The sequence below is a fragment of the Procambarus clarkii genome, chromosome 68 (assembly GCF_040958095.1).
Source record: "Procambarus clarkii isolate CNS0578487 chromosome 68, FALCON_Pclarkii_2.0, whole genome shotgun sequence".
NCBI classification, from domain to species: Eukaryota; Metazoa; Arthropoda; class Malacostraca; order Decapoda; family Cambaridae; genus Procambarus; species Procambarus clarkii.
The window spans coordinates 15,774,160-15,846,248 of NC_091217.1; the positions used below are offsets into that span (position 1 = coordinate 15,774,160).

Genomic DNA, 72,089 nt, shown 5'->3' on the forward strand with positions numbered 1-72,089 from the left:
TCCTAACTCTGCTCTCCTCTCACTATATTATGCACTAATTTACCCCTATCTTAATTATGGTATCTGTGCATGGGGGTCTACCACTGCAAACCACCTTAAGCCCATCATCACACAGCAAAAATCTGCTATCAGAATGATAACTAACTCAGCTTTCAGACAACACTCAGCTCCCTTGTTTAAATCCCTAAACTTGCTAAATATTAACTCCCTCCACACATTCTCTTGTGTCAACTACATTTACAAAACCCTGTTCTTAAATGCAAACCATGCTCTGAAACTCTCCCTGGACAGATGTAATAGGACCCATTATCACCACACCAGAAATAAATATCTCTTTGATATCCCCAGGGTCAAACTTAATCTGTGTAAACACTCTATGCAAATTAAGGGACCTAGTTTATGGAACTCACTCCCTAGTGAATTGAAAAACTGTAAAACTTTTGCCTTATTTAAAAGCAAAACCAAAAAGTACCTAACTTCATCTTCTTAGTTTCCTACACTGAGCTTTAAATTTGCTCTGTACCTAGTGTTACCCAATCTCCTAATTTTTATGTAATTTCAAACAACCTTATCATTGTGTTCATTGCTGTCTTCTTTTATGTGCTAGCCATATGCTGTATTGTGACTACCAATTTTTGTCAACTACCATTCAAGCTGTCATTGCAACCAATCTTATATTGTTTCTGCTGTATTATGCCTACCAATTTTTTGTCAACTACCATTCAAGCTGTCATTGCAATCAATCTTAGCTACCTATGTGCTTTAATATACTGTACCTACCATTTTCTCTCATCTTTTTTTTCATTTCATGTAATCTGTTATCATTTTTTGTCTATAATTTTGCAAGTATTTACCTCCTTAAAATTTTCTTAGATTAAGGACCTGCCCGAAACGCTGCGCGTGCTAGTGGCTTTACAAGACTGTAATTACCATATTTGTATCCTCACATTCCTTATGTACATTCTTGTATATGCATAAATAAATAAATAAATAAATGCCCAGGACTATCTGTTCACTGTCACCGAGTCATAGGCTATGTCATATCTACACCTGTCATCAGCAAAGGGTTAAATGTATGCATTTGATGAACATTTCATTAGGTGAAATGTATTGAAAGATAGTTATAAATTGTCCATGCTATATTATCACAGATACACCCTAAACTCTGTAAATAATGAGATACACTTTTAATGAGTCATTTTATATAACCAAACTAAACACAGCACAAGTTTAATGAAAATACCAGCTTGAGATATCTGCAACATTTCCTGGGTAATGAGTATTGTTTAGTTCATGATCTTGCCAAGTGAGATTTTATATTGAGTATTGAAAATATTGCATTTTGTTAAATCACTGTACAGTGTACTTCTGAATTCAGATTTCCACACAATTGCCACCTTATTCAGTATGTGTGTTGCTCACTTTCCTATATCGTGATCACAAAATTTAATGTCCAGGACCATTAATGTCATCTTTTCAGGTCCAATGTGTGGGATTGTGTTCTTTTGAGCAGATGATACAACAGTTGGATTAAAATAAGTTAAAATTAATGATAATATTATAATGAACGTTGGTTGATGTAAATTATAAATATATACCCGGCATGAATGTGTGTGGGTGTGTGTATGTATGTATCTATATATATGTATATATAGTATACACAATATAATATATTACAAATTGTGGTCAAATTATCTTAAGAATCCATTTTAAGTAAATTGAAGACAGTAATTTGTACTTTAAAAGTAAGCTTACAACATTGATAAAATGCTTTACAAATCCAAATTTACTGAGGATATAATGGGACACTTTCAGTCAGTGATCAGCTTGTTTGCATTTTAATCAATAATATTAAATATGGTTTTAATAGAGCTTACAATAAAATTAGATCTATAAACTCCAGCATAATAAAACATATGTACAGTATATAAAATTTTCATTTTAGGGAAGACTAATAAGCAGTATTATAGAAAAGTAACTTTTAAAGTTCTGTGTGTGACTTGCTGTGCCAAATTTAATGCTAAATTCCGAGTTATATTTTTACCTAATCAGCACAACTCGATACAGCTTCTACAGTTGTTGTTTCCACCTCTTGATAAAGCGATGTATTGCATGACAAACATCCAAAGGTGCATCTGCCATCAGGTCATGGCCACCACCAGGAACCATTTCTAAAAAGGCTCTGGGAATTGTCTGAAAGGAAGTTACAACATATATAATGCATGTATTTAGTCCTTTTAATCTGAAATAACCTTTGATACTATGCATGAAAATGTAATTACAATACCCCACTATACAATAAAACTGCAATGTGCTGTAAGGTATTCATAATAAACTTGTCCAGCCTTTACTGTACTGTACACCCATTTTATATACATGCATTGTTAAGGAATGCATTGGCAGTTCAGAATCTGAATGTATAGTTTTATTAATGTAATAGTTACTAGTACAGGGTATTATCGGGCCCATTTATGAACTTCAAAATTTTAATATCGAGTTCAGCTTCACATATCTTTTTCAGCCTCACATATCCCTTTTCCCACTTGTGGTATTTATTTGTTTAAAATACTGTCCAGTTTCGTGAATAGATTTGTGTACAAATGTTCCTGAAAAATTTGCTTTTGTGCCACAAGTTCAAGTTCAAGTATGTTTATTGAGGTAAGCAATAAATACATCTCAAAGGGATAGAGTAGCTTAGGCTATTTCTACCCCCCTCTACTTCAAGTCCCTCAATGGGCGCACAAATTCAGTGAGTACAAATAGACAAATAACATTACAAGAATCCCATTTAACATTAAAAAGTGCCACATACTTTGAGCATAAACATTGCCCCATTGGTGAGTATAGCCTCCCTCATAGTTCATCCATGAAATATTTTACGATTGTATTCAGGGATTGGACAAAATATTCAGGAATTGTAGTGTAAATAGGGTTAATGAATACATCCTAATTTTCTTTACCAGGCTGTTACTGGTTAAGGAAAATAAAAGTGTGGTGGAGAAAGTAAGGGGATGGTTGATGAGAGAATGGTAGTGGAAGGGAAGAATGCTGCGAGTAGGATGATAGTTAAATGGAAGAGGTGGACATAGGAAAGGTATGGTGGTGGAATGGGAAGTTTTAGAAGTTGGGTAGGGAGGTATGGGGTGATCAGTCATTCAGGGAAGAAGAGCAGAGTAAAAGAAGGAAAGTTGTGTGGATGTTGGAGAGAAAGGTGTGCGTGGTGGTGGTATGGGAGTTATGGAATATAATTACATATCATTACATTACAGAAGTTATGGAATATCATTACATATGAGACAGACATTGCCAACTGTATGTATACTCTCCAAATAGTGTCAGCAGACCCCAAACATCAGTTCTCAGGTCTTGCCCTTTGAACAGCTGGTCGTCTAATGCAAAGGCTTTTGACCGACTAGATTTCTATCGTGCCGGGGTTCAGTTCCTTGAGCATGTATCCTATCACTTGATGCCTCTGTTCACCTAGTAGTAAATAGGCAACTGTCATCAGTTGCATCCTGTGAAGTTATTTGCTTAGGGATACCTTGATAAGCTTAAGAAGCTTCCTATCTCAACAATTTCAAGACTTTAAAAAAGTCTCTACAGCATATATTAGCCTTGACTACTGCTACTCGTAGCAAACTCCATTTAATCCCACCCTTGGACCAAATAATTTCCTTTAATTCCCTATGGCTCAATTATCTCGTTCTATTGTTGCACAAGCTAAAATTGCAATCCTTATTTATTTTGACTTAAATATTATATGTGATGATCATCCCTCTTTTACAGTCTGTACTACAGTAAGATCCAACTCCCTCAATCTCTCCTCATACATCAATCCTCTGTGTTATGGAACCAGCACATCTTTGAATTTCCTTGAGTTTTTTCTCTTGCCTTTTTAAATGGGGTTAATGCCTTAGTATTAACCATACACTAGTAGTGGTCAGTACCCTGAATGCATTTTTGTCCATATTCTTGAAAGCTACTTTGATGTGTGCCAGCTTTTGCACATGCTGCTGACGAACCTCTGTTGATATAGTACAGTACGTCTCTCCAGTACTGTCATCGCCTAGATTATTTTTTTCAATAGAGGAAGCGCCGTTTCCTTCATTGTGTACTGGGCTTGCAGTATTTCATTTATGATCCTTGGGCCTCCCATCCCTCCAACTTTCCCCTCCACATTATCTTGCATCTACTTGGGTTAAGGAAGAGTAGCCATCTTTCAAACAATTCCTACAGTTTGTCCAGGTCCTGTAACTTTTGCAGTCGTCATACATCTCGATTATTTTTATCAGATTTGATCATCTACAAACGCCATTTAAGAAAGTAAACATACGACAGTAACCTGACCAGGAATATGTACTGTACAAGAGACAGAATGCGTCAAGATACTTTTGTACTAATATTCCAATAGTTGCTTTTCTCCACATGATTTCGTCCCTCGGCCTGCTTGCCTATCAGTGACTGGGGACGATGGCACACAAATGTTTTAGGAGGAAAGATAACTAAATCCAACGCCATCAGTAGATTTTGACTAGGAATTATCTCTTACCTAAGGGCCATCATTTCTAGTAGTACTGTATATAAAGTATAGTATATAAAGCACAGTGAAAGAAGCACATATACTGTATGATAATGGCACCACATTACAACAGCTCATTTGGGGTTTTTACTGTGTTTCAACAACTTTGATTTTCAGTTCAAATTATTGAGCCTATTATTATGATATAAAATGTTGATGGTTTCTTTTTCTTTCCTCAAACCTGTTCTACAACACAGTATCACCAAGAGTTATAGTTAATGAAGTTCATAAAAGCCACCTACCTGACCTTCCAAGGAAAAGGTTGAAAAATAAAACAGGATAGTTTTCAGAAATATATTAATGGAAAGAAAAATAAATTGAGCATGAATAGGCATTGTTGCACTAATGATATTTTCTAGCATTCTGATTATTACATAACCATGACCAAACAATATTGTTTTAATATATCAATGCTAGGCAATACCAGTAATGAAGGAGGAAATACTTACCCTCTCCATTTCACACATCTCCACCAGTGATACACGGTCATCCTTCATGCCATGCAGTAGGAGTGTGGGAACGGTAATGCGGCGGTGAAAGGCCACATCGCCCTCAGGCCAGTTTTGGCCCTTTGCCATGTACTCTAGAACATAACGTGGAGTTGGCGTGATGGCTAATCCAGCAAGGGTTCCAGCAGCAAAATGTTTTCCTCTTGGAGCATATAGAATCTCACGACTGAAAAACATTTGAAATCATAAATTTAAGAAAATATACTGTATTTAAATATATTTTATGTACAAGTTTGTATTGTTTATTTATTAGTGAATTTTACATTAATCAAACAGCATAAATGGAAAAAAAACTAGGAATAATGCACTTTCTGATGACCACATTTTGTGGGTGGCTGCATTATAAAGTTCATTATTGGATAAGATGACATATTGAGTATTAAACCAACTAAGTGCTATCTCAGAAAACATGGCTGCTGTTAAATTTTCTCTAGAGTTAAGATTTCTCTGCTTCTGTTTGTTAACTTGTGCTAACGGCCATGGTTCTTTGCCTAAATATGAAATGTTAAAATAAGTTGGGGTTTTAATATAACTTGTAATCCACTGGACATTAGTGAAATTGGTTCCGAGGTACATTTATCTTGATGACATTTTAATATATACTGCAGTATACGAAAATATAATTGGGATCAGGCTTTGAAAAAAAGTTTATTACTGTATCTTTCAACTGTGAAACTTGGTTTGTGCTGCATAGTGAGCAATTCTTATACTGTATATACACCAGTACAATATTCCTGTCTCAGGCTTTATACTTACATTCAGGACTTGCAATTATGCAACTGACCTTGCTTACCAATTCCGACTTTTTTTTTTTTACATTTAAGCTCTGCATCTATGGTCTTAATACCATGAATGATGGATATTTATGTGAAATAGCTAGATCCTAGGTAGAATGAGAGTGGCAAGGCACCTTTCTACATTACAGCCAAGTTTATTTTTGTAGTTATGCAACTGTCCTTGATCTTATATTAACTACAAATCAAACAGGATACATTAACGAGACTTCGAGTGAATATTAAAAGACCCTTTTCTGGGTAGATCATTCAGTTACCACCATTCCCTCCCTTGCAGCCCTATATTTCCCTTAACATCAGTAAGTATGTGAGGTGATTGGCAAAGGGGGAATCTAAAACTGTGCTGGTGCTGCTGTTGGGTGGTGGTCAGGGAGAGCAACTAGTCTTGGCAGTCACCTGTGATGCCAAGGAAGAGCTTTCAATTCTTATGAACTAACCTGTCAGTCATTCTGGGCTGTCATGAATATTTTTCAGTATAGTACTTTATTGCAACCTCACAGGGATTATTAGAAATGTTTCCTTTGGAGTTGATTCTCTTACCCCCCCCCCCCCACACACAGCTGTCATTGCTAAACCTAGCTGATGGGTTGGTATCAGAGTAAATATGAACCATACTTTATCCTTTCAAAAGCCTACAAGAACTGTTACACAGTCAAATACGGTAGATGTAAAAACTGATATGTTTGCCTCTGATGCAGATTTTCTACGGTATCGTATATACAGTAGTACAAAACTGCTCGTGTAAACATAATGGCCAATGTATGGTTAACTGATGTTACTGCCTGTAAAACCTGTCATGTTCAACCTAGTTCTCAATCTAATCTTACAATGTAATAAATGCACTGCTAACTGACTGTATTAGTTATTAACTTATGAAATAAATGTTTGAAATCAATACACCTAACTACTGATGTCTATTGAGTTCAACTTTCATTAAATGTAAATAATGAAATGGATATTTATTTATTTATTTATTTATTTATTTATATATATACAAGAAGGTACATTGGGTTTGTGAGAATACATTGGATAGTACAGTATTTACATTCTTGCAAAGCCACTAGTACGCGCAGCGTTTCGTGCAGGTCCTTAATCTAGCAGATAATTTTAAATAGGTAATTTCAATCAGAATTGATAAATGAAAGATACATTACAAGAGAAAAATGAGATGAGAGAGATAAGTAAGTATATTAAAGCACATTGTTATATTAAAGCTCTGATTGATTACATTGACAGCTTGATTAGTAATTTAAACAAGATTAATAGATACCATACAGCAGATTGATAGCACATATAAGACAGCAATGATCACAATGGTAAAGATGTTCAGAATGGGTACATAAAGATTGGGAGACTGGGTAGCAAAAGATACAGATAAACAAGATTTATAAACACCATACAACAGATTGGCAGCACATATAAGAAAACAACAATGTTCACAATGGTAAAGATGTTCAAATTGGGAACATAAAGGTTGGGAGATTATAGCTCACATAGCTATATATAGCTCACATTACAATGATTGAATACACAATGATTGAATACACATTACATAGCGATATAGCTCACATTACAATGATTGTGTATAATAAAAATATAATAGTATTTCATAATTTGTAATTTACCTCTAATTCAGAATTATATTAGAGAAAAGGAGAAGAAAGTAGCTTAGCCAACTAGATTATTTGCTTAAATACAAAAATAATTAAAATTAGCATAAATTAAAACAAAATGTAGTGTTCATTTATTTTTCATAGTGAATGTGTTTTAGCTCCTTACCTTGAGGTTACCTTGAGGTGCTTCCGGGGCTTAGCGTCCCCGTGGCCCGGTCGTCGACCAGGCCTCCTGGTTGCCGGACTGATCAACCAGGCTGTTGGACGCGGCTGCTCGCAGCCTGACGTACGAGTCACAGCCTGGTTGATCAGGTATCCTTTGGAGGTGCTTATCCAGTTCTCTCTTGAACACTGTGAGGGGTCGGCCAGTTATGCCCCTTATGTGTAGTGGAAGCGTGTTGAACAGTCTCAGACATATCACTTGGTGTGTTGCACTCAACACGATAATCGCAATGTTCACCACAGGCCTGCACTCAACTTATCTTTTACAAACACTTATTGGCACACTGGTGACCCCCATCTCTTGACCACACCACATGTATCCGTCCATCCTTTCCTGTTGAGGGAGCCGCAGGGCGTGTGACGTGTGTGGGCGTGAGGTGACGGTGGGCGTAGGGTGCCGGTGGGCATGGGGTAATGGTGGGCGTTGGGTGACGATGCGCGGGAGGTGTCGGTGGGTGGGGGGTAACGGAGGGCGTTGGTCGACAGTGGGCGTTGGTTGAGAGTAGGCCTTGGTCGACAGTGGGTGTGGGTGGACGATGGTCGTAGGGTCAGCCGCTGGGAGTGGGTTGTTGGGTGGGCTGGCGAGGCCTGCGGAAGGGTAGGGAAAGAAGGGGAGGGGTCCCGCCACAGGCAGCGGTCACACACAATTAACACAAAGTTTCACTGGTGCATTATGTTTACCACTAGAAACTTACCATACATCTGAAAAGATGAACACATTCACCTATAAGTCTGCTGTAATACAAGCATGTTTGTGAGCTTCCCCTCTTCTCCCCCCCCCCCCCCAGTTGATTACCCCTAGACCTTGCCATTACTTACCACTGTAGTGCAACAAGCAGTGTGGATGAGACGTAACAATGCATACGTCAAGTGGGAACGAACTTGTGCCCTGTGTGAGCATGTGCAGCCCCTGTTGTAAAGAATATAGGGCTGTAAGTCTCTAGTTTTCCTTACTTCCATTTTCACTTAGAAGTCACATTTAATTCCCAAGAGTTTAGTCATTATTGAGAACTAGATTATTTCCCCTTATCCTTATGCCTAATCCTAGATGTGATATCATTCAGTCTAGCTATGATTTTTTACTTCCTTTTCCTCTACCGCAAATGTTACTTGCTACCGTCTACTCCAGGATGAAATTGATACAAATAAGTGATCAATGAGCCTTACAATAGTTAACATTTCCTCCCATATACGTGTAAAGGAGTTCAGTTATCTGCATTAGCCAGAGTTTAACGAATGAGGAGCATCATAATTTTTGAAACAGACATACCACAACCTGGGGCCAGACAAGTTTCTCTGTGGTTCATTGCTTTTAATTGAGCGATTTCCAGATTCATCTCCATTTAATACTACTCTCAAAGTACATTCTTTAGGGCAATAACATATTACCTTTTTAATATTGCTATAGATACCAAGTGCTTGAAGACTAGCCAACAATCCCGGGAATGATATCAGATCAAAACCATCTAGTGTCGAGTGAAAAGTCAGGTAATTGTGAAGGAATAGCTTTCTAGCTATCTTAAATGTGTGATGGAGAGTGCACACAACAATTTTGAGACCCTCACCAGTGCACTGAGTCTAGTCTCCTTAATTCCAAAGGTAAATCTGCCTTCTTGGGTTTCCTGTAACAGATCTTGTTATCACGAATCCATTTGTACCACATTGGCCGACGTAGGTACTTGCATTCAGACTTTACAGCAACGTGTAATACGGAGTACAGCTAGTAAAATATAAGGGATTGAAAATCCAATCATAGAGTCTGATGATACTAGGCCAGGCTGCGGTTTAGAGGGTCAGCCAACCTAAACGGCTGTGTAACAGAGAGGCCTTGCCTTACGTCGTCTTCATGACCTAGGACCACTCTGAGCCAAGGTTCTGATTAATAGAGGCCTGCCACGGGATTTGCCAGTTTCAAAGAACATGTAGGCAGAGGCCGCCAGCACTAGGCCGCCCCCATGCTTCCACCGACATTCTGAAGCAGTCGCTAGACCTGCGAGGACGTGACGATCCGGACTAGCGGCCAACAGTCCCGATATCCGTCTAACGCAACATTAAGTCAAATCTCGTCAATATGACATTTCATCTCGCTCGTCTGCCTACAGATTCCGGTGTCGTGCAGATTGAAATTAATGATGGTAGTGTTCATCAGCGGTCATCGATAGCATCCGTTAGCCTACTGCTACTAAAGTAATCTAGTTGGGATAAGCATATGTTTCCCATTGAGCTTTGAATTTATCTGAAATAACCATATTTTAGCCTTTTATGTGGACATAAGTGTTTCCCGCCTAGTGCCCGTGCCGTTCACCACGTGTCACACCCAGCGTGGTTCACGCTTGCCATCACCACCCTGTGTACGTTTGTCACCTGCCAGACAGCTGTTATTGCGCTTCGCACGACCAATGCTCCTGACTAGTCAGACGTCCTTGCCACCTGGTCACCCAACGTGTTACTCGCATGTCACCACGGGCTGTTTTTCCTCGAGTATAGCACCTGTCACCTTGTGTCTTTAATATCTCGCATGATTTTCCACGTGTGGAAATTTCTGGAGAAAGATCATCAAAGTTTCTCCAAAGTCCAACTGTTGTATGTATGAAAAGTTTTCAGCGACAAAAGCCAGTCTTTTAAGTGAGTACAACTATATATTTTCTGTTTTATTATTGAGTTTTCTTTGTGCTGACTTGATATTAACCATCCGACTAGAGTTTGTCTCATACCACCTGGAACGGATGTGAGAAAACAAGTCGAGGAAAACACTAAGAGCCAGCTGATGATTACAGTCGTGTGGTTATCTTGAGATGATTTCGGGGCTCTGTGGCCCTGCGGCCCGGTCCTAGACCAGGCCTCCACCCCCAGGAAGCAGCCCGTGACAGCTGACTAACTCCCAGGTACCTATTTACTGCTAGGTAACAGGCGCATTAGGATGAAAGAAACTCTGCCTATTGTTTCTCACTGGCGCCTGGGATCGACCCCGGGACCACAGGATCACGTGAGCAGTGCTCTGTCCGCTCAGCCACCGGCTCCTAGAGTGTGACTTTTTATTCCTCTCCGCGTGTATATGTGTTACACTAATCCTACACATTTAGTCATTCTTATGCTGATTGTGTATTTGATTGTATGGTTTAATGATACCGACACATATTGACATGATTTTTATGTGATGTTTCTATCTCGTTTCAAAGAACCAGAGATTGTATAAGTCATTTGAGTGGGTTTGTCTATGTGATACCTTGTGATTATTATTATTAATATTCAGGTGATTACGTTGTGTTGTGATTATTACTGTTTTGTACTGTTGTGCATTTATCAAACAATTTAATGAGTTAATAGTGCTGCGTATTGAAGTGATATCATGTTACTAGCTGTCTGTGTGATAGCGTAATTAACGAAATTCATCTTGGTTGATTACCTGTCAATGTGACAAATTATTAAAGTAATTACTCACTGATATTTGAATGTCTTAGTGACAGACTAATTAGAGTAAAGAGTTACTGCTTTGATTGATCAGCTTTCTGAGCGACAGATTGTACCTAAATTAAGTTATCTTTAATTGATTAGCTGTCTGGGTGACAGTAATTAACGTAATTAATTAATGTAATTAAGTAATTGTGCATTTGATTTGATTGATTGTAACTGTGTTCTTTTCTGTGTGCCAGAATCATTAACGTAATAAACTAACTGTTTTTGATTTGACTGCTGTCTAAGGGACGTGTGTTAGCGTAATTAATTTGAGTTACTGGAGATTGTCTTAGTGACAAGTCTGGCTTTGTTTTGATGGTTTTGATTGATATTTTTGCTACTGCAAGAGTTGATTGCATTTGAGCCTGAATGTACGCCAATGTTCAGTTAGTTCATTGTTGTTCTTCTTGCCCAAGAAAGAGAGCCCAAGACGTTTTCTCCTGATTTTTACAAGTCAAGAGTAGTAGGATTAATTCCGTCTGTACTGGTAATTGATTAGCTGTCAAGTGTCACTCAGGAGATTAATGTAACATAACGTTCTTGCCGTGTATCAGTCAATACGTTTTGTTCAATAAATTGTTGTTAATGCATAAAAGTGTCTTTTATGTCAACACCTTTAAGTGTAATGCCCCCCTATGATTGTTCTGCTGCAAGTTACTACAGTATCTTGTGTTTTTGACTGGTGTCGGTTCTTGGGATCGAACCTAATCATAGCCCAAATACTAAATACAAAAATGTGTTGTGAGAACCCATTGGCTACCCTCAAGATTGCTACAAGCAATTGAGGAGCTAACGATCTAGTGGTTGGAGGATCAGGTAATTGGACTCTGGTGTTTGCTCTCGCTTATATTTCAATTGAGTAAAATTTCAAAACTGGCATTCACTCTGTGGCTTGTTGGTATTGTGCTGTTCTCAGAAATATATACTCTCACCTGGCATATATGCGAGGCCAGGAACGTAAACCCAACTGAGGTATAATCTCACACTTATCTTAATCTCACACTAATTCATCCATTGAGAATGTCTACTTGCTATTCTGTAATCGTGACTCTTATGTTATTAATGTCCTGTACTTTTTATGTAAATTTTCCCTGTAGTGAATGTGCTACTCTCATCAACAAACTTTCTGACTGATTGATTGGTTGACAGTAACCGATGATGATCATGGGACGCTTTCATTGGTTGAAAGATCACTGTCTGAAATATTTTGGCAGTAATTGAAATCAGTGACACTGGTTTGTAGTTGTCGACCACAATCTGACTCGTCCTATTGTGAATTGAAGCTACACCTGCCTTTTTCCATAGGGAGGACCGTATGTCTTGAGCTGGGTAGTGTTGGAAGATGCAAGTGTGAAGTCAAATGATTATATCCACACAGTTGTGTATCAATCTAAGGCCGACATTATCTGGCATCATTGCCATACATATTATGAATGATTTGTGGTGAGCTTCTTTCTGTTTAACACTGACAACTTTGACACAGTGCTTTGAACAGTGTGGAGGCTCTCGTTCTATATCTAGAAGCTGAATTTAGGCAGGAAAGTCGTCAGCTAGTAGATATGTCCTTTTTCCGTTTGCTGCTTGCAACAGTCTCGTCTTCCGGGTTAAGAAATGGCATTGTGTCCTGGTATGAATATATCCGTCAGTATTTCATAAATGACCACCGAACTTACCAATTCAAGATCCTTCTTAATTAGGATTTACCTTTACATTTAGTCCACTTATGACCTTTTTTATTTACGACGACATGCTCGTCTGTGAAGGTTCCTGTTGATGTCTGAATTATTCCTTTTAATTTGTTCCAGGCTTTGTTAATGGCCTCAGATGCCCCGGTATCAATAGCTGAGCCTTGGCTGGTTAGGAAGATTGGTCACACAGTGAGAAATGTATTTCTATGGAGACCCAGTGAGTGATCAGTGGAGACGTTTGCTTGGCTGCTCGTCACTCTGGAGCTAAGCATTCCATTCAGTTGCTGCTAGCACGCACAATGTCCTCACACATTTTAAGTTTAATCACCTGTCCTTTCACTGTGGTTTTCCTCCTAATATGGCTGTGGAGCAGTTTTGGATCGATCTTGGCTTTATTTGCTAGTTAATTCTCATACTGTCTCTGCTTCTTTTCTATCACTGCCATGCTCATTACTGGCTCTCTGGTATACTGTTTCTGATGTACTGTTATTTCGGAAGTTCCTCCAGGACTTTTTGTTTCTTTCCTTTGCTTCCATGCATGCCCTTTTAAACCATGGTTTTTTCTTTTTGCTTCTCATTTTTTCTTTTGTGTGGGTGTGAGTGTGTGAAAACTCACCTAGTTGTACTCACCTAGTTGTGCTTGCGGGAATTGAGCTTTGTCTCTTTGCTTCTGTTACGGACCCGAGCCCAGCGTCGTAGCGCGGAGCAGTGACGTCCACGCCATCTGTGAGTCAGCTCCCGAAACCCCCCTCCAAATGGACGACGCCATCTAGCGAGGGCGGGATATACCGGCCACAGGGGCTGGTTTCCCATCTTAATCAGCTCGTAACATAGCTGCTGCTGATCTCTGGTGAGGTGGCGCTTAGACAGCAACACCATCTATGGAGTGGATAGGTGGACGTTTGTGTCTAAGCCTGTAAGTGAGGTGCCCTAGGGTGTCCCTAGTACTGATGACGTGTCTGATTACAGAGTCGACCTGGGACTGCTGGATTGGACGATGGGGAGTCTACCCAAGGCAGCCAAAGTCTCTCCACGTGTTTGCTGAAGAAGCTGTGAGTCACCCCGGACGAACACTGCTGAGAGTGTTAGCCTGCCTAGGATGTGGCAGAGTTGAGGAATCGTCGTACCCGGGGGTTGACTGGTGGAAGTGACTAGCCACTGTGGTGCTATATAGAGGAGAGTGATCAGCGGGATCACACGAGGCTCCTGCCTAGGGCTCGCAACCCTAGTATCGGTCGTGGAGTGGCTTACGCAGCAGAGCTGATTGGAACCTGCCAGCTACAGGCTGGATTTGTGGTTGAAGGCCTCCACGACGGTGCACCCAGTGGGACTGTGATTTGGCTGGCCTGTGGCCATGGTAGATTCGCCTAGGGAATCGAAGGATTCATCGTGAGGCCACAAGAAGAGAACCAGGACTACTTGTCTTGAGCACCGTAGAGCATCCTGTGTCTTCAGAGGAAGACAAGTTAATGTATATAAGTGTAGTTATAGCCCCAGCGAGTGACTGTTTATGTATTTATTTATTGGTGGTGGTGAATATATATTTAAATTAGTGCAATTTTATCCCTTCCCCTTTAATTTACTTGCGTTACGGAACACACCCCTTGAAAGCCACTACTAACTTGGGGCCAGATACCCAAACTCTAATAACATCAGAGAAGAACCCCAGTTGCGACCCAATAGGGCCGTAACATAATTGGCCTCCCCAGCGGGATCCGACCCCTTGTCAAGTATGTTTGACAGGGGTGGTGAAGTGGCGCAGTCCCTGTAAATTATTCCCCCTGTGTGTAACTATTAGGACGTCATACGTCCTGTTCGGTGATCGGAGTGATTCAGTGCAATACTGTAGAGTGCGATGCTCGCTGTGATTAAGTGCAATATCGAGTAGTACGGTGCCCTTTGTAATTACGCGCAATATTGGCAAGTGCGGTGTTAGGTGCGATAAAGTGCAATATTGACGTAGAACAGTGCTCGGTGCGTTATGTGCTAACGTGAAAGCGGTGTGTTAAGTGCTAGTGCTCCATCTCAGTGACAATGGCAGAAAAAGCGACCATCGACGATCTGGACGATGTTCAGGCCTTTCTGAACAGGGAGGACTGTCTTGCCAGATTAAAATATCTGGGGAAACGGGAACTCGTATTAGTGAGTGCCTATCTGGAGATAAAGATACGTGCCAGTGATTCCCGTGTGGAGATCTTGTCCATGGTTCACCGGCATTTGAAGGCCGAGGAGAAACAGGAAAGCGAGGCACAAATTACGAAAGAAAGTGAAGAAGTAGCTTCCACTGAAAAGGAAGATAAGGGCAGTGACATTGACAGTGATGCAGGAGAGCTGAACATAAGCTTGCTAACTGTCAAAATGCGTGCCTTGGAAATAAATCTTGAGATAGAATGGAAGAAATTAGAATTAGAACGAGAATTAAAAGATAAAGAAATGGAGATGAAAGATAAAGAATTAGAGATGAGGCGTTTAGAATTAGAACGAGAAAAAAGAAGAGAAGAGCGAGAAAGAGAAGAGAAACGAGAAAGAGAAGAGCGAGAGAGAGAAGAAAAAGAAAAAGAGAGACAACATGAGCTAGAAGTATTGCGATTAGGCGGTGGGAGGCAAACAACGGGAACAAGTATTTTCGATCCGGTTATGAACATCAAAATGGTCCCGAAGTTCAACAAGAAGGAAGTTTCGAAGTTCTTCGAGAAAGTCACAGCCTCTTTGGAGTGGCCAAAGGAGAATTGGGCCATCATGATACAGTCCGTCTTGACTGGGAAGGCCCAAATCGCCTACTCCACGTTGTCTCCTGATGACTCCTGCGATTACGACAAGGTGAAGAAGGTAGTGCTCATGGCGTACCAATTGGTACCTGAGGCTTACAGGCAGAAGTTTAGAAACCTGAAGAAGACCTCGGAGCACACTTTCACCGAATTCGCGACCATCAAGGAGCGGCTTTTCCAAGAATGGTGTGCCTCTCGGAAGGTGGAGACCAAAGAAGACCTCGAGCAACTCATACTGTTAGAGGACTTTAAAGACTGTCTGTCTGGAGATCTGAAGACGTACTTAGAGGAACAGCAGGTGGAGACCTTGAGTGCGGCAGCCACCATGGCTGAGGAGTACATCTTGACGCATAGGCCTTCCACTAAGTATGTCCCGAGGAATTACCCCATGTCTGTTTGGCAAACCTCGTCATGACGAAGAGAGACCCGTCCCACAAAGCGCTGTGAAGACGCCCCCAAGTAGCCCTCGAAGGACCAGTCCTAACAGTCCGAAACACCGGAGTCCGAGGAGGAATATGGTGTGCTGGACTTGTGGGCAGAAAGGGCATGTAGCTTCTATGTGCCGAGGCAGAAGAGGTAGCGGCCCACGTAGGGAGGTGATGTTGATGAGCTGTGTAACACCACCAGTACGAAGCCAGTCTATGACTAGTCAGAAAGAACCAAGATTGTTTTCCCCTCACACTTCAGGCGGGTATGTATCGAGTGATCATACTGGTAGATCAGTTGTAGTGCTCAGAGATAGTGGAGCAGCCCAGTCTCTGATCGTGAGAAACTCGTTACCCGAGGGAGTGAGTGTGGATGGGAGACAAAAGGTTGTCCTGGTCGGGTTTCCTAGGACGCGGTACGTTGCCTTCTTAGTGCCGATACATCTCGACTCGCCTTACTTCAGCGGCACATGTGCATTGGCAGTAGTCAATACCCTACCTATAGCTGGGATTGACGTGATACTAGCCAACGACTTGGTGACAGATTGGAGCTACAATCATCCAAAAATTGTGGACGAGTCAGCCAGAACAGCAAGGTCTGAGGTAACAGCAGGCAGTGGTAATATCCAGGTACAGACAGACCCGGAATTAGATAACATGTTTAATTTGTCCTCTACCCGACAGATCGAGAGCATTCTAGCAGTCTCCTGATTCTTCTCCCAACAAGGAACATGAGGTTAAGGAGGCAGAAGCGACTGAGCGAGAAGAGAGGCATCGTGTACAAGCACCCACGGATACCCAAGAGTCTGGAGTGAAGGCGGACGAGTACTTGCGGTATGGCAAAGTACAATGTATACTGAACCGGCCAGAGATTCCCCAGACGTCGGAGGTATGTGAGGTATGTGCGGAGGTTATAGTGCCCACTTCGGTCCAAACCAGGCTAATGGACATAGCCGGCTATGGACATTACGGGCTCAAGAAGCTTATCCCTCGGTTAACCAAATGTTTCCTAGCGGTATTTTTTGTTCTTATGTGTGTTCTCAGTAAGGACCAGTGGACGACCCGACAGATGATGGCTCCCATGAACGTCGTGAAGGGAGCCCAGGGATTGGAGATTTGCACTGAGAGTGTTGCAGTCAAAGGAGGGACCTGGAAGGTGATGGTAGATACAGGAGGTACGAGATGTGATATTATGAGTGACTGTTTCCGACAGGTTGACACCCCCCGCGTGATTGTTGAGCCTGGAGGTAGCGTTATGCAGAACGTTGGTCGACCTGATGGTGGTAGAGCGGACACCATCTTCGATGTACGAACAGCCCTGTTGGGACTAGGTGTGGACCTAGTAGAGGCGTATGCTGTAAGTACTGACTTACCCACTGTCGCTGTCACTCTAAATTATCAGACCCCTGTATTCCAGGTTATTGTCTCCCTGAAGGACTACCGGACTGGTACCAGAAATGCCGTCTGTGACCAGCCATCATCGGTGCCACAACACAGGGAAGTGTCGAGTCGCCCCAGATCGTGTCTATACCAATCCTTACTCGGGACACGTGAGATTATGCCCCTGCTTGACATCTTAGTGGAGGTGTGGAAGATCACTTCAGGCAGGTCATTGTCTTCCATCTTCAAGTTCCCTTTGTGCCTGAGTTTTTCATTAGGACAGTTCTGTGGACAAGACAGCCTCGCCACTCCAGTTTATAGTGTACGTGAGTCCATTTGGAGTTGTACCCACGTACTAATTTGGTTTGTTTTTTTTTCTTTTAGAAACCTAAACCAAATTCATTTTGGTGGGGAGGTGTTACGGACCCGAGCCCAGCGTCGTAGCACGGAACAGTGACGTCCACGCCATCTGTGAGTCAGCTCCCGAAACCCCCTCCAAATGGACTACGCCATCTAGCGAGGGCGGGATATACCGGCCACAGGGGCTGGTTTCCCGTCTTAATCAGCTCGTAACATAGCTGCTGCTGACCTCTGGTGAGGTGGCGCTTAGACAGCAACGCCATCTATGGAGTGGATAGGTGGACGTTTGTGTCTAAGCCTGTAAGTGAGGTGCCCTAGGGTGTCCCTAGTACTGATGACGTGTCTGATTACAGAGTCGACCTGGGACTGCTGGATTGGACGATGGGGAGTCTACCCAAGGCAGCCAAAGTCTCTCCACGTGTTTGCTGAAGAAGCTGTGAGTCACCCCGGACGAACACTGCTGAGAGTGTTAGCCTGCCTAGGACATGGCAGAGTTGAGGAATCGTTGTACCCGGGGATTGACTGGTGGAAGAGACTAGCCACTGTGGTGCTATATAGAGGAGAGTGATCAGCTGGATCACACGAGGCTCCTGCCTAGGGCTCGCAACCCTAGTATCGGTCGTGGAGTGGCCTACGCAGCGGAGCTGATTGGAACCTGCCAGCTACAGGCTGGATTTGTGGTTGAAGGCCTCCACGACGGCGCACCCAGTGGGACTGTGATTTGGCTGGCCTGTGGCCAGGGTAGATTCGCCTAGGGAATCGAAGGATTCATCGTGAGGCCACAAGAAGAGAACCAGGGCTACTCATCTTGAGCACCGTAGAGCATCCTGTGTCTTCAGAGGAAGACAAGTTAATGTATATAAGTGTAGTTATAGCCCCAGCGAGTGACTGTTTATGTATTTATTTATTGGTGGTGGTGAATATATATTTAAATTAGTGCATTTTTATCCCTTCCTCTTTAATTTACTTGCGTTACGGAACACACCCCTTGAAAGCCACTACTAACTTGGGGCCGGATACCCAAACTCTAATAACATCAGAGAAGAACCCCAGTTGCGACCCAATAGGGCTGTAACAGGTTTCGTCTCTCAAACGTCAATCCACTGGTGTACAGATTCCTGAGCCTACTGGGCTCATCATATATATATTTGAAACTATGTATGGAGTCTGCCTCCACAACATCACTTCCTAGTGCATTCCATGTGTTAACTACTATGACACTGATTTTTTTCTAATGTCGCTGTGGCTCATTTGGGTGATTAAGTTACCACCTGTATCCCCTTGTTCGTGTTCCACCCATGCTAAAAAAGTTTGTCTTTTTTCCACCCTGTCAATTCCCCTGAGAATTTTGTAGGTGGTTATCAATTCTCCCCTTACTCTTCTGTTTTCCAGGGAAGTGAGGTTCAGCTCCTTTAGCCTTTCCTCGTAGCTCATTCCTCTCTGTTCCTTGACGAGTCTGGTGGCATACTGCTGAATCTTCTCTAACTTTTTCTTGTATTTAACTATGTATTGACTCCAAGCTGGAGTGTGTGCGCGTGTATGTGTGTGTGTGTATACTCGCCTAGGTGTTCTTGAGGGGGTTGGGCTCTGCTCTTTCGGCCGCCTCTCAACTGTCAATCAATCAACTGTAACTACTAACTATCCCCCCCCCCCCCCCACTGGAAGCAGCTCCGTGACAGCTGTCAAACTCTCATGTACCTATTTACTGCTAGGTATCAGGAGTATCAGGGTGAAAGAAACTGCCTATTTGTTTCTGCCTTCTCCCGGAATCGAACCTGGACCACAGAATTAGGAGTCCGCTCAGCTACCAGACCCTCCTATATCATGTGTACTCACCTATTTGTACTCGCCTATTTGTGTTTGCGGGGGTTGAGCTTTGGCTCTTTGGTCCCGCCTCTCAACCGTCAATCAACTGGCGAACAGATTCCTGAGCCTACTGGGTTCTGTTATATCTACATTTAAAACTGTGGAGTCAGCCTCCACCACAACACTGCCTAATACATTCCACCTGTTAACTGTGGCGTCCCTGAGGCTCATGTGGGTACTCAGTTTCCACCTGTGAGGAAGCTCGCGTTCAACCAGTGTTGAATAGTTTATCCTTGTCTACCCTGTCGATTCCCCTGAGGATTTTGTAGGTAGTGATCAAGTCTCCCCTTACACTTCTGTCTTCCAGTGTCTACAATTACCTAGTTGTAATTGCGGGGGTTGAGCTTTGGATCTTTGGTCCCGCCTCTCAACCGTCAATCAACTGATGTACAGATTCCTGAGCCTACTGGGCTCTGTCATATCTACATTTGAAACTGTGTATGGAGTCAGCCTCCACCACATCACTTCCCAGTGAATTCCATTTATTAACTACTCTGACACTGAAAAAGTTCTTTCTAATGTCTCTGTGGCTCATTTGGGTACTCAGTTTCAACCTGTGTCCCGCTGTGCGTGTACCACCCATGTTAAATAATCCATCCTTGTCTACCCTGTCAATTCCCCTGAGAATTTTGTAAATGGTGATCATGTCTCCCCTAGCTCTTCTGTCTTCCGGCGACGTGAGGTGCAGTTCACGTAGTCTGTCCTCATAACTCATGTCTCTTAGTTCTGGGACTTGCCTAGTGGCATACCTCTGAACTTTTTCCAGCTTCGTCTTGTGCTTGACTAGGTACTAGCTCCGTACTGGGGCTACATACTCCAAGATTGGCCTTACATATGTGGTATACAAGGTTCTGAAGGATTCTTTACACAGGTTTCTGAAAGCAGTTCTGATGTTAGCCAGCCTAGCAAAGGCCGCTGATGTTATTCTTTTGATGTGGGCTTCGGGAGACTGGTTTGGAATGATATCAACTAGATCTTTCTCTCTGTCCGTTTCGAGAAGGACTTCATTGACCATTCGGTATCCAGTGACTGGCCTCCTAGTTCCTCCGTCAAGTTTCATTACCTGACATTTAATTGGGTTGAACTTTAGTAGCCATTTGTCGGACCATTCCTTCAGTTTGTCGTCATCTTGTAGTCTCTAGGTCATCTAGTAGCCCTGTGTGTGTGTGTGTGTACTCACCTAGTTGTGTTTTCGGGGGTTGAGCTCTGGCTCTTTGGTCCCGCCTCTCAACCGTCAATCAACAGGTGTACAGATTCCTGAGCCTATTGGGCTCTATCATTTCTACACTTGAAACTGTGCATGGAGTCAGCCTCCACCACATCACTTCCTAATGCATTCCATTTGTCAACCACTCTGACACTAAAAAAGTTCTTTCTAATATCTCTGTTCCTCATTTGGGCACCCAGTTTCCACCTGTGTCCCTATGTTCGTGTTCCCTTTGTGTTAAATAGACTGTCTTTATCTACCCTATCAATTCCCTTCAGAATCTTGAATGTGGTGATCATGTCCCCCTTTACTCTTCTGTCTTCCAGCGAAGTGAGGTTTAATTCCCGTAGTCTCGCCTCGTAGCTCATACCTCTCAGCTTGGGTACTAGTCTGGTGGCAAACCTTTGAACCTTTTCCAGTTTAGTCTTATCCTTGACTAGATATGGACTCCATGCTGGGGCTGCATACTCCAGGATTGGCCTGACATATGTGGTATACAAAGGTTCTGAATAATTCTTTACACAAGTTTCTGAATGCCGTTCGTATGTTGGCCAGCCTGGCATATGCCGCTGATGTTATCCGCTTGATATGTGCTGCAGGAGACAGGTCTGGCATGATATCAACCCCCAAGTCTTTTTCCTTCTCTGACTTCTGAAGAATTTCCTCTACCAGATGATACCTTGTATCTGGCTTCCTGCTCCCTACACCTATCTTCATTCCATTACATTTGGTTGGGTTAAACTCTAACAACCATTTGTTCGACCATTCCTTCAGCTTGTCTAAGTCTTCTTGAAGCCTCAAACAGTCCTCTTCTGTTTTAATCCTTCTCATAAATTTAGTATCGTCCGCAAACATTGAGAGAAATGAATCGATACCCTCCGGGAGATCATTTACATATATCAGAAACAAGATAGGACCGAGTACAGAGCCCCGTGGGACTCCACTGGTGACTTCACGCCAATCGGAGGTCTCACCCCTCACCGTAACTCTCTGCTTCCTATTGCTTAGATACTCCCTTATCCACTGGAGCACCTTACCAGCTACACCTGCCTGTCTCTCCAGCTTATGTGCCAGCCTCTTATGCGGTACTGTGTCAAAGGCTTTCCAACAATCCAAGAAAATGCAGTCTGCCCAGGACTCTCTTTCTTGCTTAATCTTTGTCACCTGATCGTAGAATTCTATCAAGCCTGTAAGGCAAGATTTACCCTCCCTGAACCCATGTTGGTGATTTGTCACGAAGTCCCTTCTCTCCAATTGTGTTACCAGGTTTTTTCTCACGATCTTCTCCATCACCTTGCATGGCATACAAGTCAAGGACACTGGTCTGTAGTTCAGTGCCTCTTGCCTGTCGCCCTTTTTGTATATTGGGACCACATTCGCCGTCTTCCATATTTCTGGTAGGTCTCCCGTTTCCAGTGACTTACTATACACTATGGAGAGTGGCAAGCAAAGTGCCTCTGCACACTCTTTCAGTATCCATGGTGAGATTCCATCTGGACCAACAGCCTTTCTAAGATCCAGCAGGTGTCTCTTGACCTCCTTTCTCGTAATTTCGAACTCTTCCAAGGCCGCCTGGTTTACCTCCCTTTCTCCTTGCACAGTGACCTCACCTTGTTCTATTGTGAAGACCTCCTGGAACCTCTTGTTGAATTCTTCACACACCTCTCTCTCATTCTCTATATACCTGTCCTCGCCTGTTCGAAGTTTCAATACCTGTTCTTTCACTGTTGTTTTCCTTCTGATGTGACTGTGGAGTAGCTTTGGTTCGGTCTTGGCTTTGTTTGCTATATCATTTTCAAAACTTTTCCCTGCTTCTCTTCTCACCCTGACATACTCATTCCTGGTTCTCTGGTATCTCTCTCTGTTTTCTGGTGTTCTGTTATTCCGGAAGTTCCTCCTGTGTGTGTGTGTGTGTGTGTGTGTGTGTGTGTGTGTGTGTGTGTGTGTGTGTGTGTGTGTGTGTGTGTGTGTGTGTGTGTGTGTGTGTGTGTACTCACCTAGTTGTACTCACCTAGTTGTGTCTACAGGATCGAGCATTGACTCTTGGATCCCGCCTTTCGAGCATCGGTTGTTTACAGCAATGACTCCTGTCCCATTTCCCTATCATACCTGGTTTTTAAATTATGAATAGTATTTGCTTCCACAACCTGTTCCTGAAGTGCATTCCATTTTCCCACTACTCTCACGCTAAAAGAAAACTTCCTAACATCTCTGTGACTCATCTGAGTTTCAAGCTTCCATCCATGTCCCCTCGTTCTGTTACTAATCCGTGTGAACATTTCGTCTATGTCCACTCTGTCAATCCCTCTGAGTGTTTTATAAGTTCCTATCATGTCCCCCCTCTCCCTTCTTCTTTCTAGTGTCGTAAGGCACAGTTCCCTCAGGCGCTCCTCATACCCCATCCCTCGTAGCTCTGGGACGAGTCTCGTTGCAAACCTCTGAACCTTTTCCAGTTTCATTATATGCTTCTTCAGATGGGGACTCCATGATGAGGCGGCATACTCTAAGACTGGCAATGCCTCCTTACTTAGTTTTCTGAATGATGTTCTAACTTTTGCCAGTGTAGAGTACGCTGCTGTCGTTATCCTATTTATATGCGCCTCAGGAGATAGATTAGGTGTTATGTCCACACCCAGGTCTCTTTCGCGTGTCGTAACAGGTAGACTGTTCCCCTTCATTGTGTACTGTCCCTTTGGTCTCCTATCCCCTAGTCCCATTTCCATAACTTTACATTTGCTCGTGTTGAATTCCAGTAACCATTTCTCTGGCCATCTCTGCAACCTGTTCAGGTCCTCTTGGAGGATCCTGCAATCCTCATCTGTCACAACTCTTCTCATCAACTTTGCGTCATCCGCAAACATCGACATGTAGGACTCTACACCTGTAAACATGTCGTTAACATATACAAGAAATAGAATTGGTCCCAGCACCGATCCTTGTGGTACTCCACTTGTTACTGTTCGCCAGTCCGACTTCTCGCCCCTTACTGTAACTCTTTGGCTCCTTCCTGTTAGGTAGTTCCTTATCCATGCTAGGACCTGTCCCCCCACCCCCGCCTGCCTCTCGAGCTTGAACAGCAGTCTCATGTGCGGTACTGTATCAAAGGCTTTTTGGCAGTCTAAAAATATGCAATCTGCCCAACCATCTCTGTCCTGTCTTATCCTCGTTATTTTATCATAGAATTCCAGAAGGTTTGTTAGGCACGATTTCCCTGTCCAGAACCCATGTTGATGTTTGCTCACAAACCTAATGTTCTCCAGGTGTGCAACCAGTCGTAGCCTAATTATTCTTTCCAGTATTTTACAGGGGATGCTTGTCAGTGATTCAGGTCTATAGTTAAGTGCCTCCTCCCTATCGCCTTTCTTGAAGATCGGCACGACATTTGCCTTCTTCCAGCAACTGGGCAATTCTCCCGACATAAGTGACTCATTAAAGATCATTGCCAGAGGCACGGTGAGAACCTGCGCTGCTTCTTTTAGTATCCACGGTGATACTTTGTCTGGTCCAACTGCTTTAGTTGCATCTAGAGTTGTCAACTGTTTCATTACCTCCTCTGCTGTCACCTCTATATCTGATAGTCTTACTATCCTTACTTACTAGATACTCTATATCTGATCTAGGGTAACCCCTTCCAACAATGGGAGCCGCTCAGGCTCGGTAGTGAACACTCCATGGAAACAGGCATTCAGTGCCTCGCAGATTTCCTTGTCACTTTCAGTATATGCCCCCCTCTGTCTTCCTTAGTCTTGTCACTTGGTCGTTCACCGACATTTTTCTTCTTATATGACTGTGCAGTAACTTAGGTTGTTTTTTCGCTTTGATTGCAATATCGTTCTCATAGTCCCTTTCCGATGTTCGTCTTATGTTAATGTAATCGTTCCTAGCTCTGTTGCATCTGATCCTGTTGTCCTCTGTCCTTTGTCTTCTGTGCTTCCTCCACTCCCGCCTGCTGGCCATTTTTGCTTCCTGACACTGTCTATTAAACCATGGGTTATTATATTCCTTCTTATTTTTTCCCTTTACTTTTGGTATAAATCTCTCTTCGGCCTCCTGGCATTTCTGTATGACTAGGTCCATCATATCTTGGACTGTTTTTCCTCTAATTTCTTCCTCCCACTGCACTTCTTCCAGATAGTCCCTTATCCTCTTATAGTCCCCTTTCCTGTAGTCAACTCTCCTTTCCCAGGTCTCTTGTCCCATGGTCATAAGTTTGAATTCCATCATGTAGTCAATGACTAGGACACAATGTTCACTGGCCCCTAGAGGTATTTCATGCTCTAAATTCTCGATATCTTCTACGTTCTGGGTGAAAATCAGGTCTAATAGGCTCGGTGCATCTCGTCCTCTTTCCCTTGTGTCTTCCTTCACATGTTGTGTTAGGAAATTCCTGTCTATAATATCTAATTTTGCTCCCCACGTTTCGCCCCCTCCATGGGGATTCCTTGATTCCCAATTTATCTGTCCATGATTTAGGTTCCCCATGATCAGCAGCTTCGCTCTCATTCTGTGGGCTAGTGTTGCTGTCTTCTGCAGTTCATCTATACATGCCTTGTTGTTGTCATCATACGCCTTCCTGGGCCTTCTACTGTTTGGTGGGGGATTGTAGATTACCAAGATCACATTCTTCCTCCCATCTACTGTCAGAGTTCTATGTATGAAGCTTGTGCACTCATTGGTAACCCGATTTCCCAGGTCTTCAAACTTCCATTTCCTCTTTATTAGGAGTGCTACTCCCCCTCCCTGTCTGTGTCCTCTCTTTTCATATCACCTGGTACCCTTCAGGAAAGATTGCATCTGAGATCATGTCATTAATTTTAGTTTCCATAATTGCAACTATGTCAGGATCTGCTTCACTCACTCTTTCTTTTATCTCTTCTGCTTTATTAGATACCCCATCAGCATTGGTGTACCAAACCTTGAGATTCTTCATGGAAACTCTTGTACCAGAGTTCTCCCTTTCTCTGAGGGTCTGGGGGGATCTGGGGGTGTCTGGGGGTTGACTGGGGGCGGGGAGAATCCGGGGGGTGTCTGGGGGATGACTGGGGACTGGGAGAATCCGGGGGGTGTCTGGGGGGGGGGGGGTCCGGGGGGTGTATGGGGGTGAAAAAGGTCAGGAGGGGTGCTTGGGGGGCTAATGGGGGCTGGGCTTCTAGGAAGGTAGGTAGGAGGGTCTGGGGTAGGGCCTGGGTAGGTAGGTCTGGAGTAGAAAGGGCATACTGGGTCTGAAGATTAGGGAGGGTCTGATAGGCATAGAGGGGTTGGGAGATAGCGTAAGGTGGGGAGTCAGATGGAGGTTGAGAGGTTGGGAGGGAGAAGGATAGAGGGGGTGGGGGGAACCTCCCACCCCCCTCGCAAGAGAGAGAGAGAGTGCGTGCGTGCGTACGCGTGCGTGCATGCGTGCGTGTGCGTGCGTGCGTGCGTGCGTGTGTGTGTGTGTGTGTTCGTGTGTGTGTGTGTGTGTTCGTGTGTGTGTGTGTGTGTGTGTGTGTGTGTGTGTGTGTGTGTGTGTGTGTGTGTGTGTGTGTGTGTGTGTGTGTGTGTGTGTGTGTGTGTGTGTGTGTGTGTGTGTGTATGTGTGTGTGTACTCACCTAGTTGTACTCACCTAGTTGTGTTTGCGGGGGTTGAGCTCTGGCTCTTTGGTCCCGCCTCTCAACCGTCAATCAGCAGGTGTACAGATTCCTGAGCCTATCGGGCTCTGTCATATTTACACTTGAAACTGTGTATGGAGTCAGCCTCCACCACATCACCCCCTAATGCATTCCATTTGTCAACCACTCTGACACTAAAAAAGTTCTTTCTAATATCTCTGTGGCTCATTTGGGCACTCAGTTTCCACCTGTGTCCCCTTGTGCGTGTTCCCCTTGTGTTAAATAGACTGTCTTTATCTACCCTATCAATCTCCTTCAGAATCTTGAATGTGGTGATCATGTCCCCCCTAACTCTTCTGTCTTCCAGCGAAGTGAGGTTTAATTCCCGTAGTCTCTCCTCGTAGCTCATACCCCTCAGCTCGGGTACTAGTCTCGTGGCAAACCTTTGAACCTTTTCCAGTTTAGTCTTATCCTTGACTAGATATGGACTCCATGCTGGGGCTGCATACTCCAGGATTGGCCTGACATATGTGGTATACAAAGTTCTGAATGATTCTTTACACAAGTTTCTGAATGCCGTTCGTATGTTGGCCAGCCTGGCATATGCCGCTGATGTTATCCGCTTGATATGTGCTGCAGGAGACAGGTCTGGCGTGATATCAACCCCCAAGTCTTTTTCCTTCTCTGACTCCTGAAGAATTTCCTCTCCCAGATGATACCTTGTATCTGGCCTCCTGCTCCCTACACCTATCTTCATTACATTACATTTGGTTGGGTTAAACTCTAACAACCATTTGTTCGACCATTCCTTCAGCTTGTCTAGGTCTTCTTGAAGGAACAATCATGGAACAGTCAGGAACAGTCACACACACACACATGTGTGTGTGTGTGTGTGTGTGTGTGTGTGTGTGTGTGTGTGTGTGTGTGTGTGTGTGTGTGTGTGTGTGTGTGTGTGTGTGTGTGTGTGTGTGTGTGTGTGTGTGTGTGTGTGTGTGTGTGTGTGTGTGTGTGTGTGTGTGCGTGCGTGCGTGTGCTCATCTAGTTGTACTCACCTAATGTGATTGAGGGTTGAACTCTGCCTCTTTTGCCCCGCCTTATAACTGTCAATGAGCTGGTGTACAGATTCCTGAGCTTACTGGGCTATATCATATTTACTTTTGAAAATCATGTACGGAGTCTGCCTATACCACATCACTGCATAATGCATTCCATCTGTTAACTACTCTAACTGAAAAAAATTCTTATTAACGTCCCTGTGGCCTATTTGGGTACTGAGCTTCCACTTGTGTCCCCTTGTTCTCAACCTCCCCCTCACATTGTTGAAAATTTATCTTTAACAACCCTGTCGATTCCTCTTAGAATTATGTAGGTTGTGATCATGTCTTCCTGAGCTCTCCTATATTCCTGAAACGTGAGGTGCATTTCATGCAGCCTTCCATCGTAAGTCATGCCTATGAGTACTTGGACTAGCCTAGAGGCATGTCCTCTGACCTCTGAACTTTTTGCAGCTTAGTCCTGTGCTTGAGAAGGTACGGGCTATATTGCTGGGGCCACACTCCAGGATTGGTCCTACATATGTGGTATACAAAGTTCTGAATGATTCCTTCCACAGGTTCCTGAAGGCAGTTCTGATATTAGCCAGCCTCGCACACGCCTCAGATGTTATTTTTTTTTATGGGCTTCAGGTGACAGGTTTGGTGTGATATCAATCCATAGATCTTTCTCTCTGTCCGTTTCATGAAGGACTTCATCTCCCATTCGGTATCCTGTGTCTCGCCTCCTGTTTCCATCGCCCAGATTCATTACCTTACATTTACTCGGGTTGCACTTTAGTAGCCATTAGTTGGACTATTCATTCAGTTTTTTAGGTTATCTTGCAGCCTCATACTACCTTCCTCTGTCTTAATCCTCATCATAATTTTGGCATCATTAGCAAACATAGAGAGGAATGAGTCTATTCCCACTGGAAAATCATTTATTTATATCATAATCAGGATAGATCCAAGGACTCAACCCTGTGGGATTACACTAGTGGCATCTCGATCCTCACAGTGACTCGATGGCTTCTGCTGCTTAGGTACTCTCTTATCCAAAGGGTTACCTTTCGTTTCACTCCAGCCTGCATCTCCTGCTTGTGCAGTAGTCTCTTGAGTGTTACTATGTCAAAGCTCTCTGGCAATTCAAAAATACGTAGTCTGCCCACCCCTCTCTTTCTTGCCTGATTTTTGTTGCCTGATCGTAGAATTCATTTAATCCTGTGAGCCATGACTTGCCATCCCTGAACCCATGCTGATGTTTGTAACCCATGTTGCAAAGTTCTTTCGCTCTAGATGTTCCGCTAGTTTTTTCGCACAATCTTCTCTATCAACTTATTTGGTATGCAAATTATGGACACTGGCCTGTAGTTCAGTGTCTCTTGCCAATATCTTGTATATCCTTCTTGTATATCGGGACCACATTAGTAGTCTTCAAATTGTTGGCTGTTCACCTGTTACCAGAGATTTGTTATGAACTGTGGAGAGTGGCAGGCACTGTGTTTCTCTTCCTTCTTTTAGAATTCATGGTGAGATTCCATCAGGGTCTATAGCATTGTCACAACCAACTCCAGCTAAAGCTTCCTTATCTCCCAACTGATAATCCCAAACTCCTCTATAATTAAGATCAGACCAATCCCCCTCTGTTATTTTTATAGTTTCTCCACGCCTTTGTACTTTGTTGCATTGCTAACTTACATCTCTGATTAAACCATGGGTTTCTCGTCTTCATTTCGTTTTTATCTTTTGGACTGGGGAAAAACTTGTCTGCTGCCTCGTTACACGTCTGTGTGATGTAGTTCATCATGCTTTGGGTTGTCTTTCCTCTGATCTCTGTTTCCCAAGTTATGTCTGTAAGGAATGTATTATATCTCCTCATAGTTTCCCTTTCGGAATGCCAGTCTTTTGTTTTCATGTCCCATCCTTGAGTACTTTAACCCTTCTTCGACCAGATACTCAAACATCAGTACACTGTGATCACTCATTCCTAATGGGTCTTCGTTACCGATATTCCTTATGTCGGAGGCGGTCAGAATGAAGACTAGGTCGAGTCTCGCTGATCTGCCATGTTGTTTTTCTTGTACTCTTGCTAGCGCCTTCTGTCGTTTGGTGGAGGGTTATATATCACTGCTACTACCTTATCCATTGGTCCATAGAAGTGTGTAAGGAACTCAATAAGAAATCCCATAGTCTATATGTCCTCCCATCGTCATGGTGCCTGTTATGTAGTGTCTGAATCCCTCGCAGCCATAACCATCATAACCAAGGATAACCATCTCCTTGAAGTTTACACCGGCTAACACCCCCGACTAGGAGGGGGGGGGGGTTAGCCGGTGGTAGGAGAGAATGAGGGAGGGAGGTCACACTCTGTGGGAGGGTTTTGGGTGTAGGTGAGGGGAGGGAAGTATGTGGAAATATCTGAAGAGTGGGAGGGAAATGGGAAAAAGGGAGGGGGGAGGTAAACCCTGGTGTGGTCCTGACCTGACCTGACCCTTCCTGCCGCTCTAATGAGCCGCACAGACTCTAGTGTGATGTGAACCTCTACACTCTGGATTCTAAGGATATATGATATATTCTAAACTGATATATTGAATCAATCTGTACACCTTATTGATGTCCGATAAAGAGATAATACCAAGCAACAGCTCCCACACCAAGCACAATACAAGGTGGGTATGAAGACGTCCTTACGTCGGTGATTCGTCGGCTGTCCTCGCCAGGGCTCTTGCCTCCACGTGGTGGTCCACTTCTCCTTCCCTTCTCACCACTGCCTGCTGGTGGCACTGTCTTGCCGCAAGAACTCGCTCGTTTTTATATTTTTATTTGGTAACATTATACAAACTCACTGTGATACACTATCACTGCGTTGCTGTACCCTTCATAGAACCAAAACTATGTTTTGGTCTCTTTGGCACTTAATATCCTGGGATAGTGATGTTAATTCGCAGATCTGCCAGCCCACACTTGTGTCTCCCTCGAGTGACGTCTCATCTGTGTGTGTGTGTGTGTGTGTGTGTGTGTGTGTGTGTGTGTGTGTGTGTGTGTGTGTGTGTGTGTGTGTGTGTGTGTGTGTGTGTGTGTGTGTGTGTGTGTACTCACATATTTGTACTCACCTATTTGTGCTTGCAGGATCGAGCATTGTCTCTTGGATCCCGCCCTTAAAGCCAATTGGTTGTTTACAGCAATGACTCCTGTCCCATTTCCCTATCATACCTAATTTTAAAATTATGAATAGAGTTTGCTTCCACAACCAGCTCCCCAAGTGCAATCCATTTTTCCATTACTCTCATGCTATCTTCTTGAGGTTATCTTGAGATGATTTCACGGCTTTTTAGTGTCCCTGCGGCCCGGTCCTCGACCAGACCTCCACCCCCAGGAAGCAGCCCATGACAGCTGACTAACACCAAGGTACCTAATTTACTGCTAGGTAACGGGGGCATAGGGTGAAAGAAACTCTGCCCATTGTTTCTCGCCGGCGCGAGAAACAATGGGCAAAAAGAAAACTTCCTAACATCTCTGTGACTCATCTGAGTTTCCAGCTTCCATCCATGTCCCCTCGTTCTGTTATTATTAGTGTGAACATTTCATCTATTTCCACTTTGTCAATTCCCCTGAGTATTTCATATGTCCCTATCATATCTCCTCTCTCTCTTCTTTTCTCTAGTGTCGTAAGGTTCAGTTCCTTCAGACGCTCTTCATATCCCATCCTCGTAACTCAGGGACAAGCCTCGTTACAAACCTCTGGACCTTCTCCAGTTTCCTTATGTGTTTCTTCTGGTGGGGGCTCCATGATAGCGCAGCATACTCTATGACTGGTCTCACGTCAACAGTGTTAAGCACCCTAAAAGCCTCCTCACTTAGGTTTCTGAATGAATTTCTAATTTTTGCCAGTGTAGAGTACGCTGCTGTCGTTATCCTATTTATATGTGCCTCAGGAGTTAGATTAGGTGTTACGTCTACTCCCAGGTCTCTTTCTCGAATCATTACAGGTAGGCAGTTCCCCTTCATTGTGTACTGTCCCTTTGGTCGCCTATCACCTGATCCCACTTCCATAACTTTACATTTACTCGTGTTGAACTCCAGTAGTCATTTCTCTGACCATCATTGCAACCTGCCTAGGTCCTCTTGGAGGATCCTACAATCCTCATCTGTCACAACTCTTCTCATTAATTTTGTGTCATCTGCAAACATTGACCTATACGATTCCTCTCCTGTAAACATGTCATTTATGTAAATTAGAAAGAGGGTTGGTCCCAACACCGATCCTTGAGGTACTCCACTCGTTACTATTCGCCAGTCCGACTTCTCGCCCCTTACCATTACCTTCTGGCTCCTTCCTGTAAGTTAGTTCCTTACCCATGCTAGGGCCTTTCCACTTACTCCTGCCTGCCTCTCAAATTTGTAGAGCAGTCTTATGTGCGGTACTGTATCAAAGGCCTTTTGGCAGTCAAGAAATATGCAGTCTGCCCAGACTTCTCTGTCCTACCTTATCCTTGTTACTTTATCATAGAATTCCAAAAGGTTTGTTAGGCATGATTTTCCTGTCCAGAACCCATGTTGGTGTTTGTTTACAAACCCAATGCTCTCCAGGTGCTCAACAAGTCTTAGCCTAATTATTCTTTCAAGTATTTTGCAGGGGATGCATGTCAGTGACACGGGTTTGTAGTTAAGTGCCTCCTCCCTATCTCCTTTCTTGAAAATCGGTACGACATTTGCCTCTTTCCAGCAACTGGGCAATTCTCCCGACATAAGTGACTCATTAAAGATCATTGCCAGATGTACGCTGAGAGCCTGCGCTGCCTCTTTTAGTATCCACGGTGATACTTTGTCTGGTCCAACTGCTTTAGTTGCGTTCAGTGTTGTCAACTGTTTCATTGCCTTTTCTGTTGTCACCTCTATATCTGATAGTCTTCCATCTAGGGTAATCTCTTCTAACAATAGGAGCCGCTCAGGCTCGGTTGTGAACACTCCGTGGAAACTTGCATTCAGTACCTCGCAGATTTCCTTGTCACTTTCTGTATATGCCCCCCTCTGTCTTCCTTAGTCTTGTCACTTGGTCATTTACCGACATCTTCCTTCTTATATGGCTATGTAGTAATTTAGGTTGCTTTTTCGCTTTGATTGCAATATCATTCTCATAATTTCTTTCCGATACTCGTCTTATGTTAATGTAATCTTCATTAGCTCTGTTACATCTAATCCTGTTATCCTCTGTCCTTTGTCTTCTGTACGTCCTCGACTCCCTCCTGCTTTTCACTTTTGCTTCCTGACACTGTCTATTAAACCATGGGTTATTGTATTCCCTCCTGCTTTTTTTCTTTACTGTTGGAAAAATCTCTCTTCAGCCTCCTTGCATTTCCATATGACTTGGCTCATCATACCTTGCACTGTTTTTCCTCTAATTTCTTCCTCCCGCTGCACTTCTCTCAGGTAGTCCCTTATCCTTCTGTAGTCCCCTTTTCTGAAATCAAGTCTCCTTTCCCGGACCTCTTGTCCTTTGGTCACAATTTTAATTAAGTTCCATCATGTAGTCAAAGACTAGGACACAATGGGCACTGGCTCCTAGTGGTATTTCATTTTCCAAATGCTCGATGTCAACATTCTGGGTAAAAATGAGGTCTAATAGGCTGGGCGTATCCCTTCCTCTTTCCCTAGTGTCTTCCTTCACATGCTGTGTTAGGAAATTCCTGTTAATAACGTCTACCAGCTTCGCTCCCCATGTCTCCTCCCCACCATGGGGATTCCTTGTTTCATAATTTATCTCTCCGTGATTTAGGTCCCCCATGACCAGCAGCTTCGCTCTCATTCTATGCGCTATTGTTGCTGCCCTCTGCAGTTCATCTATACATGCCTTGTTGCTGTACTCATACTCCTGCCTGGGCCTTCTACTGTTTGGTGGGGGATTGTAGAGTATCAAGATTACAGTTTTCTTCCCATCCACTGTCAGAGTTCCATGTGTGGAGCTCGTGCTCGGATATGGTATCCGTGCCCGGATTAATTGGTACCCAGATTTTCCAGCTCATCAAACCTCCATTTCCCGTTTATTAGGAGTGCCACTCCTCCTCCCTGTCTCTGTGTCCTTTCTTTTCTTATCACCTGGTACCCCACTGGAAAGATTGCATCCGAGATCATGCCATTTATTTTAGTTTCCACTATTGCCATTGGTATTGGTGTGATGTAGCAGTGGCAGAGGAGTTGTTGGTTAAGTGCTAATGTGGAAGGGGCAGGGGGGAGGGGGTTTGGGGCTTAGGCAGAGGGGGGTTTGGGGGCTGAGGCAGGAGGAAGGTATAGGAGGGCTACATTGGGGAGGATATGACCTGGGAGGTGACCTGGGAGGTGACCTGGAAGGTGACCTGGGAGGTGAGGGTTCTTGAAAAGCAAGGTGTATGATGTCGTGCTTGCAATCTCTTCTTGTGGGCTATTTGCTCATATTTCGTCATATACCTCTCAATAAACACATTGTAATGGGTTTCACTTCCTCTGAGTAAATGCTTGTTCCTCATTATGTACTCCACAGCCTCCTCGTTGGAGAATTGCACCAGAACAGGTCTATTCTTGGTACAATTGTAAGGTGGGTGATGTCCACCTCGTTTTCTGCCATTCCTGCTCCAATACATCTCAATATCTCATGCAATTCATATTTTTCTGTCTCTATCCTTTCTTGTCTTGTTGGTCCCCAGATTCGAATAATCAGTGTATTATACTGGTCCTTCTCCTCAGTAAGTCATTGTCATGCTGGTAGCCCCTCCCCTGGAGATTCCCCATTCCAACCGTACTCACTAACCCATCCCCCACTAATCCTCTGTCCTTAGCCATGTTGTTAATCCTTCCTAATTCGTTTGTGATCTGAGCACAATCCCTCTTCCAGTCCTCTCTTCCCTTCCTAATCTCTTCCTGAATATAGAGCATAAGCTCTTGTTTCTACCTCTCTACTGCATCCTGTATTTGCTGAAATAACTCGCTTTTAATCCCTTGGATTAGATCCTCCATCCAATCGCTCCTTCTCTCAATAAATTTACCTATTAATTTGTCTGTAAATCTGTCCTCCTCCTCGTCCCTGCTGGTGATTGACCTTGAAGCCCTTCCAGATCTTGTTATTGCAGTAACAACCTAGCCAAAAAGGCGCTCCACAATACCTTGCACATTCTGCAGCACAAAAAGGCGAGAAAGCACTCCACGCGGCTTATCACGTGTGAGGTCCCGGCGTTTCGGCATCACAGCTGGTGAGGTCCCGGCGTTTCGGCATCACAGCTGGTGAGGTCATGTCGACGCTAGTTGGCTCCACTATTCCACAATGCCACGATGTACTCAACACTTATTTTCAATGGTGCTGTTTCTACTGTTTTTCTTCACTTTCTTGTGGTTTGAGTGAGCTTACTAGTTATTCAATCACTCATATACACATATATACTGATTATCCCTCCCAATTCACTAGCTTCTCAAGAGCCTCCCAGACCTCACTTCTGCCCACCACGGCTGTCTGACACTGTGTGTGTGTGTGTACTCACCTAATTGTGCTTGCGGGGGTTGAGCTTTGGCTCTTTGATCCTGCCTCTCAACTGTCAATCAACTGGTTTACAGATTCCTGAGCCTACTGGGCTCTATCATATCTACATCTGAAACTGTGTATGGAATCAGCCACCACCACATCACTTCCTAGTGCATTCCATTTATTAACTACTCTGACACTGAAAAAATTCTTTCTAACGTCTCTGTGGCTCATCTGGGAACCAAGTTTCCACCTGTTTCCACCCCTTGTTCGTGTCCCACCCGTGCTGAAAAGTTTGTCTTTGTCCACCCTGTCCATTCTCCTGAGAATTTTGTAGGTGGTTATCATGACTCCCCTTACTCTTCTATTTTCCAAGGACGTGAGGTTCAGCTCCTTTAGCCTTTCCTCGTAGCTCATACCTCTCAATTCCGGGACGAGCCTGGTGGCATACCACTGAATCTTCTCTAACTTTGTCTTGTGTTTAACTAGGTATGGACTCCAGGCTGAAGCTGCATATTCCAGGATTGGTCTGACATAAGTGGTATACAGGGTCCTGAACGATTCCTAACACAGGTTTCTAAAGTCAGTTCTTATGTTGGCCAGTCTAGCATATGCCGCTGATGATATCCTTTTGATATGGGCCTCTGAGGACAGGTTCAGTGTGATATCAACCCCCCAGATCTTTCTCTCTATTTGTCTCTTGAAGGATTTCACCTTCCAGATGGTACCTTGTGTTCAGCCTCCTGCTCCCTTCGCCTAATTACATTACTTTACACTTAGCTGAGTTGAACTTTAGCAGCCATTTTCTAGACCATTCCTCCAGTTTGTCCAGGTCATCCTGTAGACTCTGTCTATCTTCATCCGTCTTGATTCTTCTCATAATTTTTGCATCATCAGCAAACATTGAGAGGAACGAGTGTGTACACTCTGGAAGATCATATACATTTATTAGAAACAGGATGGGATTAAGTACTGAGCCCTGTGGGACTCCGCTGGTGACATCTCGCCACACTGATGTCTCCCCCCCTCACCGTTACTCCCGGTTTCCTGTTGCATAAGTACTCCCTTATCTACTTGAGCACCTTCTCTTTTACTCCTGCCTGTTGCTCCAACATTTTTAACAGCCTTTTATGGGGTACTGTGTCAAAGGCTTTCTGGCAGTCGAGGAAAATGCAGTCGGCCCACTCTTCTCTTTCCTGTCTAATTTTTGTTGCCTGGTCATAGAATTCTATTAAACCTGTGAGTCACGATTTACCATCTCTAAACCCATGTTGGTGGTGCGTTACAAAGTTATTTCCCTCCAGATGCTCTACGAGCCTTTTTCTTAAGATCTTCTCCATCACCTTGCATGGTATACAAGTTAGGGAAACCAGCCTGTAGTTCAGTGCCTCTATCCTGTCACCCTTCTTGTATATCGGGACTATGTTAGCTGTCTTCCAACTTTCTGGTAGGTTTCCTGTTTCCAGTGACCTTTTATACACCATAGAGAGTGGCACACTTAGTGCTTCTACACCTTCCTTTAGTATCCATGTGTGTGTGTGTGTGTGTGTTTACTAGTTGTGTTTTTACGGGGGTTGAGCTTTGCTCTTTCCGCCTGCCTCTCAACTGTCAATCAACTGTTTACTAACTACTATTTTTTTTTTTTTTTTTTTTTTTTCACACCACACACACACACCCCAGGAAGCAGCCCGTGACAGCTGACTAACTCCCAGGTACCTATTTACTGCTAGGTAACAGGGGCATTCAGGGTGAAAGAAACTTTGCCCATTTGTTTCTGCCTCGTGCGGGAATCGAACCCGCGCCACAGAATTACGAATCCTGCGCGCTATCCACCAGGCTACGAGGCCCCGTAATGTGTGTGTGTGTGTGTGTGTGTGTGTGTGTGTGTGTGTGTGTGTGTGTGTGTGTGTGTGTGTGTGTGTGTGTGTGTGTGTGTGTGTGTGTGTGTGTGTGTGTGTGTGTGTGTGTGTGTGTGTGTGTGTGTGTGTGTGTGTGTGTGTGTGTGTGTGTGTGTGTGTGTGTGTGTGTGTGTGTGTGTGTGTGTGTGAGTGTGTGTGTGTACTCACCTATTTGTACCCACCTATTTGTGCCCGCGGGGGTTGAGCTTTGGCTCTTTGGTCCCGCCTCTCAACTGTCAATCAACTGGTTTACAGATCCCTGAGCCTACTGGGCTCTATCGTATCTTCATTTGAAACTGTGTATGGAATCAGCGTCCATCACATCACTGCCTAATGCATTCCACCTGTTAACTTCTCTGACACTGAAAAAGATCCTTCTAACGTCCCTGTGGCTCATGTGGGTACTCAGTTTCCACCTGTGTCCCCTTGTTTGCGTACCACCAGTGTAGAATAGTTTATCCTTGTTTACCCAGTCGATTCCCATGAGGATTTTGTAGGTTGTGATCATGTCTCCCCTTACTCTTCTGTCTTCTAGAGTCGTAAGGTGCATTTCCCGCAGCCTTTCCTCGTAACTCATGCCTCGTAGTTCTGGGACTAGTCTAGTGGCATACCTTTGGACATTTTCCAGCTTCATCTTGTGCTTGACAATGTACGGGCTAAATGAATGGGCCGCATACTCCAGGATTGGTCTTACATATGTGGTGTACAAGATTCTGAATGATTCCTTACACAGGTTCCTGAATACTGTTCTGATGTTGGCCAGCCTCGCATATGCCGAAGACGTTATTCTTTTTATGTGGGCTACAGGAGACAGGATTAGTGTGACATCAACTCCTAGATCTTTCTCCATGTCCGTTTCATTAAGTACTTCATCTCCTATTCTGTATCCTGTTTCTGGTCTCCTGTTTCCACTGCCTAGTTTCATTACTTTGCATTTACTCGGGCTGAACTTCAACAGCCATTTGTTGGATCATTCACTAAGTCTGTCTAGGTCATCTTGCAGCCTCCTACTATCATCCTTTGTTTCAATCCTCCTCATAATTTTTGCATCATCAGCAAACATTGAGAGAAAGGAGTCTATACCTTCTGGGAGATCATTTACATATATCAGAAACAGTATGGGTCCAAGGACTGACCCCTGCGGGACTCCATTTGTAACGTCTCGCCACTCTGAGACCTCACCCCTCCCACTGACTCGTTGTCTCCTGTTCCTTAGGTACTCCTTTATCCAATGGAGTTCCTTCCCTTTCACTCCATCCTGCATCTCCAGCTTTTTCACTAGCCTCTTGTATGGTACTGTATCAAAGGCTTTCTGACAATCAAAAAATATGCAGTCTGCCCACCCTTCTCTTTCTTGCCTTATTTTTGTTGCCTGGTGGTAGAATTCAAGTAATCCTTTGAGGCAGGACCTGCCATCCTTGAACCCATGTTGATGCTGAGTTTCAAAGTTCTTTCGCTCCAGATGTTCCACTAGCTTTCTTCGCACAATCTTCTCCATCAGCTTGCATGGTATGCAGGTTTGGGACACTGGCCTGTAGTTCAGTGCCTCCTGTCTATCCCCTTTCTTGTATATCGGGACTACGTAAGCTGCTTTCCAAATTTCTGGCAGTTCTCCTGTTGCCAGTGATTTGTTATACACTATGGAGAGTGGCAGGCACAGTTCTTCTGCTCCTTCCTTTAGTATCCAAGGGCAGATTCCATCTGGGCCTATAGCCTTTGTCACATCCAACTCTAGTAAACACTTCTTGACTTCCCCGCTGGTAATCTCAAACTCTTCCAGTGGTTCCTGATTAGCTATTCCCTCTCTTATCTCTGGAATTTCTCCTTGCTCTAAGGTGAAGACCTCGTGGAATTTCTTATTCAGTTCCTCACACACTTCCTTGTCGTTCGTAGTGAATCCTTCTGCCCCTATCCCTAATTTCATAACCTGTTCCTTTACTGTTGTTTTTCTCCTGATGTGGCTATGCAGCAATTTAGGTTGAGTCTTTGCCTTGCTTGCGATGTCATTTTCGAATTGTCCTTCTGTCTCTCTTCTCATCCTGACATATTCATTCCTGGCATTCTGGTATCATTCTCTGCGCTCCAGTGTACTGTTATTCTTATAGTTTCTCCATGCTCTTTTACTTTGCTGCTTAGATAGCTTACATCTCTGATTAAACCATGGGTTTCTCATCTTCATTTCACTGTTATCCTTTTGGACTGGGACAAACTTGTTTGCTGCGTCCTTGCACTTCTGCGTGATGTAGTCCATCATGTCCTGGGCCGTCCTTCCCCTGAGCTCTGTTTCCCATGCTATATCTGTTAGGAATTGTCTTATCTCCTCATAGTTTCCCTTTCGGTATGCTAACCTTTTGTTTTTAGTATCACTCCTCGAGTTCAATAACCCTTCTTCAATCAGGTACTCAAACACCAGTACACTGTGGTCGCTCATTCCTACTGAGGCCTCAAAACCGATTTCTCTTATGTCAGAGTCGTTCAGAGTGAAGACTAGGTCGAGTCTCGCTGGTTCGTCATTTCCTCTCATCCTTGTGGGTTCTCTGACATGCTGGGTTAAAAGGTTTCTAGTCACCACCTGCAATAGTTTGGCTCTCCACGTATCCTCGCCTCCATGCGGTTCTTTGTACTCCCAGTCAATCCTTCCGTGATTGAAGTCCCGCATGTTGAGCAGGTGGGATCTATTTCTACAGGCAGCAGAAGCTGCCCTCTCAATTATAGTGTTAACTGCCATGTTGCTGTTTTCATACTCCTGACTGGGTCTTCTGTCGTTTGGTGGAGGGTTGTATATTACTGCTACCACTATTCTTGGTCCTCCCATTGTCATGGTGCCTGCTATGTAGTCTCTGAAACCCTCACAGCCCGGGATAGCCATCTCCTTAAAACTCCATTCCTTTCTCCAGAGTAGGGCCACTTCGCATCCTCCCCTACCTTCTCTCTCTTTCCTTATTACTGTGTACTCCTGGGGAAACACGGCATTCATTATGATTCCAGAGAGTTTTGTTTCAGGGAGTCCGATTACATCTGGGTTCACTTCTTGTGCTCTTTCCCTTAGGTCACTTGTCTTGCTTGTGATCCCATCTATGTTCGAGAACATTACCCTGAAACTGACTTTCTTCTGCTTCTCCTCTGGGGGGGGGGGGGGGGGCTGTTGGATTTGGGGTGAGTGGGAGCTGGGAGGATCTGGTATGGGGAAACTGGTGGGGGAGAGGAGGAGGGTAAGGGGGTGGGTGAGAGGGGGGAGGGGAGGTGAGAGGAGGAGGGTAGAGGGGGAGAGTGAGAGGGGGAGGGGTTGGGGGGGGGTGAGAAGGGGAGGGTTGGGGGAGCATGGAGGAAGGAGAGGCTTTGGGGGATGAGGGAGAAGGGGGGGGGGCAGAAAAGGGGGTAGGGCTTGGGGGGTGTGGGGGAAAGGGGAAGGCTGAGGTGGGTGATTAAGAAGGGAGGGTTTAGGGGAGTGGTGGAGAGGGGAAGACTTAGGTGGGGTGGGGGAGAGTGGGGGGCAGGGGAGAACAGAGGGCTTGGGGTGGGAGAGACAGGAGGGCATGTGGGGGAAGGGAGGGCTTGGGGGATGGGGGAGAAGGGAGGTCCTGGGAAGAGGGGTGAGTAGGAGGAGGCGGGGTGAGTGGGAGGAGGGGGGTGGGTGGGGGAAGGGTGCCCTAGGTGGGAACTTAGTGGGGGGGCTGACAGGGGATGGGGCAGGTTGGGTGTCTGTTGGGTAGAATGTGGGGGTTTGCCCCCCTCTCCCTGTGGCTGTTGCACTGTTTGAGAAGGGGTTCCCCACTCCCCTCTGGGATTGTAGGGTTTGGGGTTGTGCTTCTCCGATTCCTCTCTCTCTCCCTGCACTCCTTCCTCGCATCTGTTGCCTGCTTTTTTTTCCCCCTTTTCATATCCCTATGCAGGAATACTTTTTTGAACTTCTGTACGTTTGCTAGATTGCTCTTCCTTGCCAATAGTTTCTCTTTCGTTTTTTCGCTCATGAATACCACCTTTATCATTCGGTCTCTGTCCTTGTTGCACTTTCTAAGCCTGAAAACCTTTTCAACATTTTGGTCATTCCCTCCATCCTTACTTATTTTTGGATCTCGGTAACTGTGTTTTTGTCCTTGTCTCTCCGCTCCTTTGGGCTGGTCCCTGTTTGCTCTTTAATGCCTGCTGCTACTACTGCTCTTTTTCTCTCTATCAGCCAGCTTGTACATCTAGCTGCTTCCTGAGAGGAAGCCACCTCCATGGCAACTTCCCTAACTGCAGACCTAGCTTCAGGGCTCTTTTTAAGCATTTCAGCATATGAGAGCTGAGTTGTGGAGGTCCCCTCCAAAGTAGCATTCCCATCTCCCTGAGGAATGGTTTGTGTCTGGTATTGCGGAAGAGTCTCCTTCAGGCATCTTAATTCCTTCTTTGCTGCCCTTAGTTCATCCTGCAGGTTGGCTACTGTCTCCTCATTACTCTCAGTCCTTCACTGAATTCATCCCCCATTTTCTGGAATACTCCCTTCATTCTGGCTTCCTGTTCCACCCCATACTCTGAGTTTGTTCCAGCCGTGATTGTCCTGCGTTTGTCAACCCGAGTTCGTGTCATTGCCATGTTTTCCCTATGAGAGAGAGAGAGAGAGAGAGAGAGAGAGAGAGAGAGAGAGAGAGAGAGAGAGAGAGAGAGAGAGAGAGAGAGAGAGAGAGAGAGAGAGAGAGAGAGAGAGAGAGAGAGAGAGAGAGAGAGAGAGAGAGAGAGAGAGAGAGAGAGAGAGAGAGGAGAGAGAGAGAGAGAGAGAGGAGAGAGAGAGAGAGAGAGAGAGAGAGAGAGAGAGAGAGAGAGAGAGAGAGAGAGAGAGAGAGAGAGAGAGAGAGAGAGAGAGAGAGAGAGAGAGAGAGAGAGAGAGAGAGAGAGAGAGAGAGAGGAGAGAGAGAGAGAGAGAGAGAGAGAGAGAGAGAGAGAGAGAGAGAGAGAGAGAGAGAGAGAGAGAGAGAGAGAGAGAGAGAGAGAGAGAGAGAGAGAGAGAGAGAGAGAGAGAGAGAGATGTGTGTTTGTGAGTATGGGCAAGAGGTGGGAGAGAGGGAGGGGATGGTGAGGGAGTGTGGGGCGGATTAGTGTGGGAGGGTTATGGGAGGTTGAGGGCCCTATTGGTGGGAGGCTGTGTGTGTACCTGTTGGTGCTATGGTGGGAGGGGGTGGGTGTGAGAGAAAGGGGGGGGGAGTTGTCTCGGTGTAGGGCGGAGTGTTTTTCACTCTTGGGTGTCAGAAAACTAGTTCCCACGTGAGCCGAACATTTCCCTTGAGGTTCGTTTCCTTTTGTTAACTGATATCCAAGACTAACTATTAAAAGCAATAACATTGTACACCGTTTGACTGACTTTTTGAGAAGCCTTACCATACTGCCAATTCAAAACATCTCACAGCACAAATAGGTGTTAAAAGTACTGTTGACAGTCGTGTGTAGGCCTGCTGTCTCCATCCACGCCGCTGTCAGGCGTAGGTTCCTCCAACTTGTCGCTATCTATCGCCAGTACTTTGCTTCTTGTACCTCTTAGCACCGATATAGTTCTAATGCTACACGTTTAGAATCACTTCTTCACTATCCTATTCACTATTTGCTATGATCTTCACTATCACATCTATTTGTGTACACTCTGAACATGCAGTGACCCATGTGCTTGTCCTGGCACTAATGTCGTACTCCTGAACTTGTCTAATATTCACTATCGAGACAATCCATAAATTTGTTAGATTCTATTTGGTGTGTTGCACTTTGTATTATCACTGAACACCGAATGTCCCGTGTATCCCTCTGATGTCCCGAAATATGAAGCCTTATTGACGAGCGCGGCGAAACGTGTACACCCTCCCTCTACCCTCGAGATGTGTACTCACCTAGTTGTACTCACCTTGTTGTGCTTGCGGGGGTTGAGCTCTGGCTCATTGGTCCCGCCTCTCAATCGTCAATCAACAGGTGTACAGGTTCCTGAGCCTATTGGGCTCTATCATATCTACACTTGAAACTGTGTATGGTGTCAGCCTCCACCACATCACTGCCTAATGCCATTTGTCAACCACTCTAACACTAAAAAAGGTCTTTCTAATATCTCTGTGGCTCATTTGGGCACTCAGTTTCCACCTGTGTCCCATAGTGCATGTGCTCCTTGTGTTAAATAGCCTGTCTTTATCTACCCTGTCGATTCCCTTGAGAATCGTGAATGTGGTGATCATGTCCCCCCTAACTCTTCTGTCTTCCAACGAAGTGAGGTTTAATTCCCGTAGTCTCTTCTCGTAGCTCATACTTTTCAGCTCGGGTACTAGTCTGGTTGCAAACCTTTGAACTTTTTCCAGTTTAGTCTTATGCTTGACTAGATATGGACTCCATGCTGGAGCCGCATACTCCAGGATTGGTCTGACATATGTGGTATATAATGTTCTGAAAGATTCCTTACACAAGTTTCTAAAGGCCGTTCTAATGTTAGCCAACCTGGCATACGCTGCTGATGTTATCCTCTTGATATGAGCTTCAGGGGACAGGTCTGGCGTGATATCAACCCCCAGGTCTTCCTCTCTCTCTGACTCTTGAAGTATTTCATCTCTCAAATGATACCTTGTATCTGGTCTCCTGCTTCTTACCCTTATCTTCATTACATTACATTTGGTTGGGTTAAACTCTATCAACCATATGTTCGACCATTCCTGCAGCTTGTCCAGGTCTTCTTGAAGCCTCAAGCTGTCCTCCTCTGTCTGAATCTGTCTCATAATTTTGACGTCTTCACCAAACACTGAGAGGAATGAGTCTATACCCTCTGGGAGAGCATTTACGTATATCTGAAACAGGATAGGGCTGAGTACAGAGCCCTGTGGGACTCCACTGGGGAGGGGGTGGAGTCCACGCCAATCTGAGGTCTCACCCCTCATTGTAACCCTCTGCTTCCTATTGCTTAGGTACTCCTTTATCCACTGGAGCGCCCTACCAGTTACTCCTGCCTGTTTCTCCAGCTTATGCATTAGCCTTTTATGGGGTACTGTGTCAAAGTCTTTCCGACAGTCCAAAAAATGCAGTCCGCCCATCCTTCTCTCTCTGTGTATGTGTGTGTGTGTGTGTGTGTCGTAAATATCTTCTTTGTTTAAAGCCTTATTAATGAATTTGAAACTAAGTGAACCCAATAATTCTTGCCCTTCTTTGATAAATTATTGACCTCAAACCACCTGAGTAACATTCCAGGAAAATTATTAGACTTATTAGGAAGGATATAAATGAAACGACAATATTTTAATAAACGGAAGTAAAAAAAACTAACTATTTGCATATATGTTTAATTGAAATTTAATGAAAGCAAAAGTAAAAACGAAGTTACAATAAATATATTGTTATTATCAAGATGCAAAGATACAAATTTTGAAGAGAAGTGCAAAGCATCAGATATTTCTGATATTGTGAAAGATTCTTCAATAACTTTGTGAAGATCATTCAGAAGCTCCTTGATCATAAAGAAGCTCCACGATCATGCAGGAGTTCTATGGTTACACATGCTGGTCATGCTACTGCAAGAGCCCCATAATCCCGCAGGAGCCCCATAATCACGCAGGAGCTCCATGATCACGCAGGAGCCCCATAATCACGCAGGAGCCCCATAATCACGCAGGAGCTCCATGATCACGCAGGAGCGCCATAATCACGCAGGAGCTCCATGATCACGCAGGAGCTCCATGATCACGCAGGAGCTCCATGATCACGCAGGAGCTCCATGATCACGCAGGAGCTCCATGATCGTCCGTTGAGCATTATGATCAAGAAGGAACTCATTTGTGATGACTCCGCAGGAGCTCCAGACCCAGGACCAGCAGGCTAAGACCGAGGCCACAGAGCAGCACAAGAAACATACCCTGCAATTGATACACTTGGGTCAGGACATGTGATGAATATTGTGTCGGTATTTACTGCATTATCTGAATATTTCAACAATCTTGCAAATACATTTACTAAAAAGTAAGTCTTTAGTTACTTAAACAATCACTAACATGTGCTATTACCCAGATATTGTCAATGGAAAGCGAAGATTGAATTGGAAATATGGTCGGCTGATTAGAACAGGATGAATAGTTTGGGAACAATTGGTTCAACCATTGTTGATAGAGTCCGGCTTCACTGATCATCATGATTCTGGTAGGTGTAATGATATAATGATAATATTAATTAAATTGTTTTATATTATTTAAGTAAAGGAACATAATTACCAATATTTCTGAATGTAGCAGTGTATGCAAAATATTATGAGCAAATTTTGTATAAGGTAATTTGTCTCTATATATTGTAATGTAGTGTATTGTAATGTAATTTGTCTTAGAGCCACGCGTTGTTGTGACTCAGCAACCTTCCCTGTCCCCTCGTCCTCCCCACCATTACCCCGTCACCCGTCCCCTCTTCCTCCCCACCATTCCCCACTCCACTGTCCCTTCATCCTCCCCACCATTCCCCACTCCATCATCCCCTCTTTCTTCCCACTATGCCCCATTCCCCTGTCCCTTTTTCTTCCTCAACATTCTTCATTCCCCCATCCCCCTAGTCCCCACTATCCCAAACTCCCCATCCCCTTGTCCTACCCCTCCATTACCCCATCCCTTTTCCCCCCGTCCTCCCCACCATCTCTCACTTCCGTCCCCTCGTCATCCCCACCATTCACCACTCCCTCGTCCGATGTCTTCCCAAATAGTCTGATGTTCCCATCAGAAAATTGGGAACATCAAGTGATCTGATGTTCCCATCACTGAAATATAAGAAAAACAGTTAAAAAATTAAATGAAAATATGAAAAAAAAAATCCACTATACTCACAAAATGAACGGTATGGTAAATAACACAGCTTAATTCCAACACAATTAACCCAAAATTATTATATCAAAATTAAAGTAAAGTAAAATCTATGAAAATTCCATTTATCAATGCAATCAGAAACATTGAAATGGAATTGTAACATATTTAATATAGCATGTGTGTTGCTCTTACATTCAACAGACGGCGCTGTTTTTTAAGAAAAGCATAGTTTTACCTGTCGCAGGCAGTTGCTCCTGAGCTACCGTGCAGTGAGGACGTGTCGCCTGCTGCTCCGGTGGTTTGAGTCGGTTCTCACTACGTGAAGAGAGCCATGGGGAAGGCTCAGCGCAAGAGGGAATGGAAGCAGCTTTCGGACGAGGAAGGACGGAGGACCGATGTGCAGCAGGCCCCAAAGAAAACTGCTATCGAGGCTTTACCACTTGCTTCTACCAGCAAGTCAGCGGACGTAATGGACCTAGAGAGGACAGCGTCAGTCACACACCAGCCAGTGTCAGTCAATGCTTCTCTGTCCGCAACGCTGCCGCTGGACGGCAGTATGAGTCAGGAGAGGACACCGCCGGTTTCACGCCAGCCAGTGTCAGCCATTGTTCCTCTCTCCACAGCCCTGCCGCAGGACAGCAGTATGGGACAGGGGAGGACACCACCAGTCTCACACCAGACATCGCCAGCCTCTGCACTTCTTCCAAAATTCAAGATCATGCAGATCGACCACTTTCCTACAGCATATGGAGTAGTAACGGCGATGGAAAAAGAACAACCAGAGCTCAAACTTTCCATTACAGTCAACCTGAAGGGAGAAATAATACTGACACCTCAAGACCAACAGACTGCACATTACTTAGAGAAGGTAAGAGTCCTGCAGGGGAAACCTGTGTGCTTGGTAAAGCTGGACCCTTCAGAACGACGCACACGAGTCGTGCTTTTGGGATACCCAATCGACTTTCCCCTGGATCCAGTGCTAGAACACAAGCAAGTCCTGAGTGCGGAACGTTGCCACACAAAAGTAGACAAAGCAGCGACGCGTCAGGTTCTGGTGACCGTCATGGGACATGTGCCAGAAACTTTCGGTCTTGGAAATTGGGGGACATACCGACAGAGGCCATTCGTCCCGGAACCCCTACGCTGCTTCAGGTGTCAGAAATACGGCCACCATCAGTCACGCTGCACAGGACAGGAGAGATGCGGAGTGTGCAGCCTGAGACATCCCACCAAAGACTGTATTGCCAAGCACAAGGCAAACCAGACCACAACAGCCAAATGTCCAAATTGTGGAGGCAAACATCATGCCTGGAACACAACCTGCTCTGCACGGAAACAAAAAGTGCAGACAGCTCAGGCCAGGATCAACACACTGCCCAGCATTACATACCCCAACACCAACGTCTGGAACACTCGTGCACAGCCACAACAGCCACCCGCTCTCACAGAGCAAAATTTCCCGAATCTGTCAATTCCGAATCAGACATTACACGAAAGTGTTGCAGAAGTCCAGCAAATGCAAAAGAGCAGAAAACACTTACTTTCGGAATCTCCTCACCAGCTATACAGTTTTACCGAGGTCCAGCTGAAAACCATCGTGAAGATCATGGCAGAGACCATTATCAATTGCCTACAGATGACGCAGAACGCCTCACAGCAACAGACTCAAGACATCACTTGTGTGATTATGGACAAGATCGTGCAGCAGACCACAGTTACACGAGAAATAGACAGTCTCCGACAGGATGGAGCACGCGAGGACAAACGCCGCAACTTGGACATACTGACTACCGACACCAGTCGGATAGTCAAGACTCCGGAACATCAACATTCGCAACCGCAACTGCAAGAAGCAGTGACCACCCACGATCAACAGAATCTTCCAACACAGGAGACAGACAACAACAGCCAATGCAGTCTGATATGCAGCAACGCCAACAAAGACGTATTGAACAGCAGAGATGCACAGGTTCCGCCAACACAAGAAACGGCCACGAGCAATCAATGCAGTCCGACTTGCAGCACTACCAACAACAAAGTGATGGACCACAGTTCTGCACAGATTCCAACAATGCCGGGGTTGACCACGGACAATCAATGCAGTCCGGCCTGCAGCACTTCCAACAACATAGCGATGGACCACAGTTATGCACAGATTCCAACAACGTCGGGGTTGACCACGACCTATCAATGCAGTCCGATTTGCAGCGACACGACTTGCGAGGCGGAGAATATAGAGGTCGGTTCCGAGGAGGAGTTCTAGTAGCACCAGCAACACCACCCGAACCCGTCGTCTGGCCATTACGAATTCTGCAGTGGAACATACAAGGCCTTGGAAATAAAAACACACACACTTCAGGAGGCTGCAATCAGCACGAAAGCTGATATCATCGTTTTGGAAGAAACTCTTTTCCCAGCCACGAAATCCTTCAGATTAGCTGGATATCAGCACTATGTTCTACCGTATGAGCGGGGGAGACTAAGAGGATTAATGACCCTAGTCAGAAACACCATACCCAGCAAGAAAATGGACTCAGTTTCATGTGGGGATGGAGTAGAGGTATTAGCAGTTACAGTGAATATGGCTAATTTTGAGCTCCTCATATACAACGTCTACAAGCCCCCTAGACGTAAACTAGAAGCAGAGGCAGTGCTTGCCTTGGCCACGCAGGAAAATGTAATTATTGCTGGAGATTTTAATGCTCATCATCCAGAGTTAGGTGCAACTGGGCCAGCCAATGCAGATGGGCGCCATTTAGCTGCAGCTCTGCGAGAAGTACCTGAAATTACACTTCTCAACACTGGGGAACCCACTCACATTCTAGGAGGTTCCCTTGATCTTACATTCATCTCCACTGCACTCCAGCAACAGGCGGAGTGGGAAGTAGACCCGGTGATCACCAGTGACCACTATGCTACTGTCACGACACTAAACCTGGCACGACCTCCTACACCTCCTGCGCAGCCTCGGTGGAATTTAGGAAAGGCCAATTGGAATGTATACCAGGAAGAACTTGAAAAATGGTATGCAACGTACACGCCACCTGAGGATTTGAACATACACGAGACCAATCTGCAGGAAGCCGTTGCAGCTGCTGCGAACACAGCTATTCCAATCATTATCACAGGTAACACGAAACGAAAGAACTATTGGTTCTATAGTAATGACGTTAAAGAACAGAACCACAGAGTCAACATCTTCAGAAAACATCTAAAGAGAAACCCCACACCAGAAGGAAGAACTCTGCTACGAGCGGTGATATCTGAAGCAAGGCGGGTTTCTAGAGAAGTAAAGGAGGCAAGATGGTTTGAGTGGTGTCAAACTCTAAATGAACATAGTAGTCTTGGCAGAATATGGAGTCAGATTAAAACTATATCAGGTCGACCAGCCCGGCCACAGGCATGTTTTCAACCCTTGCAGGAGGCTGAGAGACTTGCTCTCCAATTTGCAGAAAGAACAGCTTCATATCAGCTTCCTGCAATGGTCCGAAGGCAGCAGGAACACTTAAAACAAGAGAGGATGACAGTCATTCATGAGGGCATAGCTATAAATGACGAATGTGACTGTCCCTTCACCGAACAGGAACTAAGCAGAGCCAAAAAGGGTGGTAAGGACACTGCACCAGGTGCTGATAACATTACATACTCAATGATCGCACATGCAGGTCCTGCTGGAGACCGAGGGATATTGGACGTCATCAATGCGTCTTGGCAGCAAGGCAAACTACCGCCCTCTTGGAAGAAAGCAGACATCATGCCGATTCCTAAGCCTGGCAATTACAGACCCATTTCATTAACTTCATGCGTTAGTAAAACTGCAGAACGGATGGTCTTAAATAGGCTACTGTGGAAGACTGGAGACCTTCATAAACACATATTTGGCTTCACTAGAGGAGTAGGTACTGCAAACTGCATAGCAACATTACTAGGAACAGTTAACTCGGGTCCAGCTATAGTGGTCTTCCTTGATCTGGAAAAAGCGTTTGAACTTGCAAGCCCGCCAGCAATACTACACACCTTAGTTAAAAAAGGTGTGAGGGGGAAAATGCTAGCATGGATTCAAGATTACCTAAGGGGCCATATCAACCGAAAATCCGATGAAAAATGGAATATTTACGAAAAATTACGAAAAATACTACAACGTTCTGGCAACACTGTGGTCCAAACCGTATAATGATATCTTGAAAATTAACGTAATTAGAGTCAAATTTCCCGCTGCAACTTTCGTGAATCTGGTCCTCGCGCGCGGGGTATTGTATCTTACGTTGTAGAAGTCTTATTTTTCGTAATAGCGTTGAAAATAACATGTTATGCATAAAATGAATATAAATTCACTAAATGGCAACAGTATCTTGTGACAAAGGGTCCTATGTTGCTCCCCCCATCAGTGACTCTGTGTCTCTCGTGGGGGGTGGTTGTATCGCTGACGCGCTCTCACACTATCTCCCAGAACTCATGCTATTATTGTTATTTGTACTGCAATATGACTTACCAAACGAACAAGAGACAAGCATTGAAAGCTAGATGCATGCGAGCTCTCCATAGAAGGTACTAGTTGGCCGCAATGCGTAAACATGCATGACCGCGAGTACAGTAACTTGTCGCGCGCGCTACGCAACTCCAACTTTTACAACTAGATCTCGTTTCACAGCCTTTATTTATTATTCAATTTACATGAAACTTGCACATTATATGTAGAGTTTACGCCTCTATAAACGCATGTCATTATTCTTATCTACGTAGATTTATTGATTTTATAAATAATGATACACTTCATTTTGTTGCATACGTTTTTGGGAAACTTATAAATCTGTATTATTGCACTAAATACATCTGGGATAATGATGTGACATGCAAATCTTTATTATATAGTAAGGTCATAGCTGAGTGTCGTATAAATGATTTTGGTTCACAATTGTGGGCTGTGAAATCAATTGAACATGGTTGAAAAATTCTTCTTTTTTTTTTTTCTCCGTCTCTATTTAGGCTGAGATGCTGAAACTTGGCCTAGGTGCAGCACCTTTCACATGTAACAGGATAATAAATTATGAATACCCTACAACAATTTTTTATATCCTGGCGATATGGCCCCTAAGTCACAGGTATGCCAGAGTAAAGTTGCAAGGACAAGTGTCGGACTACCACTTGCACGAGAATGGGACTCCACAAGGAGGAGTCCTCAGTCCTAGTCTTTTTAACATCCTTATGGAAAACCTTGTTACCATGTCCTTTACAGAAGGGGTTACATTGCTAAGCTATGCTGATGATCTAGCATTAGTCATTACGGGTCCTTCACTTCTAAATAAAGCTCAAGGTGCTTTAGATCAAGTGACATCTGAATGCAGTGTTTTAGGGCTAAAAATATCTGCACAGAAGTCTCAGGCGATGAGACTCGGTGGCAAGGCTCCAGACAGGCACCTAGGCATTCAGGACATTAACCTTCAGTGGGTTACACAATATCGATATCTCGGAGTGTGGATTGATTTTAAAATGACATTCAATAAGCAAATTCAATATCTTAAGGAGAAAGCAAAGTCACGAATAAATATAATGAGAGCAATCACAGGGCCCCGTCTAGGAGCGGGACACAGAGTGTTGAGAATGTTTTACATACACGCCGTTCGTTCCCTGGTTGATTATGCAGCACCTGCCTTACTCACTCTTTCTCCTGGTCAGTGGGCAAACGTTGAGGTTCTTCAAAATGATGCATTGCGAGTCATAACAGGTGCTCCCAGATGGACTAAAATCCTGAACCTAAGACTAGAGACAAAGCTCACGTCGATTGAAATAAGGGTAAAGGGGATTGCTGCGTGCATGCTGACCAAGATATTGACTAGACCTAGAATCAGTTCACTTAAAGATATGATCACTGGAGCACTAACTCTGGACAGAAGAGCCTCCAATGTCAACAGGTGGACCCATTGTGCGATAAACGCTATAATGGACCCATTGTGCGATAAAATAAGATTATGGCTCTTGACGGAAAGAAGAACCAGACAAGTCCTCATCTGCTACGTCACATTGCACAGATGCATATAGAAGCAAACATGGCATCCGACAGCTTCACTTACTTCACGGATGGGTCAGTAGACCAGCAGGGACAAGAAACCGGAGCTGCAGTTAAAGCAGGAAACTCTGTATATAGTTGGAGGCTCTCAAATGGGTGTTCGACTTTACAGACTGAGATGCTAGCCATTCAAAAGGCTTTGGAACATGCTCTTGCTGAACACCGACAACATGTTATCATCCATACAGATTCGAGAACCGCCATTGAAACCTTGCAACAGGAACACATATGTGATAACATCCATCTGATCACCAATGTCTTATCATTCATGCACACACTCAAACGGCAAGGCCGACGGGTGCTTATCAACTGGGTGCCAAGTCATGTGGGACTATTAGGTAATGACATTGCAGACGTAGCTGCAAAACTTGCTACTAAGAGGAGGAATGTAGACATTTACATACCACAGAGTCTCTCCCAGATGAAGAAAGTGATTCGTAACAGAGCGATGCGAAAGATGTACAGTGACCACAACACAGCAGTTGCAACATCAGGATCTGCGGGTTGGTACAAGAATTCAACCAACTACGAACCACTTAGTTTGATGAACGGGGGCAGTAGAACCACAGAAGTGCACTTACATCGCATCAGGCTTGGATACCCATGTGCAAGGGAAATAGGCTTACAGGTTCCGGAAGGTGAGAGGAAATGTCAACACTGTGGAGAAATGCCCGACAGACCACTGGAACATTATCTAACACAGTGCACAGTTACAAACCCGTTAAGATTTCACCTTCGATTCACCAGAGCAGAGGAAGTTGTTAAACACATATGGCAAAATCTTACTGAAGCGACCATACGAGTCATACATACTCATCCTCCGCTCAGGTAAAACAGAAACGAGCATCACTTAGTGGGCCAGCCAGAGGCTTAGGGCCCGCGCAGGATTATCCCTGCTAAAAAGAAGAAGAAAAAAAAAAAAAAACTGTCGCAGGTGTCACATCTATACTTGTACTTACAAAACTAATGGTATGGTAAACAACACAGCTCAATTCTAATGCAATTAACCCAAAATAATTTAATCAAAATGAAAGTAAATCAAAATCTATGAAAATTAAATTCATCAATGCAATCAGAAACATTGAAATGGATTTGTAACATATTTAGTATAGCATGTGTGTTGCTCTTACATTCAACAGATGGCGCTGTATTTCAAGAAAAGCATAGTTTTACCTGTCACAAGTGTGGCATCTATACTTATACTTACAAAATTAAAAGTATGGTAAACAACACAGCTCATTTCCAACCCAATGTCACACAAAATAATTCAATAAAAATGAAATAAATCGAAATCTATGAAAATAAAATTTATCAATGTAATTGGAAACATTGAAATGGAATTTGTGACATATTTATTATTGAGTGCATGTTGCTATTATTTGCAACAGCAACCCATCCTCAGAACTGACAGTACGATTTAATATTATGTGTAATAAGTACATTTCCTTACTGTCATAAACAATGCATAATTGGGATAATATAGGGCTGTTACATTTACCTCCTCATTTATTCACCTCGTTTTCTGTTAAGATGCTTAGAATTTTAGGATGAAGTTTTCTATTTCAAATTGCTATACACAAGTTTTAAATATCAGAAATTTATTTTTCAGTTTTATTAAACAATAGAGATTTTATACAAAATTTGAAAATATCCTGAGTTACTTTACAATTTATTGATATATTTTTGTTTTGTTTTGTTAATTTTATAAAACTTTAATATCAATAGAGCTATAGGTTAAGTACTAATTGTAATTAAGAAGCAATAAAATTCTTATCTTCAAAAACTAATACGGTAAGGTGAGGTTGTAGTTTTCCATTCAGTTTTTCATGTAAACTCAAATATTCACAATATATATTGTCTACGATTTAATACTAAGTAAAAATAAGTACAATTCCTGACTGCTATAAATAGTACATAATTGCACTTATTTGTGCTGTTACATTTACCTCCCCATTTTTGGAGGACCGGCTGGCAACAGGTGGTGCTTTTCAAAAACGCATGTTTTTACCTGTTAGAGGGGTGTCATCTATATAGTAGGTATATAAAAAGACGCGCCTAATCGAATGCAACGTTGTGTCTAAATTTTAAAGCAATCGGTGAAGAACTTTCGGAGATTACAACATGTGTTGCTATTACGTCCAACACATAACGCTGTTCTTCAAGAAAAACATGTTTTTTTACTGTCACAGGTGAGGCATGTATATGGTAGATATATAATAAAACGCGCCTATTCGAATGCAACATTGTGTCAATATTTCAAAGCAATCGGTAAAGAGGTTTTGAAGATTTCCCTCACATGAAAAATACATGAAAAACACAGTTTTTCAGAAAAAGCATGTTTTTTCTCCTGTCACAGACGTCACATCTATATAATATGTGTATAAAAACCTGTTCGGAGGCGAATGGAACGTTGTGTAAAATTTTCAAAGTAATCTGTGAAGAACTTTCGGAGATTTGCGGTTCTGCATAAACGAACATTTCCATTTTATTTATATAGATATATAAATCAACATAAATAAAAATGGAAATGTTCGTTTGGTTATATATATATATATATATATATATATATATATATATATATATATATATATATATATATATATATATATATATATATATATATATATATATATATATATATATATATATATATATTAGTATATTTTGGTAGCAGTCTTTCCTGTAGACATATATTATTAAATATGACCGAAAAAGTAAGATTAATAATTCTAACACGAATTTTCTCAATCTTTTGTACATTTTTTTTCACTGTTGGTGGTAATTCAAAAATCAATTCTCCAAAATTCATTTTTATTTCTAGTCTGACGCGACACTTGAGCGCGTTTCGTAAAACTTATTACATTTTCAAAGACTTTAGTTTAAACATACACAACTGAATAGAACTTACACATCTCCGATTTGTTTATATCTACATTTGAGTGAGGTGGATGGGGTGAGGTGGTATTTAATAAGGTATTAATTTCATCAACACAAGACAGAACACGAAACAATGGGTATTGAATAGAAGTGATTGTAGAAAGCCTATTGGTCCATATTTCTTGATGCTTCTATATTGGAGCGGAGTCTTGAGGTGGGTAGAATATAGTTGTGCATTAATTGGCTGTTGATTGCTGGTGTTGACTTCTTGATGTGTAGTGCCTCGCAAACGTCAAGCCGCCTGCTATCGCTGTATCTATCGATGATTTCTGTGTTGTTTACTAGGATTTCTCTGGCGATGGTTTGGTTGTGGGAAGAGATTATATGTTCCTTAATGGAGCCCTGTTGCTTATGCATCGTTAAACGCCTAGAAAGAGATGTTGTTGTCTTGCCTATATACTGGGTTTTTTGGAGCTTACAGTCCCAAAGAGGGCATTTGAAGGCATAGACGACGTTGGTCTCTTTTAAAGCGTTCTGTTTTGTGTCTGGAGAGTTTCTCATGAGTAGGCTGGCCGTTTTTCTGGTTTTATAGTAAATCGTCAGTTGTATCCTCTGATTTTTGTCTGTAGGGATAACGTTTCTATTAACAATATCTTTCAGGACCCTTTCCTCCGTTTTATGAGCTGTGGAAAAGAAGTTCCTGTAAAATAGTCTAATAGGGGGTATAGGTGTTGTGTTGGTTGTCTCTTCAGAGGTTACATGGCGTTTCACTTTCCTTCTTATGATGTCTTCGACGAAATCATTGGAGAAGCCGTTGTTGACTAGGACCTGCCTTACCCTACAGAGTTCTTCGTCGACTTGCTTCCATTCTGAGCTGTGGCTGAGAGCACGGTCGACATATGCGTTAACAACACTCCTCTTGTACCTATCTGGGCAGTCGCTTTTGGCATTTAGGCACATTCCTATGTTCGTTTCCTTAGTGTAGACTGCAGTGTGGAAACCTCCGCTCTTTTCCATGACTGTTACATCTAGAAAGGGCAGCTTCCCATCCTTTTCCATCTCGTAAGTGAAACGCAGCACGGAACTCCGCTCAAATGCCTCCTTCAGCTCCTGCAGATGTCTGACATCAGGTACCTGTGTAAAAATGTCGTCAACATACCTGCAGTATATGGCCGGTTTCAAGTTCATGTCGACTAAGACTTTTTGCTCGATGGTACCCATGTAGAAGTTTGCAAACAGGACACCTAGGGGAGAACCCATGGCGACCCCATCTACTTGCTTATACATGTGCCCATCCGGGCTCAAGAAGGGTGCCTCTTTAGTACAAGCTTGAAGTAGTTTCCATAGGATATTTTCTGGTATGTCAAGAGGAGTACAGGCTGGATCACGATACACTCTGTCGGCTATCATTCCGATTGTCTCGTCCACTGGTACGTTGGTGAACAGCGATTCTACATCCAACGAGGCTCTTATTCCTGTGGCCCGTGTGCCCCGCAGTAAGTCAACAAATTCCTTTGGCGACTTCAGGCTGAAGGCGCAAGGGACATAAGGAGTCAGCAAGCCGTTGAGTCGTTTTGCCAGTCTGTACGTGGGTGTGGGTATCTGGCTGATGATTGGCCGAAATGGGTTTCCAGGCTTGTGTGTCTTGACATTTCCATACGCATATCCAGGTTTATATTCCCCAATAATCTTTGGCAGGTGGAGTCCAGATTTCTTGGCGTTCACAGTTTCGATCAATTTGTTGACCTTTGCTTTCAGTTCGGCTGTAGTGTCCTTCGTTACCCTTTGGAATTTAGTTTGGTCAGAGAGTATGAGGTTCATTTTCGCCAGATATTCGTCTTTTTTAAGAATGACGTATATTGGCGACTTGTCGCCTCTCCTGACAACTATCTCCTTGTTCTCACGAAGGCTCTTAGCTGCCGCTTTGAGCTCGGGGGACAGTATGGTGCTTCTGTAGTTGCCTCGATTCTTTCCTACATACAACTTCAACTACAGAAGCACTATACTGTCCCCCGAGCTCAAAGAGGCAGCTAAGAGCCTTCGTGAGAACAAGGAGATAGTTGTCAGGAGAGGCGACAAGTCGCCAATATACGTCATTCTTAAAAAAGACGAATATCTGGCGAAAATGAACCTCACACTCTCTGACCAAACTAAATTCCAGGGGGGAGGATATATAGGCCGACACCTGACCAACCCATCCCTAGGGAAAGAATTAACCAGCAACAGGTATAGCTTAGCTTAGAATGGTCAAAGAGGATTAAGCGGTCAGAGAATAAGGATGTAAGATTAAAGAAAAGCCTCATGAACACACAATATGTGAATATAAAATTATAATGAGACATTGTAAGCCTCTCTATCAGAGTTTTTTCTTAAACTGTTGTGCAATATTATAACTTAAAAATGGATCAAGTTTATACATTCCAGTACTAACGTTAAGAAGATTTGGACACTGACTGATTAAAGCAGACTCAGTTAAATTCCGTTCCACGAAATCCCCACAATTGGTAATGCTTTTTGCCCCATTCCAGTTAATATTGTGATCGCATAAACTCGTATGTAGATACAATGCATTAGACGTTTGGGAAGTTCTAATACTATAAGCATGTTGTGACAACCGCAATTGTAAGGACTTTCCTGTTTGTCCAAGGTACACAGAATCACAATCATTGCAGGGAATCGAATACACACAAACTGCTGTATCAGGGGAGTTTTTTATTAAATTGGATTTGATCGTACTACTAGTGAACACCAAATTTATATTAAGTTTCTTAAAAATCAGAGACAATTTTTCAAGTCCACTTGCATAAGGTACCACCAATGAGTTAATAATTTCTGGTTTCACCTTAGGGACGTGATTATAAAACGTACGCTTGACTTGTTCAAACGAGAAATCCAAAAACCTCTTAGGATATTGTCGATATGCCTCATGGTGTTGAGGATACTCAACACCATCTAGCTCGTATCTTGTAACTCTATCATCATTACCTAGCCTCAGAACTTTACATTTATCAGCATTAAACTGCATTTGCCAATCCTTTGACCATTTCAAAACCCTATCTAGATCAACTTGAAGTGATAGTGAGTCCTCCTCCGAATTAATTTCCCTACCGATTTTCGTATCATTGGCAAATTTGCAAATGTTGCTACTCAAACCTGAATCTAAATCATTTATATATATTATAAACAACAGAGGTCCCAGGACAGAGTCCTGAGGTACTCCACTAACAACATTATCCCACTCTGACTTAACCCCATTTATACTAACTCTCTGTTTCCTTTGGAATAGCCATGCCCTAATCCAACTTAATATAGCATCCCCAATACCATGAGCTTCTATTTTTTTAATTAGTCTTTCATGTGGCACTGTATCAAAAGCTTTGCTAAAGGCAAGGTACACAACATCACAATCCTTACCACTTTCAACTGCCTCAACTATGCTGGAATAAAAAGTTAGCAAATTTGTTAAACATGAACGGCCATTTGTAAAATCATGTTGCGACTCATTTATTAATTTATGTTTTTCAAGATGGAGACGAATTGTATTTGCAATTATTGATTCAAGTAACTTTCCCACAATAGACGTTAGGCTAATTGGCCGATAGTTTGACGCAAGTGATCTATCTCCTTTTTAAAAATTGGTACCACATTAGCTACCTTCCATGACTCTGGCCCTCTGCCTGACTATTGATTTATTAAATATGGTAGACAGTGGCTCGGAAAGCTCCTCTTTGCATTCTTTAAGCACCCTGGCAAACACTTCATCCGGCCCTGGGGATTTGTTTGGTTTTAGTTTTTCTAATTGTTTAATTACATCCTCCCTGGTAACTGCTAAACTAGTCAACCTGTCCTCATCCCCACCCACATAGACTTGTTCGGCTGAAGGCATATTGTTAAGTTCTTCTTTAGTAAATACAGATATAAAATATTTGTTAAAAATACTACTCATCTCCTTGTCATTATCCGTTATTTGACCTGTTTCAGATTTTAATGGACCTATCCTTTCCCTAGTCTTAGTTCGATATAACTGAAAAAAACCTTTAGGATTTGACTTTGCTTGCTCTGCTATGCGAACTTCATAGTTTTTTTGCTTTCCTAATATCTGTTTTAACATTTCTAACCAGTTGTATGAATTCCTGTTCTAAACTGACTTCCCCATTCTTAATCCTTTTGTACCAAGCTCTCTTTTTACCTATAAGGTTCTTTTAATTATTTGTTATCCACTTTGGGTCATTAGTATTCGATCTACTCAATTTGTATGGTATACTACGTTCCTGTGCTTTGCTTAGAATATTCTTAAATAAGTTATATATTAAATCCACATCGAAATCCCCATTTACGTCACCTATCGCTGGGTTCATGTCTCGCTCCAAGACCGGCCCACACCCCATACCCAAGACTTTCCAATCTATTTGACCCAAAAACTTTCTTAGGCTATTAAAATCAGCTTTTCGAAAATCTGGCACTTTAACAGAATTTTCTCCTACAGGTCTATTCCATTCTATGCTAAATCTGATTACTTTGTGATCACTGTTCCCTAGCTCACTCCCTATTTCGATGTAATTAATTTGTGTTTCCTTGTTAGTTAACACTAAATCTAAAATATTATTTTCCCGCGTTGGTTCCTTAATGTGTTGCGTAAGAAAGCAATCGTCAATTAATTCTACAAAATCTTCTGCTTCACTATTCCCTGTTTTGTTCATCCAGTTTATTCCACTAAAATTAAAGTCACCATGACATATATACTGTTAGATCTAGATGCTCTAGATATTTCATCCCATAGATGCTTTGCTTCCATTCTGTCTAAATTTGGTGGCCTATATATAACTCCTATTATAATATTATTTGCTTTTTCGTTTAATTCTATCCAAATAGTTTCTGTGTGTGGCTCAGTTTTGATTCCCTCTTTGAGACTACATTTCAAATTGTCTCTAACATATATGGCTACTCCCCCTCCGCGTCTAATATATCTATCTGTGTGAAATAGTTTAAATCCATTTATCTGATATTCAGCTAATAGTTCTCTATTTTCTACATTCATCCACGTTTCGGTAAGTGCAATAATATCTATTTTTTCTGTGCTGACAAGAGCATTTAATTCATTAATTTTATTTCTTAGACTTCTACTGTTAGTGTAATATATCCTAAGTGAATTGTTATTTTAAGGCCCTTTTCTTTCTCTGATCATTTTGCCAATTCTTTTCTCCCACAAACACATACTTTTATTACCTCCTTCCTCCAAATTAATTCCCATACCACTATCTACTAACAGTTTAAACCCAAACAAACATCTCTAACCACTGGTTCCAACGAGTTCGCAACAGCAACAACCCCAGCCCTCGATAGATGCACCCCATCACGAGCATACATTTCATTTCTTCCATAGAAGTGTTCCCAGTTGTCTATGAAAGATATTGCATTTGATTTGCAATATCTTTCCAGCCGGCAATTGACACCAAGTGCCCTCGTCATCCATTCATTTCCCACTCCCTTTCTTGGAAGAATGCCACATATGATCGGGATTCCTCCTTTGCTCCTAACTAATTCAATGGCTGTCCTGAATCTCTGTATTAGTTCCTCACTCCTAACTCGCCCAACATCATTACACCCTGCACTAATACAAATAATGAGTTTGTTCCCATTTCCCGTCATAATATCATTCATGTTTCCAACAATATCACCAATTACAGCTCCCTGATAGCAAACCCTTAATCTGTTCCCCCTATCTCTGGCACAAAACGTTCTGTCTAAATACCTCACCTGGGAATCTCCTACAACCAAAATTCGCTTCGGTACCTCCTTAACTTTCTGAGCAGCCTGAGGGGCCTGCGCTCCGCCGCTCCTCGCTGCAGGCACGCCACAGCACTCGTCCTCCAACACGACAAATGAATTTGCTGTCCTTAGGGCGTCTGTAAGCGGCCTTGTCAAGGTCTTCTTAAGATCCCTGTCCTGCACGACTCTCCATGATGAGGTCTCGTCAACACTGGTCTCCTCCGTCAACACTGGTCTCCTCCGTCAACACTGGTCTCCTCCGTCAACACTGGTCTCCTCCGTCAACACTGGTCTCCTCCGTCAACACTGGTCTCCTCCGTCAACACTGATCTCCTCATATAAATTCACTTGAATGTGTCCAATGTAGGATGACTAAGTTAATTCCCCAAATTAGAAATCTTTCATATGAAGAAAGATTAACAAAGCTTAAGTTGCATTCACTGGAAAGGCGAAGAGTTAGGGGTGACATGATAGAGGTTTACAAGTGGATGAATGGACATAACAGGGGAGATATTACTAGGGTATTAAAAATATCAACACAAGACAGAACACGAAACAATGGGTATAAATTGGATAAGTTTAGATTTAGGAAAGACTTGGGTAAATACTGGTTCAGTAACAGGGTTGTTGATTTGTGGAACCAATTGCCGCGTAACGTGGTGGAGGTGGGGTCCCTCGATTGTTTCAAGCGTGGGTTGGACAAGTATATGAGTGGGATTGGGTGGTTATAGATAGGAGCTGCCTCGTATGGGCCAATAGGCCTTCTGCAGTTACCTTTGTTCTTATGTTCTTATGTTCTTTGTCCTTAATGGGGTTGTCCCAGCAGGATTGTTTTTTGGCTTTCAACATGGTTGGTTTGAGTTCTGGGTCTGCCATTGTACCCCACTTTGTGTTGCATTCCCTGTAAGGGGGGGTCATGTATCTCTGCTAAGTCACCCAGGTTATCAGGTAGAATTTCCTTTTCCAGGTCATCTGATGCTGATAAAGAAGACAGGAAGGATGGGACAGCAATTTGGGTCGCATTGTGGTCACCCAAATTGCCGAGCCTGGCAGGAAGAGCGACTGGTTTCCACTGGCATTCATTGTGGGAGAGGTTGACAACTTTTTCTAGTATAGTCTTCAGTAATAAGTCATGCTCTTCAAGCTTTGGGCTGTTGTAAGCACCTCAGAAAGTAGATAAGCCTCGGAAGGAATAGGCACTACTCACTGCATCCGTGAGGTGGTGAGGGGAATTGAAAATGTGGCCACAACCAGCCCACTCTGCCCCACCGGTGAGCGAACCCTGGTGGTCGCCGGGTGTGTTTCTAGTGACGCCTTACTCTAAGGTTCACTTTCCCTCACGTGTCTTTCAAGTTCCCAACCCCCCACCCCCACCCCCCACCCACACATCCTACCCTTCCCAATCCCGCCCCGGCCGTTGAGGTGGTAGGCCTCCCTCACTGGCATTGGCCTGACAAGCTGGAAAAGATTGATAAAATACCTTTGACTGGGACGATGGAGGGACCTCAAATGCTGGAAAAATCTTCTAATGACGTTAAAAGTATAGGAGTATATGAATAAAGGTAACTGCAGAATTCAATTGGCCCATACGAAGTAGCTCCTATTTATAGCCACCCAGTCTGATTCATATACATATCTTGGCTTTAAACAATCAAGTGATCCTACTTCTATTACGTTATGTGGTAATTGGTTCAACAAATCAATAATCGTGTTACTGAACCAATATTTAAAAAGGATCTTTCTTTGGATCTTTAAAAAGGATATATTTGCATCTTTCCAAAATCTAAACTTATTCAATTTTTACCCATTGTTTTGTGTTGTCTTGTGTTGATACTTTTAGTACCTTATTAATATCCTCTATTTTGTGGCCATTCATCCATTTGTACACCTCTATCATGGCACCACCAATTATTTGCCTTTCTAGAGAATGTAATTTAAGCTTTGTCAATTTTTCCTCATAAAACAGCTTTCTAATTTGGGAGTTTAACTTTGTCATCCTATGCCGGATGAGTTCTAGTGAATTTATATCCATTCAATAGTATGGCGACTAAACCTGAACTGCATAATCGAAATGGGGCCTAACCAGAGAAAGATATAGCTGATGAACAACACCAGGTGTCTTATTACTAACGTTTAGATTAATAAATCCCAGTATCCTATTTGTCTTATTACGAACATTTATGCATTGATATTATTGGTTTTAAATTGTTACTAATCATAACTCCCAGATCCCTTTCGCAATTCGACTTCGCAGTCTCAACACCATCTAGCTTGTATCTCATAGTAGTAGAGATCATTCAGTCTCTGGAGACTCTAGAGTTGCGCCCTATTTGTCAACCTTGCCCGAAACGCTGCGCGTACTAGTGGCTGTACAAGAATGTAACAACTCTTGTATATATCTCAAAAAAAAAAAAAAAAAAAAATCCTGGTACAGCGTCTAGAGTGACTGATGAGGGCAATCCGAGAATGGCAATCCATCCCACACTGAGCACAAACGAAGTCCGATTCTGGTCTGTCTTCCTGGCTACCGGCTTTCTTTCTTATAACTATCTTTTATCTTATATCTTATAACTCTATCATCATTATCTATCCTCAAAACCTTACATTTGTCAGCATTAAACTGCGTCTGGCAATCTTTTGACTATTTCAAAACTTTATTTATATCGTCTTGAGTTGATCGTGAGTCTTTTTCCGTGTTTATTACCCTCCCGATTTTTGTATCCTCGGCAAATTTGCAAATATTGCTGCTCAAACCTGAATCTAACTCATTTATAAATATTATAAATAACGTAGGTCCCAGGACAGATCCTTGAGCCACTCCACTTACAACATTTTCCCACTCCGACTTAACTCCATTTATACTAACTCTTTGCTTCCTTGGAAATAGCCACGCCCTAATCCTACTTAATATAGCACCCGCAATACCGTGAGCCTCTATCTCTTAAGCAGACTTTCATGTGGCATTGTATCAAAAGCTTTGTTAAAGTAAAGGTACACAACATCACAAACCTTATCACTACCAACTGCCTCAACTATGCTGGAATAAAATGATGGCAAAATTGTTAAACATGGAAGATCATTTCTAAATCCATGTTGTGAGTCATTTATTAATTTATGTTTTTTCAAAAAGATAACAAATGTTATTTGGAATTATCGATTCAAGTAACTTTCCATCAATAGACGTTAGGCTAATTGGCCGATAGTTTGATGCAAGTTATCTATCTCCTGTCTTAAAAATTGGTACTGCATTAGCAACCTTCCACGACTCTGGCCATCTGTCTATCTCTAATGGTATAATACAAAATGGCTTGCAAAGCTCCTCTTTGCATTCTTTATACACCCTGACAAACACTTCGTTTGGTCCTGGGGATTGTTTGGATTCAGTTTCACTATTTCTTTAATAACATTCTCCCTGGTAACGTCTAAACTAGCCAACTCATCGTCTTCCCCATCCACATAGACTTGTTTGACTGAAGGCATAATGTTAGGTTCTTCTTTAGTAAATACAGATATATAATATTTATTAAAAATATTATCCATCTCTTCGTCATTATCAGTTATTTGACCTGTCTCAATTTTTAATAAACCTATCGTTTCCCTAACCTTTGTTCGATATAACTGACAAATCCCTCTATGATTTGCAACGTGCAACAGATAGCACGGTTTTTCGAAAAAAAACATGTTTTTACGTGTCATACGTGTGGTATCTATATAGTAGGAATATAAGAACATGCGCGTATTCGAATGGAACGTTGTGTCAAAATTTCAAAGCCACCGGTGAAGAACTTTCAGAGATTACAGCGTGTGTTTGCTTTAACGTGCAACAGATGGTGCTTTTTTTTTTAAATGTTTTTACCTGTCAAGGGTGTGGCAAGTATATAGTAGGTGGGGAGCCGAGCGGACAGCACGCGGGACTTGTGATCCTGTGGTCCTGGGTTCGATCCCAGGCGTCGGCGAGAAACAATGGGCAGAGTTTCTTTCACCCTATGCTCCTGTTACCTAGCAGTAAATTAGGTACCTGGGTGTTAGTCAGCTGTCACGGGCTGCTTCCTGGGGGTGGAGGCCTGGTCGAGGACCGAGCCGCGGGGACACTAAAAAAGCCCCGAAATCATCTCAAGATAACCTCAAGATAGGTATATAAAAACACGCACGTATTCGAATACAAGGATGTGTCAAAATTTCAAAGCAATCGGTAAAGAGGTTGCAATGAAAACTCTCATGAAAAACACAGTTTAAAAAAAATCCATCGCAGACGAGACATTTATATAGTAGGTTTATAAAAACCCGCTCGTATGTGAATGAAACGTGTCAAAATTTGAAAGCAATTTGTGTAAAACATTTGGAGTTTAGCGATTTTGAATAAACGAACATTTACATTTTTATTTATATAGATTCAGCTAATAGTTCTCTATTTTCTACATTCATCCATATTTCAGTAAGTGTAATAATATGTATTGTTTCTGTGCAGACAAGCTCATTTAAATCGTTTATTTTTTTTCATACACTCCTACTGTTCGTGTAATATACCTTAAGTGTATTTTTAATTTTTGAGGCCATTCTTCTTTCCTGTTCATTTTGTCAGTTTTTTTCCCCAACAAACACATAGTTTTATTACCGCCTTTCTACATATCAATTCCCATACAACTATTTATTAATAGTTTAAACCGAAACAAACACCTCCAACCACAGGTTCCAACGAGTTGGCAACCGCAACAACCCCAGCCCTAGACAAATGTACCCCATCCTGAGCATACATGTCATTTCTTCCATAGAAATGTTCCTAGATATTCATGAATGATATTGCATTTGATTTACAATATTTGTCCAGTCGGCAATTGACACCAAGTGCCCTCGACAACCATTTATTTCCAACTCCCTTTCTTGGAACAATTCCTCATATGATCGGGATTCCTCCCTTGCTCCTAACAAATTATATAAGTGTCTTAAACCTCAGTTTCAATGTCTCACTCCTAACTCGTCCTGGGCCTATTGACCCATACTTCTTGCTGCTTCCATATTGGTTCGGGGTGTTGAAGTAGTTAGAATATAGTTGTGCATTAGTTGGCTGGTGACTGCTGGTTTGGAATTTTTTATGTGTAGTGCCTCGCTGATGTCGAGTCTCCTGTTATCGCTGCATTTATCGATGATTTCTGTGTCGCTTGTTAAGATTTCTCTGGTGATGGTCTGGTTGTGAGAAGATATTATATGTTCCTTGATGGAGCCCTGTTGTTTGTGCATAGTTAATCACCTAGAAACGGATAATGTTGTCTTGCCTATATACCGAGTTCTTTGGGGCTTACAATCCCCAAGCGGACATGTGAGGATATAAACGACGTTGGTTTCTGTCAAGGCATTATCTTTGGTGTCTGGGGAGTTTTTCATGAGTAGGTTGACAGTTTTTTCGTTTTTATAGAAGATTGTCAATTGTAATTTCGGATTTTTGTCTGTAGGGATAACAACTCTATCAATAATGTCATTCAGGGCCCTTTCCTCTGTTTTATGAGCCGTCGAAAAGAAGTTCCTGTAAAACAGTTTAATAGAGGGTATAAGTGTTGTGTTAGTTGACTCGTCAGAGGTTGCATGGCGTTTCACCTTTCTTTTCATGTCTTCAACAAAACCTGTTAGAGAAGCCAATGTTGACTAGGACCTGCCTTACCCTATAGAGTTCTTCATCGACTTGCTTCCATCCTGAGCTGTGGCTGAGAGCCCGGTCGACGTAAACATTGACAACACTCCTCTTGTACCTGTCTGGGCAGTTACTATTGGCATTGAGGCACATTCCTATGTTTGTTTCCTTAGTAAAGACTGCAGTGTGGAAAACTCCGTTCCTTTCCATGACTGTTACATCTAGGAAGGGCAGCTTCCCATCATTTTCCATCTCGTACGTGAAACTCAACACAGAATTCTGCTCGAATGCCTCCTTCAGCTGCTGCAGACGTCTGACATCAGGTACCTGCATAAAAATGTCGTCAACATTCCTGCAGTATATGGCGGGTTTCAAGTCCATGTCAACTAAGATCTTCTGTTCGATGGTACCCATATAAAAGATTGCAAACAGGATACCTAGGGAAGAACCCATGGTGACCCTATCTACTTGCTTATACATGTGCCCATCTGGACTCAAGAAGGATATATTGGCTAGTGGTAAGACACTCGCCCTGACATTCCGCGAGAGCTTTGTCCTGGGTTCGTATCCAGGTCGGGGAGGATTTACTGGGTGCAAATCCTTAACTGTAGCCTCTGTTTAACTCAACAGTAAAATCAGTACTTGGTTGTTAAAACGATTCTTCGCGGGGGTCGTATTCTAGAGACGAAAGGTGTAAGAACTTGCCCAAAATGCTAAGCTTACTAGTGGCTGTACGAGAATGTAAGATCTCCTATATATATCTAAAAAAAAAGAAAGGGTAAGAATAATAATTCTAACACGAATCTTCTCAAGATTTCTTACGTTTTTCTTAACTGTCGAGGGTAATTGAAAAATTAACTCTCCAAAGTTCATTTTCATATTTTATTTATGGTCAGACGCCTAGAAGCGTTTCACAAGGGACTTCTTACATTTTCAAAGAATAACTTAACATACTCCGTTTTCATGCTAATATTCGTTTTTGGCTGAGGTGATATTACACAAAATGATTTTGGGAGAGATGACAGAACACAAATCAATGGGTAAAGATAATTTTTCACAGTCAGAACACAAATTACCTCTAGGAATCACACCAAAAATAAAGTGTAAAAATGAACTTTTGAGAGTTAATTTTTCAACTACCCTCGACAGTAAAGAAAAACGTAAGAAATTTTGAGAAGATTCGTGCTAGAATCATTATTCTTACCCTTTTGGTCATATTAAAAAAGATATGTTTACAAGAAAGACTGCTACTAAAGTATACTAATACACGCACACACACACACACACACACACACACACACACACACACACACACACACACACACACACACACACACACACACACACACACACACACACACACACATACACAAACACACACACAGACTGCATATTTTTGGATTGTCAGAAATCCTTTGATACAGAACCACATAAGAGGCTAGTGAAAAAGCTGGAGATGCAGACTGGAGTGAAAGGGAAGGTACTCCATTGGATAAAGGAGTATCTAAGAAACAGTGTGAGGGGTGAGCTCTCAGAATGGCGAGACGTTACGAGTGGAGTCCTGCAGGGGTCAGTCCTTGGACCTATACTGTTTCTGATATATGTAAATGATCTCCCAGAGGGTATAGAGTCGTTTCTCTCAATGTTTGCCAATGATGCACAAATTATGAAGAGGATTGACACTGAGGATGATAGTAGGATGCTACAAGATGACCTAGACAGACTGAGTAAATGATCCAACAAATGGCTGTTGAAGTTCAACCCAAGTAAATGCAAAGTAATGAAACTAGGCAGTGGAAACAAGAGCCAGACACAGTCTACAGAATTGGAGATGAAGTACTTAATGAAACAAAGAGAAAGATCTAGGAGTTGATATCACACCAAACCTGTCTTCTGAAGCCCACATGAAAAGAATAACGTCTGCGGTATATGCGAGGCTGGCTAACATCAGAACAGCGTTCAGGAACCTGTGTAAGGAATCATTCAGAATCTTGTACACCACATGTAAGACCAATCCTGGAGCATGCGGCCCCAGCATGGAGCCCATACCTTGTCAAGCACAAGACAAAGCTGGAATAAGTCCAAAGGTATGCCACTAGACTAGTCCCCGAACTAAGAGGCATGAATTACGAGGAAAGACTGCGGGAAATGCATCTTAAGACACTGGAAGACAGAGAAGTAAAGGGAGACATGATCACAACCAATAAAATCCTCAGGGGAATCGACCGGGTAAACAAGGATAAACTATTCAACACTGGTGGGACGCAAACAAGGGGACACAGGTAGAAACTGAGTATCCACATGAGCCACAGAAACATTTAGAAGGAACGTTTTCAGTGTCAGAGTAGTTAACGGATGGAATGCCTTAGGCAGTGATGTGGTGGAGGCTGACTGAATACACAGTTTCAAATGTAGATATGACAGAGCCTAGTAGGCTCAGGAATCTGTACACCAGTGGGTTGACGGTTGAAAGGCGGGACCAAAGAGCCACAGCTCAACCCCCGCAAGCCCATATAGGTGAGTACACACACACACACATATATATATATATATATATATATATATATATATATATATATATATATATATATATATATATATATATATATATATGAGAAGACACACACACACACACACACACACACACACACACATATATATATATATATATATATATATATATATATATATATATATATATATATATATATATATATATATATACATATATATATATATATATATATATATATATATATATATATATATATATATATATATATATATATATATATATATATATATTATTAAATATGACCGAAAAAGTAAGATTAATAATTCTAACACGAATTTTCTCAATCTTTCGTACATTTCTTTTCACTGTTGGAGGTAATTCAAAAATCATTTTTATTTCTAGTCCGACGCGACACTTGAGCGCGTTTCGTAAAACTTATTAAATTTTCAAAGACTTTAGTTAACACATACACAACTGAATAGAACTTACACATATCCGATTTTGTTTATATCTACATTTGAGTTAGGTGGATGGGGTGAGGTGGTATTTAATAAGGTATTAATTTCATCAACACAAGCCAGAACATGAAACAATGGGTATTGAATAGAAGTGATTGTAGAAAGCCTATTGGTCCATATTTCTTGATGCTTCTATATTGGAGCGGAGTCTTGAGGTGGGTAGAATATTCTACCCACCTTATGTAAGTGGGTATTCTACCCACTTACATGTCTACAGGAAAGACTGCTACCAAAATATACTAATATATATATATATATATATATATATATATATATATATATATATATATATATATATATATATATATATATATATATATATATATACATATATATATATATGTGTGTGTATATCACGAAAATAAACACGTGATTAAGAATGTGACAATGTCAGACCACGGAGGAAAAATGAAACAGGAAATTTCCTTAAGTACTTTCGTATATTAAGTACTTCATCACTTCTTTCCTTAAGTACTTTCGTATTTTGGACCTTCTGAAGATGTATTTAATATAAGAAAGTACTTAAGGAAATTTCCTGTTTCATTTTTCCTCCGTGGTCTGACATTGTCATATATATATATATATATATATATATATATATATATATATATATATATATATATATATATATATATATATATATATATATATATATATATATATATATATGTCGTACCTAATAGCCAGAACGCAATTCTCAGCCTACTATTCAAGGCCCGATTTGCCTAATAAGCCAAGTTTTCATGAATTAATGTTTTTTCGTCTACCTAACCTACCTAACCTAACCTAACCTAGCTTTTTTTGGCTACCTAACCTAACCTTACCTATAAATATAGGTTAGGTTAGGTTAGGTAGGGTTGGTTAGGTTCGGTCATATATCTACGTTAATTTTAACTCCAATAAAAAAAATTGACCTCATACATAGAGAAAAGGGTTGCTTTATCATTTCATAAGAAAAAAATTATAGTAAATATATTAATTCAGGAAAACTCTGCTTATTAGGCAAATCGGGCCTTGAATAGTAGGCTGAGAAGTGAGTTCTGGCTACTAGGTACGACATATATATATATATATATATATATATATATATATATATATATATATATATATATATATATATATATATATATATATATATATATATATATATATATATATATATATGTCGTACCTAGTAGCCAGAATGCACTTCTCAGCCTACTATGCAAGGCCCGATTTGCCTAATAAGCCAAGTTTTCATGAATTAATGCTTTTTCGACTACCTAACCTACCTAACCTAACCTAACCTAACTTTTCCGGCAACCTAACCTAACCTAACCTATAAAGATAGGTTAGGTTAGGTTAGGTAGGGTTGGTTAGGTTCGGTCATATATCTGCGTTAATTTTAACTCCAATAAAAAAAAATTGACCTCATACATAATGAAATGGGTAGCTTTATCATTTCATAAGAATAAAATTAGAAAAAATATATTAATTCAGGAAAACTTGGCTTATTAGGCAAATCGGGCCTTGAATAGTAGGCCAAAAAGTGAGTTCTGGCTACTAGGTACGACATATATATATATATATATATATATATATATATATATATATATATATATATATATATATATATATGTCGTACCTAGTAGCCAGAACTCACTTCTCAGCCTACTATGCATGGCCCGATTTGCCTAACAAGCCAAGTTTTCCTGAATTAATATATTTTCTCTAAATTTTTTCTTATGAAATGATAAAGCTACCCATTTCAAAATGTATGAGGTCAATTTTTGTTCATTGAGTTAAAATTAACGTAGATATATGACCGAACCTAACCAACCCTACCTAACCTAACCTAACCTATCTCTATAGGTTAGGTTGGGTTATGTAGCCGAAAAAGTTATGTTAGGTTAGGTTAGGTAGGTTAGGTAGTCGAAAAACAATTAATTCATGAAAACTTGGCTTATTAGGCAAATCGGGCCTTGCATAGTAGGCTGAGAAGTGAGTTCTGGCTACTAGGTACGACATATATATATATATATATATATATATATATGTCGTACCTAGTAGCCAGAACGCACTTCTCGGCCTACTATGCAAGGCCCGATTTGCCTAATAAGCCAAGTTTTCATGAATTAATGTTTTTTCGACGACCTAACCTACCTAACCTAACCTAACCTAACTTTCTCGGCTACCTAACCTAACCTAACCTACAAAGATAGGTTAGGTTAGGTTAGGTAGGGTTGGTTAGGTTTGGTCATATATCTACGTTAATTTTAACTCCAATAAAAAAAAAATTAACCTCATACATAATGAAATGGGTAGCTTTATCATTTTATAAGAAAAAAATTAGAGAAAATATATTAATTCAGGAAAACTTTGCTTATTAGGCAAATCGTGCCTTGCATAGTAGGCTGAGAATTGCGTTCTGGCTACTAGGTACGACATATATATATATATATATATATATATATATATATATATATATATATATATATATATATGTCGTACCTAGTAGCCAGAACGCTCTTCTCAGCCTACTATGCAAGGCCCGATTTGCCTAATAAGCCAAATTTTCCTGAATTAATATATTTTCTCAAATTTTTTTCTTATGAAATGATAAAGCTACCCATTTCATTATGTATGAGGTCAATTTTTTTTATTGGAGTTAAAATTAACGTAGATATATGACCGAACCTAACCAACCCTACCTAACCTAACCTAACCTATCTTTATAAGTTAGGTTAGGTTAGGTAACCGAAAAAGTTAGGTTAGGTTAGGTTAGGTAGGTTAGGTAGTCGAAAAACAATTAATTCATGAAAACTTGGCTTAATAGGCAAATTAGGCCCAGCATAGTAGGCTGAGAAGTGCGTTCTGGCTACTAGGTACGACATATATATATATATATATATATATATATATATATATATATATATATATATATATATATATATATATATATATATATATATATATATATATATTGCCCAGGAGAAGCCAACTTCTCCTGGGCAACGACTTGGCAGAAGATCTGCAACCGTCCAACCTGATCATCATGGACAAACCCCAGGTGTGTTACTCTGT

At 42.4% G+C, this 72,089-nt stretch overlaps 1 protein-coding gene across 1 annotated transcript; it reads right to left on the reverse strand.

The window, feature by feature from the left end:
• Nucleotides 1-1,940: 1,940 nt before the first annotated feature.
• LOC138355660 (uncharacterized) lies at nucleotides 1,941-13,740 on the reverse strand. Its single transcript, XM_069310981.1, has 4 exons — nucleotides 13,651-13,740; nucleotides 9,283-9,437; nucleotides 5,029-5,254; nucleotides 1,941-2,193 (listed from the first exon to the last, which is right to left on the reverse strand). The coding sequence occupies exons 1-4, from the start codon at nucleotides 13,738-13,740 to the stop codon at nucleotides 2,071-2,073; spliced, it is 594 nt and encodes a 197-aa protein (XP_069167082.1). The 3' UTR covers nucleotides 1,941-2,070.
• Between the last annotated feature and the right edge of the window lie 58,349 nt (nucleotides 13,741-72,089).

Coding starts and splice junctions, on each gene's coding strand:
- LOC138355660 (XM_069310981.1), bottom strand. CDS start 13,740: ATGGTGTTGCTGTCTAAGCGCCACCTCACCAGAGATCAGCAGCAGCTA. Junction 9,438..13,650: donor GAAACCAGCCCCTGTGGCCG/GTATATCCCGCC, acceptor ATATTTTACTAG/CTGTACTCCGTATTACACGT. Junction 5,255..9,282: donor AGACTAGACTCAGTGCACTG/GTGAGGGTCTCA, acceptor AATGTTTTTCAG/TCGTGAGATTCTATATGCTC.